Source organism: Gorilla gorilla, chromosome 23, assembly GCF_029281585.2.
Source record: "Gorilla gorilla gorilla isolate KB3781 chromosome 23, NHGRI_mGorGor1-v2.1_pri, whole genome shotgun sequence".
In the NCBI taxonomy this organism is placed as follows: domain Eukaryota; kingdom Metazoa; phylum Chordata; class Mammalia; order Primates; family Hominidae; genus Gorilla; species Gorilla gorilla.
Genome location: NC_086018.1, coordinates 24,649,382 through 24,721,012, shown reverse-complemented (window position 1 = coordinate 24,721,012; position 71,631 = coordinate 24,649,382). Strand labels below are relative to the sequence as shown.

Genomic DNA, 71,631 nt, shown 5'->3' with positions numbered 1-71,631 from the left:
GCCCAGTTGTTCAAGACAAGCCTGGCCAACATAACAAGGCCTCATCTCTACAAAAAAATAGAAAAAAATAGCCTGTAGCCCTAGCTACTCAGGAGGTGGGAGGATCACATGTGCCCAGGAGTTTGAGGCTGTAGTGAGCCGTGATCACACTACTGCACTCCAGCGTGGGTGACAGAGCAAGATCCTGGCTCAAAAAAAAAAAAAAAAAAAAAACAACTAAATGCTAAATGTATATTTATTTACACTGACCTGATAAGAAACAATGTATTATTGTGAAACAACATATTATTATGAAACTATGTATTATTAAATAATACAATGTATTATTAAGTAAAATTTCAGAACCAAAAATATGATATAACCCAATTTTTGCAGTAAAGCTTCTATGTACTTGTGTGTACACATGCATATATATTGTATTACATAAACGACATGTAGAAGATTCAAATCCTGACTCTCTTACTTATTAGCTGTGTGATCTTAGACTAGCTACTAAAAATTTGGGGGCCTCAGTTTTCTCATTTGTAAAATGGGTGCAACTATTCTACCAGCCTTGAATTAACTCATTTGATTCTTCTAACAACTTAGAGCAGCAGTTCCTAACCTTTTTGGCACCTGAGACCAAGTTTGTGGAAGAATTTTCCACGGACAGTGAGGGTGGGGATGGTTTCAGGATGATTCAAATGTACTTCATTTATCGTGTACTTTATTTCCACTATATTACATTGTGATATAAAATGAAATAATTATCCAACTCATTATAATGTAGAATCAGTGGAAGCCCTGACCTTGTTTTCCTGCAACTAGAGAGTCCCATCTGGAGGTGATGGGAGATAGTGGCAGATCATCAGGCATTAGATTTTCATGAGGAGCATGCAACCCAGAATTCTCACATGCACAGTTCACATAGGGTTTTCTCTCCTATAAGAATCTAATGCCACCATTGATCTGACAGGAGGCAGAGCTCAGGCAGTAATGAAAGTAATTGGGGGGTGGCGGCAAATAAAGATGAATCTCCACTGGCTTGCCCACAGCTTACTTCCTGCTGTGTGGCCCAGTTCTTAACAGGCCATGGTCCATGGCCTGCAGGTTAAGGACCCCTGACTTAAAGCATAATGTCTGTCCCATAGTACACAATTTGTAACTAATAGTTATTGCCATCTATCTCTCTACTGTCAGTGTATTAGCCCACTTTCACACTGCTATAAAGGAATACATGAGACTGGGTAATTTATAAAGAAGTTTAATTGACTCACAGTTCCACATGGCTGAGGAGGCCTCAGGAAAGTTACTATCATTGCAGAAGGGGAAGCAGTCACCTTCAAAGTGAAGGGGGAAGACCCCCTTATAAAATCATTAGATCTTGTGAGAACTCACTCACTATCATGAGAATAGCATAGGGGAAACCGCCCCTATGATCCAATCATCTCCCTCCCTTCACACATGGGGATTTTCAATTCAAGATGAGATTTGGGTAGAGACGCAGAGCCAAACCGTATCAATCAGGAAATTGCTAACATATTTGATGTGGATTATAGAGACAGGGAGCTGGTGGTGTTCACTGGCACACTCTACACTGGTTACCCTAGAATATGGGATTTGAGTGGGCCAGGAAATATCAACACCTTCTATTCTATACACTGCTATGTTGTTTGACTGTTTGGTTTTGGTTTGCTTTTACAACAAACTTGCATTATTTTACAATTAAGCTAGAAGAAACAATACGAGAAAACAAATTAGTTGCAAGGAGGCAGACGCTCTCCAACCCACAGTTGGGGAGAGCAGGGGCTGCATGTAGTATGACCATGCCTCACCTTTTGCACCCATAAAGCAGGGAGACAGGACCCAAGCAGTGCACTGTGCGTCCTGCAGCTAAATCTGTCCACCTTCCTCCCTTCTGCAAGACATAGGTGCCCAGAGTCAGAAATTACATCTGGGCTGTTCAGATTTGTGGCCACTCTCCCCATTTATTCAGAGCATGGGGAAATTCAGCCTCATGCCACCATTTTTCAAGCACCACTGGTAGAGGAGGAGACATCAGCTCTGCACCCACCTTGGTCTGAGCACCAATCTCCGTGGAAGATGTTGGGAGAAACAGCATTTCTTCAAGGGCATTTGCAAAGGGCTTCAGTTAACAGAGGGCCTACAAAACCATTAGCCGTGAAATCCCTTCAGCACCTCCTAATGAAGATCCCCTGTGAACAGACCAAGAAAAGGGCTCCAAGAAGGAAAAGATGCACCCAAGGTAACAGCTGGAAGATAAAGGAGCCCGCATTCCAACACAGATCTGTCTGTCCCAGTGCACATGCAGTTGAGGCCACACAGAAGCAGAGGTTGGATCCACCGCATTTCAGAGAAACCATTCATGTATTCAACAAAAATGGAACCAGGTGTTTTGTGCCTGCTACATGCCAGGCCCTGACCTAGACTCCGATAGCACAGAGATTTGTTTGCCATTCAACACAGGTTTATTTAACACCTACTCTCCTCCAGGAACTGGGCGAGGCATGGGGGCTACAATGGAGGACAAACAGGCATGATCCCTGCTCTCAGAGTCCCTGCTTTCAGAGTCCCTGCTCTCAGATTCTTTTGTAAATAAGGTGAAACAGTGATTTATCCTAAAATGAAGGTAACATAGTATCTTCTGAGGGGAGGTCCACAGAGCTGATAACGTGAATTTGAATTAATCTAGGGAATCCAGGAAGGCTTCCCTAAAGAAGTGAAGCTTGCACTAAAATCTAAAGAAGAAGTAAAGAAGATGAGGAGGGAAAGAAAAGGCATCCAAGTAATGAGAACAGCATGTGCAAAGGCCCTGTGGTAGGACACACCAAGGACCCAAAGGCAACCCTTTTGGCTGGACTAGAGAGATCAACGGGTAGTGCCATGCAAAGTGACAGTGAAAAAGGAGACAATGGCCAGGTGCGGTGGCTCATGCCTGTAATCCCAGCACTTTGGGAGGTTGAGGCGGGTGGATCAACTGAGGTCAGGAATTCGAGACCAGCCTGGCCAACGTGGTGAAACCCCAACTCTACTAAAAATACAAAAAAAATAGTCGGGCGTGGTGGGCACCTGTAATCCTAGCTACTCAGGAGGCCAAGGCAGGAGAACTGTTTGAACCCAGAAGACAGAGGTTGCAGTGAGCCGAGTTCATGCCATTGCACTCCAGCCTGGGCAACAAGAACAAAACTCCATCTAAGAAAAAAGAAAAAGGAGAGAGACAATGAAAACCCATCCAGGTAAGGATCTGGTCTTCACCCTAAGGCAATGGGAAATCCTCAAAGAATTCTTAGAAAAACTGAAATGATCAGCTTCACCCTCTGGCAATCAAATAAGAGTAAGAGATGTATAAAGAAGTAATCACAGCCAAAAAGATACACCTGAGACAGAATAAGTTCAGGTAGCTGCGCAGTCACCTAATGCAATTAGAGGGATATGAGCTTCTTAGAGGAGGAGATATTCTAAATAAAATATTTTTTAAGCCCATCACAAAATCCTGAATCTGAAAGGTTCAAACGGGCTCCTTCCAACACAGGTGCAAGCCCATTTCAGAGATGAGGTCCGGGGACCCCCGTCTCATGGTGGCGGACCACAGACCAGAAGCCACAGGGCTCTCTCTGACTCCTTGCACAGTGCTTACAAGTTTGCCTGGCTGGATTAAGTTCCTAATTTGTCCCTAAGCCTCAGCAACAAGCCAGAGGCTAAACAGGCCTGATGCAGGCAGAACCCTGGGCTCATCCTAGAGTCCCCAGAGTCTCTAACCCACCAGGGGTGGAAGGCGAGACAGGTCTAGGGAGCTGGAAGCCTGTGCTCTTCCCCAGAGAATCTCCTTCTCCCAGCTGGAGAGCCCCCCACAAAGCCATCTAAGCAGCCCCAGGGGAGGCATTTAGGTAAGAGGAATCCAGGGAGCCTTCAGAGTAATTTTCAAGGAGGGCTGAGGCCAGTGAGAAAGGGGATTATTAGCTCTGCTCTCTGGAGGGAAGTTGATGCAGACAAGTCAGTGAGTGGGTTACTCAAGGGAAGGGGCATTTATAGTCCCTTTCCTTCTAAGCAGAGGACATTCATGATGCCTGGGGATTCAGACAGAGCCCTACTGAGGAAACAACCACAGCAGTGATAATAGCTCAATAAAAATAAATCGATATGAAGAACTCTTACAACTCAACAACTAAAAGACAAACAACCCCATTTTTTAATGGGTGGAGGACCCGAAGAGACATTTCTCCAAAGAAGATATGCAAACAGCCAACAAACACATGAAAAGATGCTCAATGTCATTCATCAGAAAAATGCAAATCAAAACCACAGTAAAATCTCACTTTGCACCCTTATGAATAGCTATAATTTAAAAAAAAACAGATAATAGAAAGTATTGGCAAGGACGTGGAAAAATTGGAAGCTTTATACACTGCTGGTAGAAATATAAAATGGTGCAGCCACTTTAAAAGATGGTTGACAGTTTCTCAATGACTTAAACCTACCAGCAATTCAACACGTGTGTGTGTAGGTATATACCCAAAAGAACTAAAAACAAGTGTTCAAACAGATACTAGTATACCAATGTTCATGGCAGCATTATTCACAGTGGCCAAAAGTTGGAAACAACTCCAATGTCCATCAACAGATGAGTGGATAAGTAAAATGTGATATATACATTCAATGAAATATTATTTAGCCATAAAAATGAATGAAATAGGCCGGGCGCGGTGGCTCACACCTGTAATCCCAGCACTTTGGGAGGCCGAGGCAGGCGGATCACGAGCTCAGGAGATCGAGACCAACCTGGCTAACATGGTGAAACCCCGACTCTACTAAAAATATAAAAAATTAGCTGGGCATGGTGGCAGGCGCCTGTAGTCCCAGTTACACAGGAGGCTAAGGCAGGAGAATGGCGTGAATCCGGGAGGCAGAGGTTGCAGTGAGCCAAGATCGCACCACTGCACTCCAGCCTGGGCGACAGAGTGAGACTCCGTCTCAAAAAAAAAAAAAAAGAATGAAATACTGATACATGCGACAACATGGATGAACCTTGAAAACATGCTAAGTGAAAGAAGCCAAGCATGTATTGTACAATTCCATTTATATGAAATACCCAGAATAGTCAAACTGATAGAGACAGAAAGCTGATTAGTGGTTGCCTAGGTTTTGCGGGAAGGAGGCAAGGGGGAGTGACTGCTAATAGTTGTGGGATTTCCTTTCAGGGTAATGAAAATGTTCTGGAACCAGATAGTGATGATGCTTATACAACCTTGTGAATGGACTAAAGGCCACTGAATTGTCCACTTTAGAAAGGTTAAAATGGCAAATTTTAGGTTATGTGTCTTTCACCACAACTCTTAAAATCTAGGAACATAAATAAATAGATGGACTGTGAAACCACCCAGTAGCTCCTCAGCACACCCAAGAATAAAATCCAAAATACAAGCTCTTACCTACAAGGCCCTACATGAGTTATCCTCCCCTCTGTCATTCAGCTCCTTGCTGATCTTTGAACACATCAAGCAGGATCCCACCCCAGGGCCTTTGCTCCTGCTGTCTCCCTCTACCTGGCAGGCCAGGTCTCCACTCGGCTCACTCCATCTACCTCACATAGGCCATGGCAGATAGACTCAAAGGGGCTCCCAATGCCCCCCACCTCTCAGTATTTACCCATTTGTATAACCTCCACCCTTACATATGGGCAGGACCAAGAGCATGCTTCTAATCAATAGAATACAGTAAAGAGGACCCAGCAATGGTGACTCATGCCTGCAATCCCAGCATTTTGGGAGGCTGAGGCAGGCAGATCACTTGAGATCAGGAGTTGGAGACCAGCCTAGCCAGCATGGTGAAACCCTGTGTCTACTAAAAATACAAAAAAATTAGCCCAGTGTGGTCGTGCATGCCTGCAATCCCAGTTACTCAGGAGGCTGAGGCAGGAGAATCACTTGAACCCGGGAGGTGGAGGTTGCAGTGAGCCATGATTGCACCACTGCAGTCCAGCCTGAGTGGCACAGCGAGATTATTCCATCTCAAAAAAAAAAAAAAAAACCCCAAAGAGGAAAGAATACAATAAAGGTGACAGGAGGCTGCTCTCATGACTACATCATATAAGACTGTAATTAATGCCCATCTTGCTAGGAGACTCTCCTTGCTGGCTTTGATGAAGCAAGCAGCCACACTGGGGTGGGCCATGTGGCAGTAGCCTCTGGCCAACAAACAGCCAGGCAGTGAGGGCTGCTTCCATCTTATAGCCAGCAAGAAACTGAGGCCCTCAGTCTTACAGCCCACAAGGAACTGAATTCTGCCAACAACCCCATGACTTTGGAAGTGGATCCTTCCCCGGTTGAGTTTCAAGCGAGGCTACAGCCCCAACCAATACTTTGACTATAGGTTTCAGAGGAGATTCTGAAGCAGAGGACACAGCCTAGGTTCTTGGCCCTCAGACACAGTAAGATAATAAATATATGCTGCTTTAAGTTTGTGGCCATTTGTTATGTAGCGTTGGTGCATGGGTCCCTGTTCAAATGTCACCTCCTTAGAGAAGCCTTTTCTGAATTCGCTTTCTAAAACAGAATTTGTCTGACACAGAAAGATAAATACTGTATGATCTCACCTATATTTGGAATCTGAAAGAGTCAAAGCATAGAGACATAGACTAAAATACTGGTTGCCAGAGGTCGGAGGGACAGGGAAATGAGATGTTGGTCAAAGGGTACAAAGTTTCAATCAAGCAAGATGGATGAGTTCTGGAGATCTAATGTATGGCATAATGATTACAGTTTATAATATTATATATTTGAAATTTGCTAAGAGGGTAGGTTTCACCACAAAAAAAGACAATTATGTGAGGCGATGAACGTGTCAAATAGCTTGACTATAAGGATCATTTCACAACATATATGTATATTACAGCATCAAGTTGTACCCCTTAAACATTACCCAATTATATTTGGGTATTGGTCAATCTATTTGTCAATTATGTCCAAATAAAATAAAATCTGATCCACCGTCACTTTCCACAGTTACCCTGACTTTTTTCTCCATATCCCTTGCTGCAATCTGACTCATTATATGTTTATTTACAAACACATAATCTTGAGAGCAAGGATCTAGTCTGTCCTGGTCATCTCTGCATCTCCAGTGCCTCTCATGGAACTTGGCACATAGCAGACATTCAATAAATAAGGAATGACCGAACAATCAGCTATCTTTATATAGGCTTCACTATGGGCACTTGCCTTAGTTGTCCTCACCATGACCCAGGAAGCTGGTATAATTATTCCCATTTTATGAATGTAAAAAGTGAGGCTCAGTGGTAAAGAATGACACACCCAAGCTCATATAGCTGGTAAATGGCAGAACCAACAATTAAATCCAGATAGCCTCACCCAAAGGTCCATGTTCTTAACTGCCATGCAGGCAACCTCAGATGATCAGCAGCACCTTTGTTCCCATTTTCTTCCTTCTATGAAAGGGGTACTTTTATCCATCCTGGGTCAGTGGCAGGAGGGACTCTCCCCATCCCTTTCTCCTGGCCCTGCTATCTGTGGACAGGAACAGGCAAAGATCTTCAGAAGCCTTAAGCTTAGAAAAGATGAGGGAGCCCCCTCTGCAATCCCCTATGTAAACTGAAATTAAAACAATGCAAAACCATAAAACCCAAAATATGTATGCATGTTGATGTTAAAGGAACTGTTTTCTAGATTTCCTGATTCTGGTTGTTGAAGTGCAACCTTTTTCATCCCTTTCATGACCTGACTTTCCTGAGGCTCCAAGCCCATCCTTAGCTGACCTCCTGGAGGAGCTAGGTCTGTATATGGGATTTTGAGTAAAGAAGGGAACGAGGGAAAGACAGAATACCCCCGGCAAAGAGAACAGCATGGATGTGCACAGGCCCTGGGGTAGAAATAAGTACAGCAGAGACAAGGAACTGGAAGAAGAGTCTTAGACATCTGCGAAGTGTATACACACTGTAGGCTAGAAACTGCACTTTTACTTAGCAATTCCACCTAATCTTCACCAGACCTCCATAAGGTAACTACAACTATCAATGCACTTCTACAGTTGAGCAAACTAACACACAGAAAGGCAACACACCTTGCTGTTTTGGTCATCTTAGACTACACTATGTGATGTTAACAGATGCCTTCAAAGGTCTCGGTGGCTTAGATAGCAACCATTCATTCCTCTGGAATCTGACAAACCCTTGTAGCTCTGTTTTTGCTCTGCCCCTCCTCACTTCATTCCAGGATGAAGGCAAAGGAAGCAACCCCCTTATGGAAACCTGGCGGTCTCAAGGCCAAGGTAAAAAGGGAAGGTGAAGCACAACACTTAGGAAATAGTAAAAATTACCATAGCATCACAAAGAGGGAAGGGAAAAGGTGACCACACAAGGGTTCTTACAGTGTCTGCCAAAAAGTGGCACATACCACCTCCACTCACTTTCATCCCATTGGCTGAAAGTCACCTGGCCAACCTGACACCAGTTGGGTAGGGATATGAAATCTCCTGTAGAGATGACCACATAGGGAAGGGTCCCCATAAGGTCATATATTTCAGAAATGGCCAGACAAGAATTCAAACCAAGGTGGATTTTTTCCACACATACATACATCCCCTGCTCCATTCCATCCCCTGGGCTATGCACTTTAGAGAACTCTGTGTCCTCAACAACAGTAAAACTCTGTCCTTCCAAATCATGCCCTGGAAGGAGGACGCTACAGCAAAGGAGAGGCAGCTGGGTTAAAAAGATATGAGCATACCTTCCCAAGATGCACCATCCCCTTGGGATCTTATGTATCCTTCAAAACCCAGCTTAAAAAGATGCTGCCTTTCCAGGCTCCCCCAGTTGAGCAGACCTCTCCCTCCCACATGCCCACCGATGAGCACTGTACGTTCCTCTCTCAAAGCTCCTGTTCCCCTCCACTGCACGATAATCTGTATACAGGTCCGTTTCTTTCATCAGACTGTAAATAACATGAGGACATAAGAATGGCATCTTGGCCAGGCATAGTGGCTCACACCTATAATCTCAGCACTTTGGGAGGCCGAGGCAAGCAAACTACCTGAGGTCAGGAGTTCAAGACCAGCCTGGCCAACAGGATGAAACCCCGTCTCTATTAAAAATACAAAAATTAGCCAGGTATGGTGGTGGGCCCCTGTAATCCCAGCTACTCGGGAGGCTGAGGCAGAAGAATTGCTTGAACTTGGGAGGCAGAGATTGCAGTGAGCCGAGATCATGCCACTCCACTCCAGCCAGCCTGGGCAACAAAGGCAGAATCTGGAATATGTCAACAAAAAAAAAGAAGGAAAGATGAAAGAAAGAAAGAAAGAAAGAAAGAAAGAAAGAAAGAAAGAAAGAAAGAAAGAAAGAAAGAAAAGAAAAGAATGGAATCTCATTCAGCTCTGAACACAGTGCATAGCTTAAGACATGCAGTAAAAGTCTGATGAATGAGTAGATTGGTCAGTGGATATATATGGGTGGATGGAGGTGGAGAGGTTGGAAGTCAAGTTTTGGAATTGAATTAGAATCCCAGCTTTGCCACTTGCTAGCTGTGTGACTCTGGTTTATTTACTTAACCTCTCTGGACCTTTACGAAGTAGAAATATAAGTGTGTCTCTCACTGGATTGTTAGATTGTCAGGAAATTGAAGGGTGCACGGTATGATCTGACTTTAAAGAGATTTGAATTTGAATCTGAACTCTAACACCAGAAGGTGTGTGACTCTAAGAAGTTACTTGTGCAGCGTATCATCTATTTACCCCTCCTGATCCACTCTCCATCCTCCTCCAACCTACCCAGTCCCTAAGAAGTTGGTCTCTACTGGCTGCATAAATAGGCTGTGCCCCTTCCTCCAGCCTCTTGTTAAGATCAGCCAATGGAGAGCAACAGCAGAAGATGAAAGAGAGGAAGGAAACTGAGGTCAACCTATTTATTCCTCTAGCTCCCTCCTTGCCAAGTCACCAGGGACTAGCTGTGTCCTTCAACCAAAGGTCCCAGATTCTACTACGCAGCCCTCTCCTTCTGTGTCTCCCAGCTCCTCATTTGTTCATTACCAGGGGTGGTAATCAAGTCCCACCACTGCTATCCCCAGGGAAGTGCACTATTCCTGGTGGCTTCCCACACCCTGTCTGTGGAGGGCAGAAAACTCAACTGGCCACCAAGATTCTAGCTCCCTGGTGAACACACCCTGAATAATCCCCTCCCCTTGACTGTGGCCTGAACTTGCAAATATGATGGGATTTCATACTGTCTTAGGTTGACTTTGAGTTAATCAAAAGGAAGATTATCCTGGGTGGGCCTGGTCTAATCAGGTGACCCTTAGAAGTCAGAAACATTTCAAGCGAGAGACAGCCATTTGCTGGCCTTGAAGGAGCAGACATCCAGGCTGTGAACTGCCTGTGGACTGAGGGTGGTCTCTAGGAGGTAAAAGCAATCCCTGGACAACAATCAGCAAGGAAATGGGGACTTCAGTCCTGCAACCGCAAGAAACTGAGTTCTGCCAACAACCTGAGAGAGTTTGAAAGAGAACTTTGAGCCTCAGATGGCATCACAGCCCCAGCAACACCTTAATTTCAATCTTGTGAGACTCTGAGCAGAAAACCATGCTGTGCCTGAACTACTGACCTACAGGACTATGACCTAACAGAAGGGTGTTGTTTAAAGCCACTAAGTTTCTGGTTATTTGTTATGGAGCAATAGAAAACTAATACACTGTCAGCACCTCTTTGAATGGTACCTTTATTAAATTCTTCTTGAACCAGACTGATTTAACTGTGCCATCTATTTGCTGCTGGGCTCTGATGAGTGCATCATTTAACCTCTGTGCACCTCGGTTTCCTCAGCTGTAATAGGAGATGATGGTAACAAAGCTAATGTGAGGATGCAATGACACGGTGCATGTAAAGTGCCTTGCACTTGCTAAGAGTCCACCACGTGGAGAAAGAGACAGATGGACTGAAGCAACTTCTCTGACCAGACCCGCTTTCCGAATCCCCCGGGTCTTTTGGCCTTGTCATTGCAGCTGGAAAGTCAAAGCCCAGAATGTGGGTGGTCCTACCCCTTCCTAACTCCCAGTTGCCCAGTGCCTTTGGGATGAATACACCACCCTTCATGCTCTAATTGTTTTGACTGAAGATTAGTGGGATCTTACTGCTCCTGGGGTGTAAAGAGCCATTGTGAGTGGTTATGCATGCTGAATTTAACCCAATTTCCAACACAAGGGCTTGTTCGTTCTGCAGAGAAGCCCATTTAAATGGCCTCAGCACTGCTCCCTTCAATCCACTGGTGGCCAAAAGGAGGAGAAGGAGAGAAATGGGAAACTCCTCTTCTTAACCAAATGTCTCAGGAGGGCTCATACCTGGGGACCAAGTTTGTTAAGAGGCAGATCTCAGAGCAGTGGAGAAACAGCTCAGAAGAGAAGCAGCTGGACTGCTGGCACTCAACATCCACAACTGTCAACCAAATGTCGCTCTGCAGGCTTTCCTACTATGACCAGCTGCTTTAAGTCTTTCTCCTACCCTGTTATCAATGTTCCTATTGGGGGGCAGAGGACCACGTCCCCTGTTCAAAGACGATTTTAAGAGACTCACTCATTTACTCAGACTCTATGTGGAGGATGTTACAAATAACACAGATACTATTCCTGTCTTCAGGGAGAGAATAACCCAATGCTATAAAATAGGAAGGGCATGAAAAAATCACTGGATTCATGATATTAGTGTATAATTATTAAGCGGGAAAGTTGGTAAGCTCTCTGAGCAGCAGACCTTGTAAAAACAGGTATTATACCAAAACATAGAGAAAGAGGGACCTGTGTTTGTTTAACTTTGATAAACTGGTTCAATGAATTGTCATGGGTGTCTTTGTTGCAGGACTTTTTAGTGCCTTTAATGTGATAATGTGCCTTGTGTATCTCTAATCTGGCTGGTTGTCAGGATTCTCTCTGAAGCTTCTCAAAAGGACGAATATGCCACAGGAATCAGAATCCCCAGAAGTCAGGCTCAGGAAACTGCAGTGTTAAAACACCTCCCAGGCTGATTTTTGATGGTCAGCTAACTCGACCTAGAGATTCGAATTTGGGACTATAGGAATTTCCCAAGGTTTCCTGACTCCTGAATATATCTGTTGGTACCTGCTGAAACTCTTCAGCATGCATATAAATAATTATATTTATTTCCCTGTTGCAATCCACTCCTCATTGGAAAATCTGCTGTGGGAATCTCAGTTCAATCCAGATGTGTACACTAAGGGGAGCCTGGTGCACCTTTCGCCACCGCTAGCCCAATAGGAGAAGACAAATATCCCTGAACGCTTCAAAGCAGATCATGCACCTTGGTCCACTGGGATTTCTCCATTGCAGAGCCTCTTTTGGAAGATATGGTTTTGCCCTGGGTTTTCCTAAGGATGGAATGGCTACAGAGAACCCACTAATGAGATGTCTCCAGAAGCTGGAGCTGGGGCTGTCTGGGTGGGTCCTGGGAGTCCTGAAGCAATCAGAAAGCAGTGAGTGGGTTCTAGAAGGAGATGATTTTTAAAGGTGGGGGAGACTTGGTCAAGACTCAACTCTTGGTTCTGTCTGTTCTCTACAGGACTTCAAGAGGCTGATCACCAATCTGAAGATTGACTTCTTCCCAGGGTCCCCACTGGCTACCTCATTATCTTTCAACAGCCTCATGCTGATATCCACAGCAAAGCAGCACACCTCTTTTTTTTTTTTCCTGAGACGGAGTCTCGCTCTGTCGCCCAGGCTGGAGTGCAATGGCGCGATCTCGGCTCACTGCAAGCTCCGCCTCCCGGGTTCACGCCATTTTCCTGCCTTCGCGCCATTCTCCTGCCTCAGCCTCCTGTGTAGCTGGGATTACAGGCGCCCACCACCACACCCGGCTAATTTTTTGTAGAGACGGGTATTCACCGTGTTAGCCAGGATGGTCTGGATCTCCTGACCTTGTGATCCGCTCGCCTCGGCCTCCCAAAGTGCTGGGATTACAGGCGTGAGCCACCGCGCCTGGCCACACCTCTTTTTAAGAGACAACACGGGGTGCTCAGCAATCATGGAATTTGCCAAAATAATTAAATACAACCCCCAATTCTTCTCTGGACAAGTTATCCAACATATCTGAGCCTCAGTTTCCTCATCTGTAAACTAATAAAATAAAATCTACCTCCCAGCCTGGTAAACATTAAATACATGACATTGCAAAGCACCTAACACACAATAGGCCTTCAATAAATGTGAGTTATTTTTTCTTCCTTGTTTCTTTCTTCCCCCAAAAGGCTTTGCATCTGAGAGTCAGCAGAAAGAGGACAGTTTTTCATTGGCCTGCAGTGTGACATTGGACATCTCTTGGGCTCTAAATTCATTGGGATACTTTTGGTTGAAAGTAACAGACTCATTCAAATTAGCCCAAGCAAGGGAGATGGGGGGAAGAATAATTATTACAAAAATGCAGAGATAACTCAGAGAACCAAGGAGCTGGAATGCAGTCAGGTTTCAGGAGTGGCCTGGAAACAGGAACTGAGATGTACCAGGAAATCTGAGATGTACTACTTTCTGTGTCCCTCATCCTTTCTCCTCTCTCAGCACCACTTTCATTCATAACTAGTTCCCTGTTTACAGTACAAACAATGGCCATCAACTCCCCTAAATACTCAAGTTGGCCAGTAGGACCCCTTCCCTTAAACCTAATTCCATACTAAGGAAGATCTACATTGGCCCAGCTCGGATTGGGCTCTACTCCTAGTCCAATCAACAACATCTGGGGTAGAGCCAAGAGGCTTTCATTGGCTTGGCTTAAGATGGGCTCTACCCCTTGTCCAATCAACAGTGTCCACAGGTGGGGTCTTGAGGCTTTCATTGGCCCAGTTTGGGTTGGGCCGTTCTCCTAATCCAATCAACCACATCCAGAGGTGGTGCCATAAGGTTTTCATTGGTTTGGCTTAAGATTGGCTCTACCCCTTGTCCAATCAACAGTGTCCACAAGTGGTGCCTTGATGCTTTCATTGCCCCAGCTTGGGTCGGGCCGTACCCCTGGTCCAATCAAGAGCAGCCAAGAATGGAGCCATTGGCTTGTCTTAAGATGGGCTCTACCCCTAGTTCAATAAACAGCAGCCAGGAATGGGGCCATGTTACACAAATATGGTGGCTTCTACTGTAGCTGTGCGGATGGAGAAAGTAAAGGACAGTCTTCAGAAAAGGGCAGCTGGGTGTGCCAAACAATAAGTGACTTGCTGAAAGCAATGAGAAATAATACCTGCCCTCAAGGAACTCATAGTTCCAAGGGAGTTTCAGACCCAGAGATAGATAAACACCATTCCTACTCAGAAAAGGCCGTTACATTGGTATGACCCAGAGACATCCACATAACCAGGGTTTGACGGGAGAAGTTCCCAGAAGCTGCACCAACTGCCACCCCAAAGCCATCCTAGCACCTGATGAGCTAATTAATCACAATTATTATTGATGGCAGTGCCAATCCACCTGCTCATGTCACAAGACATTAGTTATTGCCAGGAATGATGAATCCCAGGATGTAGAACATGCTAAAAATATTAATCTACCAGTGAAAATGATTTTAATTGGATTTCGCCCTTGGGGTCGTGTCAGAGGCCCGCTTTCAATCAGACTTCTCCAGTCAGCAAAGCAGACCCCAGCCTTTCAAATTGAAACTGTGATTGGCTGGCAGAGGTTAATAGAAATGTTGGGAAATAAATAGGTTATTGATTGATCATAACAATCAGCCGGCTCCCAGCCTACCTTGTTGACCTCGCCCACCCAATTTTACGGCAAACTCGGTTAGCATCTAATTATAGATCACTTTTACAATACTGTGTATTAATGAGAAGATTATACAGTGGGGCATAGGGGAATTCTTACTGGAGAAGTTTCCCAGTGGCAGAAAAATGTGGTGAGACCTCATGTCGAACATGGGGACCATCAGCGAGTGTGGGGGATTCTAGGAAGAATAAAATGACTCTCCCCACATCCCTGCCTAAAACCTCATTCATTCAAGCAACACGCATTTATGGAGTGTAAGATTTGCACAGGGGACCGTGGTACGTGGTGCTGTATCCAATGCAGTCCCTCTGCTTAGGAACTCACTCTGTAATGCAGTGGTTCTAAAACATCTGTGAGCCCAAGAATCACTTGCCAGATGAAAGACAGATTCAGCCAGACATCATGGGTCACGCCTGTAATCCCAGCACTTCGGGAGGCCAAGGCAGGAGGATGGCTTGAGAACAGGAGCTTAAAACCAGCCTGGGCAACCTAGCAAGATCCCATCTCTACAAAAAATAAAAATAGCCAGAAATGCTGGCCCGTGCTTATAGTCCCTGCTATTCAGAGGCTGAGGCAGGAAGATCCCTTGTGCCCAGGAGTTCAAGGTTACAATGAGCTATGATTGTGCCACTGCACTCCAGTCTGGATGACAGAGTGAGATCCTGTCTCAAAAAAAAAAACAAAAAAAAAAAAACAAAAAAAAAAACAGAGACGCAGATTCCTGGGCCCACACACTGAGATTCTGATTCAGAGGGGTCTGTATTTTTAACCCATTCCACCTTGAAAACTATGATATGGTTGGAGGGCCTCATTTCGAGACACATTGGCCTGATCAGGAAGAAAGATCCACACAAAGAAAATTACAAATCAGTGTCTTGGGTGTTTGGATTGAAGTTTATCCAGAGTCCAGCCAGACATAAGGAACGTGAGGTCAGCTGAACCTGGAAGCCTTCATAAAGCAGGTGAGGTTCACACCGAGCAGGAATATCCAAGGTGAACTTGAAGAACGGTTTGCCCTCATAAAAGGATACTTTTAATGGGCACTAATGGTGTGCACAGCAGTGTTATCTGCCCCACCAGGGAGAGAAGGGGTGTCTGTCTCTCTCTTTCAAAGTACTAACAACCTGGTTGCTTTCTCAATTCCAAGTGGCCCTTCACCATGCACAAACCCTTTACTGGTTTTTTTTTTTTTTTTTTTTTTTAAGAGACAGGGTCTCACTCACTCACCCAGGCTGGAATCAGTGGCATGATCATAGCTCACTGCAGCCTCGAACTCCTGGGCTCAAGCGATCTTCCTGCCTCAGCCTCCCGAGTAGCTGGGACCACAGGTGTGCCTCACTATGCCTAGCTAATTTTTTTACTTTTTTTTTTTGTTTCATAGAGACAGGGTATCACTGTTTTGCCCAGGCTGGTCTTGAACTCCTGTCCTCAAGCGATCCTCCCACCTCAACCTCCCAAAGTGCTGAGATTACAGGTGTGAGACATCATTTGTTGAACCAATATGGAGGGGCGGTGAAGGTGGCAGAGATGGGAAAACAGGGTAAAATGACTTGCCATAGGTCATACAGCCCTGGTACATCTAGATAAGAACACAAGTCCAATGTCAACACACTACGGTGTTGCTGCCGCCTTATTTGTGGGGACAGCCCTTCTGAAGAGGATGAAGTTGCTGGGGAGGTAGAGCACAGCTAGGATTGGAGGGCCTGAACAAATGGTTCAATCCCAGCTTTTAACACAGCGCTGGGAAGGCCTCACTCGGGCAGTCAGGCTGGGCTTCTGGAAGACTTTCAGGATGCTGAAGTGAGTCTGTGAAGGCAGATCCTCACCTCAGAATTAAGGAGGGAACTGCCTTTTAAAGAATAACAGACAGAAGTGTCTGGAAGTCACAGGCACAGGGTAGCTGGTCCACAGTGGAGACAGAGGAGTCTCAGCCCCACAACACCTGTGTGGATGGTGTCTTTGATAAATGCAGTTTCTCACCTGGACTCCTCCACAGCCTCCGCCCCAGGCTTCCTGCTTTCCCGTCCCCCTCCAATCCATTCTGCACCCAGCAGCTGGAAGCCAGTGTTTACAGCATAAATCAGAGGTGTCACTCTGCAGTACAAAACCCTCCAATGGCTTCCAAATATACTTAGAGTCAAATCAGATTCCTTATTGTGGCTCAGCAGGCCCTGAGTTATCCAACCCTGGCTTGCCCCTTCAGCATTACATCCCACCAGCCTCTTGTGCTCTGGCCTTACCTCTGTCCCTTCAGCATGGCAAGCTTTATCCCCACCTCAGTACCTTTGCCCCTGCTGTTCCCCCTGCTGACACTTTCTCCTAATGTCGCATGGCTGACTCCATCTTAACAGCTCAAATGCCACCTCCTCTGAGAGGCCCTCTCTGACCACCGCCTGATCTTGCCCATCCTCCACTCCACCCGGGCCATCCTGTCCCACTGTCCTGCCGTACTTCTTTTCATAGCAATAAACAGTGGTAGAAAGGATTTAACTTTCTTGTTTCTATACTGAATGCCTGTCTCCCCCACTGGACTGAGAATTCCATGAGGACAGACATTTAGTTTCTTCTCACCACTCTATTCTAGGTGCCTAGCACAGAGCCTGGCACATGGACAGTGGTCAATGCATATCTGATCTACTACTGAATCCAAATCTAAAGTCTAGATGGGGAAAAAAAAATAAACAGGACCTGCTTGCCCAGAGACCAAAGCAGTGAGTGAACTCGCTCAGGCTTAGTCAAGGAGGGTGTTATGCATAGACAAGATGTAGTGACCGGAGGGGTCTTATCCTGGGCTCACGTGGGGAAAAAAGGGAACAGTCCAGGCAAAAACAAATGAAGGGCTCAGAGACACAGCACTGGAGGTGAAGGAAACTGAACACTGATGATTTATCTTATTCCATACATCATTCATATATCAAGATTCCCGTTTTCCTTATGAAACTGTGAGGCTGGTGAGAAAGCTGCCACAGCTGTCCAAAACAGAAGGCTGGTGGTTTGGACTGGGGCAATGTCAGGGGGATAGAATAAAGTGAGAAGAGATATTTAGGGCAGAACGTGGTGGCTCATGCCTATAATCCCAGCACTTTGGGAGGCAGAGGCGGGCATATCACTTGAGGTCAGGAGTTCGAGACAAGCCCAGCCAACACGGTGAAACTCTGCCTCTACTAAAAACACAAAAATTAGCCAGGCGTAGTGGCGGGAGGCAGGAGAATCGGTTGAACCCAGGGGGCGGAGATTGCAGTGAGCCGAGATGGTGCCACCGCACTCCAGCCTGGGCGACAGAGTGAAACTCTGTCTCAAAAGAAAAAAAGAAGAAGGCCGGGCGCGGTGGCCGACGCCTGTAATCCCAGCACTTTGGGAGGCTGAGGTGGGCGGATCATGAGGTCAGGAGATCAAGACCATCCTGGCTAACACGGTGAAACCCTGTCTCTTCTAAAAATACAAAAAATTAGCCAGGCGTGGTGGCGGGCACCTGTAGTCCCAGCTACTCTGGAGACTGAGGCAGGAGAATGGCGTGAACCCGGGAGGCAGAGCTTGCAGTGAGCCGAGATAGAGATAGCGCCACTGCAGTCAGGCCTGGGCGAAAGAGCAAGACTCCTTCTTAAAAAAAAAAGAAAATAAAAAAGAGAGAGAGATTTAGGAGGTAAGATGACAGGACTTGGACAATGGCTGTGACAGAGATTGAGGAAGGAAAGAAAAATGACTGTCAGGTTTCTTTTTCAAGCAACCAGAGAGACTGGGGCTCTTTCCTGAGATGGAAAATGCTGGAAGGGACTAGGATTTGGGGAAAAAAGATCCTGAGATCAGCTGAGACAGAAGCAAAGTTGTTTCTTAAAAGGAACTGTATCCTTGTTTATTGCTGCATAATAAACCTCTCCAAGACCTAGAGGCTTAAAACTACCATCATTTTGCTCAGTAACCTGCAATTGGAGCATGCCTTGGTGTGGACAGTTTGTCTCTGCTCCATGTAGTATCCACTGCAGTGACTCAACTAGAGCTGGATGACCCACCTTCAAAATGGTTCATCCATAGGATTGCCAGGAGCTCAGCCAAGGCCGTGGGTGAGAGCCTTGGTTCCTCTCCACGTGAGCCTCTTCAAGCTGCTTGGGCTTCCTCACACCATGGTGGCTGGGTTCCAAGAGTGAGTATTCCCCTCCCGCATTTTATGAACTAGCTTTGGAAGTCACATGGCATCACTTCCACCAAAGTCACAAACCACCCAGAGTCAAGGGGAGAAGGGTCAAAGTCACATTATAAGAGGCGCACGTGGGATGGGAGATATTGTTACAGCCATTTTTGTAACAATAATAACTTCTGTTTATGGCACCAGGAACATGGGGGTCTTTCACCCTTGTGACCATCCCAGAAAGAAGATCCTAGTGTTACCCCCATTTTATAAATGGGGATACAGAGGCTCAGACAGCTGACGTGACTTGTCCAAGGTGACACAGTATGGGAATCCAGACTTGACACTGGATCTGTCCCCCCTCCAGCTGGCTCAGACAAGAGCCAACTTCATTTTTCTCTGTACTTCAGTGCCCGGTACAGGGTCTGGCCCCAGATCCAGGGGTGCAGGTGCTGGGTGAGAGGCTGAAATCAAAGACCGTGAGAGTCCACGGGGCCTCCGTCATTGCAGCCTGAGAACCTGGGAAAGCGTAAAGGCGGTTGAGGCCTGACCCCAGTGCCAGAAGGTGATGTCTGGTATGAGCTCCCCGGTGGCCTGGCGTCCCTGAGATGGCTGGGAAAATGCCCCCTCAGCCCTGTGCCTCCAAGATGTTCTCTTTCCTGGGGCCTGGGCTGGAGGCTCTGGCACATTCCTTACATTCCAGAGCTTTCCTCTGGGAGGAAGCCTCCTTCACACAGGAGAGGCCTCTTGCGTGAAGATTAGGAAGTCGCTAGTGTTTCAGGCTGAACAGCACCAGTTCCCCACAGGGGTCTCTGTCCCCCTGGCTACATGGCTATGCCGCTGTTGTGGGTTCTTTGCAGGGGAGGATCTGTTTATAGGCCATGGGCCAGGCAAGAGATGACTGTAGGGACTGGGCCACCATGACTGTGGCTTCTTGAGTGCTCACCACAGGCAGGCTCAGAGGATAAAGAGGCCAGAGCTGCCGGCCAGCTTGCTCCATGACTTGGTCCTGTTGCTCCCCCGTCTAATCCTCAGGCCACTCTGCCTTCCCCCGACCCTGTTGGCCCACCATACCTGCCCAAGGCCAAGAGAAACCATCAACACATGAAATAGGAATTGAGAGCCCATCACATGCGGACACTTTGCATGTGCTCTCTTGCCAAATGCGGGTAGCTTCACTGAAAGAGACACAGTTGGGCCGGGCGCGATGGCTCATGCCTGTAATCCCAGCACTTTGGGTGGCCAAGGTGAGTGGATCACCTGAGATTGGTATTTCAAAACCAGCCTGACCAACATGGAGAAACCCCATCTCTACTAAAACTACAAAATTAGCCGGGCATGGTGGTGCACACCTGTAATCCCAACTACTCGGGAGGCTGAGGCAGGAGAATCACTTGAACCCGGGAGGTGCAGGTTGCGATGAACCGAGATCGCACCATTGCACTCCAGCCTGGACAACAGAGTGAAACTCCGTCTCAAAAAAAAAAAAGAAAGAAAAGAAAAGAAAAAGAAAAAGAAAGGAACACAGTTATTCCCATTTTACAGATGGAGAAACTGAGGCTCAAACAGGGGAAGTCATCAGCCCTAAGTCACATAACCAGTAAGGGGTGGATCTGGCTACTCCCTAATTTACCTGGACATCACCCACTAGAAAAGCCCAACTGGCTCTTGTTTCATTCATTCAATAAAATGTTGTTGACTCCCAACTCTGTGCCAAGTGCAGTACTGGGTACCCAGGGTACAGCTGTGAAGCAGGCAGGCATTGCCCCTGCCCTTGTGGTGCTCACAGTCAGGGGAGCAGTCAATGAGCCAATAAATATGAAATCACAAACTGTGCTCAGATCCCCGAGGGCAATGAACACCCTGCAGGGAGAAGGAGTGACAGGAGAGAAACCAGCGTAGAAAGAGTAACTGGGTTCGATCCCACAAGATGGAGTCAGCATTTTGGGGTGATGCAGCCCCATGGGTGTGGTGACCACCTTGAATCCAGGTTTCTCCGTCCTCCAACCATGTGTCTTTGGGTGAGTTTCTTCACCTCTCTAAGCTTCAGTGCCTCCTCCTATAAAATGGGGGTGGTAATGAAACTCGCAAACTATTTCTGAGCACTTCATATATCAATGTGTCCAAACCATTCAGCACAGAGCCTGCATGGAGCAAACACTCGGAAAACAGTACCGGCCACTTTAAGTCAATCCAGGTGAATGAAGGTGTGTTTGGAGGTGGAGAGAGAAGGAATGGTTTTGCCTGCAGGAAGAGCTCACAGCATCAGCGAGTTCTTGGAATACTCTAGGCCTCAGAGGTCGATGGTTGGGGGATCCTGCATTGCTGAAAACGCCAGTGTTATCAAAATAGTGACCCCTGCTGAGAGTGGCAGGATGGAATGGAAGCCAAAGGCATACTTTGCCCATTTGGTGGAGGAGTAAGCTGAGGCTTAGAGAGGGGAAGTCACTTGGCTTGGCCTCTGTTAGGAAAGGGAGCCCTCGGCTGGGCACGGTGGCTCACTCCCAGCACTTTGGGAGGCCGAGGCGGGTGGATCACAAGGTCAGGAGTTCAAGACCAGCCTGACCAAGATGGTGAAACCCCGACTCTAATAAAAATACAGAAATTAGCCTGGTGCAGTGGCAGGCGCCTGTAACCCCTGCTACTGGGGAGGCTGAGGCAAGAGAATCGCTTGAACCTGGGAGGCAGAGGTTGCAGTAAGCCGAGATCGCGTCACTGCACTCCAGCCTGGCGATAGAGTGAGACTCCATAAAAAACAAAAAAAAAAGGAAAAAAAAAGAAAAGAAGGAAGGAAGGGAGGAAGGGAGGGAAGGAGGGAGGAAGGGAAGGAGGGAGGAAGGGAAGGAGGGAGGGAGGGAGAGAGAGAAAAGAAAAGGAGCCCTCGGCAAAAATGAAGAGTGGTTTTCCAGAGTTTCTGTCCTCAGCTGCATTCTCTCCAGTCCCTATCCTTGTCCCACCCATGCCAAGTCCTACTCAATGCCCTAAAACTCTGTGATTTCCAGAGTATCCCGTAGAGCATCCAGCCCCAAATGCCCCTGAGAGGAACTGAGTTTCCAATAATAAGCAGTGAGGGTTTGGTGCAACACCACCATCTCCTGGTCGCTCCTGTGAACTACAGCTCTGGCTGGGCCACAGAGCACCTACAAAGTGGACTGGACTCCCAGGAGCTACACGACACTGATACGCAACAGACTAAATGCAGAGGCAGATATCAGAATGCAACACAATCTGTCTTCTATTAGGCCAGGCATTAAAGAGATTTACCCTAAGAAAGTAAAATAATGCTGTCTTCTCACTAAATTTATTTTGTTTTGGAAAATACGGTTATTCGTAATAAAGCATGTGTTATTTTTGTTAATATGCGATGGGTTTATTATTGTTATTGTGATTTTTCCATGAATAAACAAGTCTTTTTAAAACGTCTCTGTTTTAATTTGCAACATGGCAGAGTCTCTCTACAATGGTTTCCTTCTGTCCCTGTCCCCCGTCCAAATCTAGTTTTCATTCACTGCCTCTCCTGGGCTTTGCACTCTGCAGGGGTGATGCCTGTCTGCTGTGCCCTGGGCACCCAGCATTGTATTTGGCACACAGTAGGACTCAACAACGTTTTGCTGAATGAATGAAACAGGGGCCAGTTGAGCCTTGCGAGTGGCCAGCATCCACAATGCCTTTGAAAAAACAACTGCAACTGGCCCTGGCTGCCCAGAACATTTTTCTGAGAAAAAGGCTGAAAATGCACCCAAGTTCCCAAAGATAGGCAGGCAATCAGCTAGCACTGTGTGTCATATGGCAAGAGTGTAAAGAGCCTGAAGCCAAAATGTTTGAGAACTGCAGTGATAGAGTACTGTGGACAGGGTGGTCAGGGGAGGCTTCTCTGAACAAGTGATGTTCAGCTGAGAGCCAACAAGAAGTCAGCCATGTGAAAACCAGAGGGACATACATTCTAAGTGATGGGAAAAGCCAGTGCAAAAGTAGGTACCCAGGCGAGAGCAAATAGGTGCACTGGTAACAGAAAGGCCAGCAACCTGGCATCCCAGAGGCTAGGGCAGTGCCCACTATAAAAGAAGGACTCAGTAAACAGCTGCTGGGTGAATAGAGGGAGGGAGAGGAGGAAGAGAAAGGAGGACTGGGAGGAAGCTCTCTTCTCATTAGGGGTCTTGTAGTCCTTTGAGGGCAGGGGGGCTCACAAGTTCTGCCAACCGTGGGAGATTCCCAACCCTTCTTACCACGCCTTGAACACTGCTGCACAGACCAGCCTCCACTTTTTAGCTCAATCTGTAACCTCCTCTGAAGTGTCCACCCTGCCCCCACCCCAATATCCTATCAATATCCTCATCTCCTACCGAACCAGTCCAGTGAATCTTGGAGACCATCCTAAAATGCCCTGCACCATGGCTATTTTCTCCTAATTTATTGACATTCCCCATCCTTCAAGGTTCCCCTCAAGTTTTGATTCTTCCAGAAAGCCATCCCTTACTGCCCCCACCCTCACCCCACCTCCTCCTGACCTTCTTTCCAACAGAGCACCTCTGGCCCCCAATCTCATCATCTGGTGCTAACACAGAATGAGGTTTCAGGGAACACTTGCAGGGCATCAAGCGCTGTCTCAGCTCTGCAAGAACGCTTGGGAACCTTCACAATGGCCCTATGAGGTGGGAGTGGTCTCCCCATTCTACAGAGCCGATGGAGGCTCAGGGAAGGGCAATCATCCCCAAGATCTAACAGCAGGTGTGTGGCAAAGCTGGGATTCAAACTGAGGATTATCAGTAGTCTCAATCCTAAGACTGACTCCAGAGTTCTTTTAAAACTTGGCTGCCCAGAACACTGTTCTGAGAAAGAGCCTGAAAATGCACCCAAGTTCCCAAAGAGAGATAGGCAATCAACTTGCAATGTCTGTCAAGGATGCTGAAGGGAAGAGTGGCCGTGTGTGGCTTATATTTGCCAGTCCTTCATGATCACACACTAAACTCTTTTTCTCTGTCACCAAGGAACTCTTTGCCTCCCCAGTGAAGTATAAGATCCCTGGCAGGCCATGAGCAGTGGCTCAAGCCTGTAATCCCAGCACTTTGGGAGGCCGAGGCGGGCAGATCACGAGGTCAGGAGATCGAGACCATCCTGGCTAACACGGTGAAACCCCGTCTCTACTAAAAATACAAAAAATTAGCCAGGCGTGGTGGTGGGCACCTGTAGTCCCAGCTACTCAGGAGGCTGAGGCAGGAGAATGGCGTGAACCCAGGAGGCGGAGCTTGCAGTGAGCCGAGACTGCACCACTGCACCCCAGTCTGGGCAATAGAGCGAGACTCCGTCTCAAAAGAAAAAAAAAAAAATTCCCTGGCAATAAGAACCTGGATTTCTCGAAGCACTGCCCTAGGCATAAAGAAGTGTTATTTTTTAAAAATACCACCGGGCACAGTGGTGCACGCCTGCAGTCCCAGCTACTCCAGAGGCTGAAGCAAGAGGATCGCTTGAGACCAGGAGATCAAAGCCAGCCTGGGCTACATAGCAAGACCTCATCTCTAAAAAAAAGAAAAGAAAAATAAATACCAATGGTGATAATGGTTGCACAACAATGTGAATGATACCACCAAGATGTTCACTTAGAAATTATTAGGGTGGTGAAGTTTTATGTTATGATTATTTTACCAAAATTAAAAAATAAAATACCCTATTATATTGACTTCTAGGGTCACTCTTGAGGAAAGGCTGACTCACCGAGAGAGCCCACCCCTGCTCCTTGAAAATGCCACTGGCTGCCCCCTCTCCCCTAAACAGCACGTCCCTTCTGCTTCATAGGCCACAGTCATGTTTCCAGTGTGAATTGATTTTTAATAGCAAAATGGCATTTTACACAGAAGCAGCTACATTCATGGATGAAAACAAAAATCCAAGTGACGCTCCTTTGTTGAATCCATGTAAAAATCTGATTTTTAATCTACAGAGAAATTTCTACCCACACATTCGGTATCCCCTGGGGGTAACAACACGGAAAACAAACATCTTTTCTGGTCTGTTAAAGCAAAACAATGGGTCCCTGGATAGACTCTGAAGAGGGCCTTTGATGGAATGGAACCAGTCCCCCCACCCCGAAAGCATCCCCCCAGCTCAATATGTCACCATTTACACCAGCACAGCCCTCACACTGGGTCCACAGCACAACCTATTAAGAAAGGACTATAACACCTGTTCGGATTGGGAGGCCAATTCCTCAGCTCTAAGATCCTGCTCATAGCAAGCTTGATGTTCAGTAGACTCCAAAGCAGACTGAATGAGGGAGGGGTTGAAGAGAATGTGCCTGCTTGGGCTCAGCCTCCTCTAATATTGTCAAGATGCACACACACTCTTAGAATCTCACAACCATCGCCAATCTCTATGTTGGCCTGGTCCCAATCCTTCTGCCTCTGGGAACAGAAGGTTCATTACCCACCAAGGCATATTTTTCCCTCTCTGGGACCAGGATCAGCTCTTGCAAGCTTACTCCACACTTGTATCTGCCCCTTGCAGCCATGCATGACAAATGGGCTCCCTCCCCAATGGAATTATCTTGTAGACTTGCAGCCTATGACTGTGTTTCCCCTAATCTTCTCCAGGAACTTCCCACCACCATGGGATGACATGTTTTCAAGATTGCTCCCCTTCCGAGCCTTTATTTTCACCTTGGTCCTCTTTACTTTCCAGTCATTGCAGAGATACTTCCAACTGGGGTAGACATGTATGGATTCTGTTTATCAAAAGGTGGACCAAAGGGTCTTCCTAGTTTCAAAAAGTTCTGCTCAGTTGTCTAAAATGTGGCCAGAGCCCATTGCAAACTCCTCTGAGTTCCATCTGGGCTGGAAAAGCCAAATGGCCAGCCTAAAACTCAAATCCACTAACTCCCTTTCTCAGATCATATCCATCGCTCCCCAAGGCCTAAGGATAAAATCTAAACTTCTTGGCAACCAGACCCGGCACCATGTCCATGTCTCCTATCTCTTGCTACATTCCACATGAACCTTCCAGAACCTCTTTGGATCCTCTCTGATCTCCAGAAACTGGTGTCCACCACTCTCGCTGCCCGGAACTCATCCCCACCCACACTCCACCCAGCCACAGCTCAGCTTAGATGCCTCCCTCTCCAGAAAGCCACCACAGGGCGGATTAGGTGTCTCTCTGTCCCCATTCCACCCCCCTGCACCCAACACACTAGAATTAAAGCTCCTGAAGACCAAATGGTGTTTAACTACCACTACATCCCCAATGCCTGGCACACGCCTGGCCCAGAATAGGTGCACATCAATCTTGTCTGTCTCCTTGGTGCTCCCACAGACCCCTGACCAATCATAACACCCATCTCACTGAATCACTATCTACTTCACCAACTCTCCCACTAGGCTATAAAAGCACCATGACGAAAAAGCCCAGGTGCAGGTCCCAGCGCCCAGAGCAGTGCCTGGCACATAGTAGATCCTTAGCAGCATCAAGCCTTTGCAGTTAAACAAAGAGGACTTTCAGGAATAGGAGGTGTTTCTGAGCTTCCTGCTTTGAGTGAAATGGAGTAAGGCAGCCACTAGAGGATGGCAGGCAGGCACTTCCGGGTGTAGACTACCCCATCCAAGGTCCCTGCCAGCAGCCAAGGCATGTTCTCAAAGCTCTTCCTAAGACATCTTTTCTCTCTTGTGCCCTCTGCAGCTCAGGCCTCTGGATCACCCTTCACCCCCACTGCCAACTACAATTGGTTAGCTCTGAGTCCACAGTTGCCAGAGAAAAGGGCTCTCAGCACCAGACTAGCATTCAACGACCCAAGCAACCTGCCTCTAAGGTCTCTAAGCCAGCCTTTGACCTGTCCCTAAACTGACCCAATCCTCCAGGCCCTGCCTTGAGCTGTCTTCTCCTGCAGACTCTACCAGACTGAGTCAGCAAAACCTTGAACTAGTGCCACCTTTTACCTGCACCTGGAATCCCTGGCGTATGCTCCCTGCCCCTCTACTCCCAAAGGACGTTCCTTCAGTCTAAAGAGATCAAAAGTCCCTTCCAGAAAAACTCCTGTTTCCTCGGTGCAGCTAAATTGCACAGAAGAGTTTACGCTAGAAGAGCTAAAAGTTAGAACAGGAAGCTCAGAAAATTTATACTACTAACATGTAAATGACTGATGGAGTTATAACCCTTCTGAATACTCTGATCTAAAGCTTTATGTCCTAGAACTTCCAAAACACAAAGTCCCCAAAATGAAGACTCTAGGCCCTGGCCTCGGAAGGGGTGACTCTATACAAAATGGCATATGCTCTGTAGACACCAGACAGGTATTTTAAGGTTTATAAGAGCTGCATCTACTTGTGCAAACTACTGTAGCTATAAGGCTATATTTTTTAAAGAACTGAAACCAAATGCAGACTATGAGGAGTGAAGATATGCCCAATGGCCAAAACCTTGCAAGACTGGCTATACTTCTGACCCCACCTTGGTGGGTACCACTGCTCCATCAGGCCTGGTCCACACCAGAGCCCTGGCACCTCCTTTAGAAAACTACCATCTTTACCGACTTCTGATTGCTCTGACTCAGAGCAGCCACCACGCCCAAAATTGTTAGCTATGCTTTTGCCTGTGTTAGTCAAGTTCAAACCTGTGTTAGCCAAGTTCAAAGCTGTGTTAGCCCCTTCCCAGCCATGCCGACATCCAAGCTGTTAACAGTAACAAGGAATGTTAGACCTGTTGTTAGTCAGAAAAAAATCCACAAGCCATTAGTTTCTGCTGAAAGGAACAGACCAGGAAGGCAGGAGTTAGTCAAGGTGAAGGAAAGGTTAATTAAGAACCGGTCAGGGCCAGGCCAGGAGCCTGGAACCCCCAGACAGGCCAGGTTGGTTGTTAGTGGTCAGCCCCTGGGGCAGTCAGGGTGAGGCAGGGATTAGCTGGGTGAGAGCAAGAGTTAGTGCAAGGGAGCCAGAGATTAGCCCAAAGAAACCAAGGTGCCTACTGGAGGTGAGGCATGAAATCACCCCCAGGTGTGGCCCCGGCTTAGCGGCTGGCGGGCTCTGGGGGAGGCTGGCTGAGGCAGTGACGTGGGTGGGAACAGAGAGCCAGAGATGCATTCCTGGCCGGCCTGAGCATCTGCGGGAACCCTGTGAGCCCCTGAAGTTCATTTCTTGCTCCCCACTTCTCTCTCCTGCAAACTCCGAGCCTGGGGTAAAGCTGCTTCCCCTCCCCACACCCCTTTTCAACCCGACAACTAACGCCCTCTAGCTTCCGGGAATGGGACGGATCTTTCCCAAGGACTTCCGGTCACGGCCCCACGTCTACTTCCGGTGGGGGAAATCGGCCTCTCTCGGCTCCAGAGAGGGGAGACGGCTCTCTAGCTGACTTCCTGTGTGGGACAGAGTCCTCTCACTGACTTCCGGTGTCAGAAATGTCCCTCTTTCCGGCCTTCAAATATGAGAAATGTTTCTCTGGCCGACTTCCTGTGTACTAAATACTCCACTCAGTGGTTTTTAGCGTAGGAAAGACCCGCTTCATTGACTTCCGGTGTAAGAAAGGCTCCGCTTTCTGACTTCCGGTGTGGGACACGCCCCTCTTAATTTCCGGTGAGGGGCACGCCCCCTCCTACCTTCCTCGTGGGATACGCCCCCCTCGTGACTGCCTGTGCAGGACAGCTTCTATCCCTGTCACTTAACAATGGAGAGGATTCTTCCCCAGCTTCCTTCCAGAGGACACAAAAGCTCAGAGCTCCACAGTCTAGAGTCTAGACCAACAGGCCTCCACACTCACGTCCCAGAGATTTCCCTGGTCCCACCTACTCCCAGTGGCAACCAGACTTCTGCACATAGGAGAGATGTCATACTCAGAGTCCAGCCTCCCACATCCACAGGACCACCTCTTCCTCCTCTGAGTCTTGTTAATAGGGCCATCCCCTGCCTTAGACCTGGCCCAGTGGACTCTGATCTTACAAACAGCCAATATGGGGCAGCAAAGTGGGACATCTGTCTACAGGGCCAGTAGCCCCAAGTCATCTGCTTGCCAAAAGGAGGGGGACCAGCCCCCGGGGGGAGCCCAGAGCTCGGCAGGGCTGGGGTTAGTAAGAAGAGAAAACAGGGTTAGTAGGGGCTGGGTTAGTAAGTCAGAGCACAGCACCAGCGAACAGGGCACCTCAGCAGACACACACAGGAGTCGCTAAGAGAAAAGGAAGAACGCACGCAGGTCCGTTAGTTTGTTAAGGGATGATGGGGTGCAGTTGAGACACCCCAGGGGTTAGACGGGTTAGTAATCGAACAAAAGAGCTGCCTACAGAAAAGAAAGCTGAGACGGAGGAAGAATGTGGGGAAGTGACAGGGATTCAAAGCAAGTGTCTTGCCCCAGGCAGAAGGATCTGTGTGCAGAACACCCAGAGAGGCCAGGGCCTAGGCAGCAGACGTGTTCAACCAGGTTTGAGGGGCCTTCCTCCACCCTCATACTTTTTTTTTTTAAGTATCTGCCATGTGCTGAGACCCTTATATTGACGGGAATCCTCACTGCAACCTGTAAGGTATCAGAACTCGCATTCTACCACTGAGGAAACTGAGGTTGAGAGAAGTGAGGTGACTTACTCAAACTCACTCAACAGGAAGTGGCAGAGTTGGTGAGTCTTATTTGCATTCTCTGTCCTGGAACGTGGGTCTGCACAAAGATCCCAGCCCATAGGCAGAGCCTTCTGGAGCCTTGGCTGCCCCCATATCTCAGCCCCTTGAAAGGCCCATGAGCTGCACGGTTAGTAGGATCTGGCTGCGGGGGGGTGGTTAGTAGGGCATGCTCGGGCCTGGTTAGTGGGTTAGTTGGTTGGCAGAAGGCCAGGCACCTCGTCACACGCCGCAGCGTCCCGGCTGAGCCCTGGGTTAGTAGGTTAATCACACCATGCAACACTGCCCCGGCCCCTCCAGCTGCAGCTTCAGAGGCCTCCCGCCCCCACCAGCCAGGGAGTGGGGCCTGACCAGGGCAGGGGGTCTAACTCTAAGCCCCCCAGCCTCATCAAAATCAACCCTAACCACATGGACCCTGCCCAAAAGCATGTTGCTTCCCTATTTATTGGCTGTGGGTCTCAGAGCACCCCCTGCAAATATTTCAGCTCCCCTGAAAATGGACCCTACTTGTCCTAGACAGAAACCCCCTGCCTGGTTCTGGTCAGCCCCTTCCCAGAGGGCTGGATCCTGTTACACTCTGACATAGACACACGCACACCAGCATCTCTCCGCAAAAGATCTGACAACCGTGCTTAGTAGACATCTCTTCCATCACCGACTGTCAGGCCTCTAGTTTCTCCAACTATTGGCCTGCCCTCCCACCATTAGAAAAAAAAAAAAAAAACCTCCATCAAGCTGGCCTGGCTCCTGGAACCAAGTTGAGACTCCCCCACGCCCTCCCGGTCTGCTTCCTTTTCAGCCAATGCTACAAAGCACCTAAGTGTACCCTAATTATGCCATCTTCTATCACTGCTGTACTTTTCCCATAGAAATCCCAGCCTAGCATCTCCCACAGTTCTAAACGATGTTCCATGAGAAAAGGATTCTACGGCCATAAAAGTCAAGGAACACTTCATCCTATGCCCTGTCCCTGAGTATTTGAAATTTCCATTAGCATTTTAAAGGTTCTGATAAGTCCTGCACTACTTCAGTAGTGCAGCGGAATTTGAATTTGAACCTGCTTTTTTTTTTTTAAGGAGCAACGACATTTCCTAGAAGTTACTTTAAGAATTTCCCTAGAGGGTCGGGTATCATCTCAGCCAGATCTTTCTCATCCTTCAAGGCCCTGTTTGGTACAGCTTGCTAGGAAGCTGTTCCAGACTGCAGCAGCCCTCTCTGGGGTCTCTCTACCACTTCCCAGGCACTCAGAACTTGTGCCTCAGTAGACTGTTTTGTGGAACTGTCCCATTCTCTGATTCTCCATGTGAGCTGGTTTTATCCCATCCAGCATGGCTGTGAAATCCTAAAGGTTCAAACCCCAGCCACTCTTCACCTATATTTCCCCCAAATGGCTAGCACGGGAAAGGGCCCAAAGTAGGTGCTCAGTGCTGATGAGAAAGTAGAATTTAAATACCCCAGGAAGCACTGTGAGTTACTACGGAGGCCATGAAATGCTGCCACCTCCCCAAGCTGATTGAAGAGTGATACTAGGAAAATAGGTAGGGAAGGGCTAATCAGAAATGCCTCTGGTTCAGAAGATGCTAAGTTTTAAAGTCCAGAGAGCCAAAAAAAAAAAAAATAGATAAACCCTAAGTCTATACTCCCAGATGGATGGGAGCATTTGCTGAGCACCTGCTGGGAGTCAGGCACTGTGCTAGGCACACAATCTCACTGAATTCTCCCTGCACCTGACAGGCGAGCACATTCCTTCCATTTCACAGAGCATCGGAGGCTCAGAGGTGAAGTAACTTGCCCAGGGTTGTAGCCCAGGCCCTTCTCAGGACACGGCTCTCCCAGGGCCTCCGCCTCCCTGCACTGAGCCCTGCCAGTTCCATATGTCCTCCAAAGCACTCCCGAGCCACCCCAGCATGGTACCTGCCACTCTCCGTGTCTGCTTCCCATACCTCTGCTCCTCTTCCCCATCCCTGGGTGGGGGCGGGAATTCTGAAGGGGAGATGGCTCTGACTTTCCATGTTTGCGGTGACCACCCTGTTAAGGACTGAATGGTGTCCCCTCCCCCAAATGCATATGTTGAAGCAGTAGCCTGCTATGTGACTGTTTTTGGAGATGGGACCTTTAAGGGGTTAAGGTTAAATGAGGTCATAGGGTTAAGCCCTAATATGGTGATATTAGTGTCTTTATAAGAAGAGGAGGAGACACCAGAGCCTGCTCATGCTCTCTGTCCCTCTCCACAGAGAAAAGGCCATGTGAGGACATAGTGAGAAGGTGCCACCTGCAAGCCAAGGAGAGAGGCCTCACCAGAAACCAAGTCTAATACCTTGATCTGGACTTTCCAGCCTCCAGAACTGGCAGAAAATAAATTCCTGATGTTTAAGCCATCCAGTCTGTGGCATGGTGCTGTGGCAGCCCAAGCTGATGAATAGTACACACCACTTCCCATTCTGGGAAAAAGGACATCTGGCTTTTAAACTTGCCTAAGGGAGGCCACAAGCTGCTCTCTTGCAAACGCTGGGACTGTCCCCTCTGGAGGGAGCTGGAATTGCAGATTGTGGGGCCTGTCCTCCCACCTTCTGTTCCCCAAGAACAGAATCCAGGAGCAGTGCAACTAGAAGCAGTGATCTGATTGGAGAAGAGTGTCCTGAGACTGGGCTAAGGTGACCCCTCAAGCCTTTGGTTAAGACTGGTTCCCATTGGATGGCAGGAAAAAAAACCCAGGGCCACCTGTCTCTTTCTAGTGAATTTCCCTAGCCTAGATCTTATCTCTTAAAGACCCTCTCTTTTCAGGATGGTGCACTCTCAGCCCCTCTGGCTGCCGCTCCCAGAGTTCAACAGCACAGGGGGAAGGCTCCAGCTCCTCCCAGATCCTGACTGTCTCCTCTTTGTAACCATCAGGGAGAGGAAAAGCATGGAAAAGCCCCATCAAGGAAGTCCCCCACAAATGACAATTACACACTGAGCAAATGGAGACAAAGGACTCCAGCCAGTGGCACCCGAGGAGCTGCATCTGCCCTCTGCCTGACAGCCCCTCCCCGACTCCCATCCTTGTTCCTGTCCCCATCCTGTAGGGTCCTTTGAGACCCAGCCTTGGGGAAAGTGTGGTCAGTGGGGACTTGGCCCAGGCCAGGCTCTGTCTGGTCACTGGCAGAAACGCGAGGAGGAATCAAGTTCACATGGGGCAGGAAAGGGCCCCCAGACCCAGACAATAGGGCCCAGCAGGCAGGGCCCGAGCAGGTGAGGAGGGAGTAGTGGGCTGCCAGGCCTCCCTCATACCCCTGGAGCTGTCCTCCAGAGCCAGATCAGTCATCTGCTGAGCATCAACCAGGAAGAGTTCCTATCCATGGGAGGCTCCATCCCAACAGGTGTGACGAGGATGAGATCTTCAGGGAGTCACCCAGCGGGCTAGAAAACCACCGGAGTCTGCCCGCTAAGTCACTGTGGCCAGAATCCAGGGTCACCCGAGGTCCAAAGAGAAGTCCAGGCCAGGAGTCCTGGAGATGCGGCCCAGATGGAGCCACCTGGGGGAGAACACAGCGAGTGAGGATGAGGCCACAGCCTCCATCCCCAACTTCCCACATCCCCCCAGCCTAATTCTGCATCTGAGGGGACACATGTTCAGAGACCCCCCCAGTCTCTCTCTCATGCCCCCAGCACACACACAGGGTGGAAGTGAGGGCTTTGGACATGAAAAATTTTTAGAAGAAACTTAGGCCAGGCACAGTGACTCCCACCTGTAATCCCAGCACTTTGGGAGGCTGAGGAAGGAGGATCACTTGAGCCCAGGAGTTCGAGACCAGCCTGGGCAACATAATGAGACTCTGTCTCTACAAAAAATAAGCCAGGCATGGTAGCATGCACTTGTAGTCCCAGCTACCCAGGAGGCTGAGGTGGGAGGATGTATTGAGCCCTGGAGTTCAAGGCTGCAGTGAGCCGTGATCATAACACTGTACTCTAGCCTGGGCAACAGAGTGAGACCCTGTCTCTGAGAAAAAGGAAAAAAAAAGTTGTCTAAAAAGAGGAAGCAATGAAAACTGAGAATACCCCACCAGGCAGGGTTAGCTCAGGGGACCAGAGGAAAAGCAGTAAAGGGAGCCCATAGCAAGCTCCAGGAGCATCATGGGCGGAAACAGGGCAAGGGTTTGAGTGGGTGGGAAGGACTTTCAGAGGCCTTTGATGGCTTCAATTCATTTTACAACATTCCCACTGGAAGGATCTCTGCACACCACCACCCCCAACATACACACACACACACGCGCATACACACACATACACGTGCACACACATGGACGCATGCACACACACAGGAATGCACACACGCGCGCACGCACACACACATGCGTGCACACACACACACACACACACACACTGCTCCCAGGACGAGGAGCTCACCCCCTTGCCGAGACTGTAATAAAGTGTGTTCTGACATGAAGATCTGAGCAGATGGGATCATGTCTCTGGGTTCACCTCTGCGTCCCCAGCATCTGGCTCAGAGAAGTTGCTTGGTCCATGCCGGTGCTGAATGAAGGGACTTGCTAAATTCTCTGCTCGAGCTCACCCACAATGGTCTTGATTCCATCCCACCCACCTCCACCAAGACCACACAGAGCAAGCATTCCAGCCACCTGGCTCCCTGGCCATCTTCTCATGAGCAGGAGCGTTCTGGGCCTGAGGAGGGGGCACAGGTGGGAGGACAACCTACCCCCATGAAACCAAGCTCCATGTGACCTCCCTCCCTCCCTCCCCACATCCCTCTCAGGCTTACCTGGCAGCATCCAGCCGATACACAGGCAGCCCAGGCTCCCAGCTCCTTCCTTCCCCACACAGACCCCACAGGCCCATCCTGGAAGACAAAAGAGCCAACCACACCACAGGAGAAAACTGCACCCAGGCCCCCTCCCCAGGCCCAGGCCTTGCCAGAACTCCCTGCTGAAGAAAGAAGGACCAGGAGCCAGGGAGGCTGGGCCCAGGCACCCCACCCTCCACCTCTCTTTATTCCACCCCAGAACATCCTTAAAAGGTGAGGGGAGAAGGGTTCCCGGGTTCCCTTCACTCACTCCCTGTTTCCCAACAACAGCAGAATGCGACCCAGGAGAAAGTAGGACAAACTCAGCAGCTTGGTGATAGCTGAATAGCAGCTGAACGGAGAGTCAGGAATCCAGAATTCTGATCCCAGCTCTGCTCCTGCCACACTGGGTGGCCCTGGAACCCTTCCTGCCTTGACATTCACTCAAGGTGCACGGTAATCACCCATTGTTTGAAGCAATGGATGGGAAATGGAAGGGACCCTTCTGCCCAGCCTCAGTTATTTTTCTGCTCCCCCTCCTTCTCCCCTGCCCTTTCCTGATGCCCCATGCACCAGAGGAAATTCGGGGAGCCAGAGGCTGGAGTAGGACTCTTTTAAGAACACCCTGTGTCACCAGTCTGGAGAAGACCAGAGAGTGACCACTAATCCTGACCTAGGACCATCTGCCAGGTTTTGTTTTTGGTAACAACTGTGCTGTCTTCATCAACTGGCAGACCTGAGTCAGGAGAGTCAGGGAGCTCTCTCAGCATATCTTCAGAGCTTGCTGTCAGCACCTGGGAGTGGGGGCACGAGTCCAGAACTGGAGATGAACTCAGACACTTGCACTGAGAAAAATGCATCTAAAGTCACAGTGTTAACTCTTCACTTAACTGTAAGGCCAAGGAGCCCTGTCCAAGGTTTATAAATATGATCACAAAGTGCTAAAACTGAGAAGAGAAGGGCTGGTTCACATCATCAGGGAGTCCCCAGCCTCCTTCTAATAGCAGTTCTACAAGTACACAAGATGAAGTCATTTAACTCAGCCTTCAAAAGTTCCAGACGGTAACGTTTATAAAATACTAGCCCTAATGCCAAATGTGGAGTGTGAAAATCACCCTTTCTGGGACCCCACAAAATGGGGACAGGCTCTTTCTTTCTTCCATAGAGGTAGAAAAGAGAATGAGCTACATCACCCATTTCCCCTCCCACTTTGGTATTCTAGGATACTACACTTTCCTGCACAGACCAGAAGAGGGCAGGCTGGTAGGCTATGGGCTGGTAAGTTTAAATACTTATCTGCAAAGATGCTTCTCAGTGTGGTTGTGAACGTCCTGAAGAACCTGGAAATTCCCTTCTGTCTCCTCTGTCCCAGGAACTTGCTGCTCTCTGTAAATAGACCCTGGACTGCTCAGAGGAGCCTGGCTTGATCCACAGTGACCCTTTCCCCTCGCTCTGTGGACCTAGAGTCATGATATTAATAAGGTGATGGAGGTTTCAAGGGACCTTTAGCTGACACCGTCTTAGAGGGTACAAAGGAAGGTATGGGCTTTGGGGCTAGAGAAACCTGGAGGAAACTGTGGCTCTCTCACTCCTACGTACTCAATGTGTGACTCAAAGTTAATTATTTTTCTTTCTTTCTTTCTTTTTTCTGGAGACAGGATCTCACTCTGTCACCCAGGCTGGAGTGCAGTGGCATGATCTCGGCTCGCTGCAACCTCTGCCTCCTGGGTTCAAGTGATTCCCCTGCCTAAGCCTCCTAAGTAACTGAGATTACAGATGTGTGCCACCATGCCCGGCTAACTTATTTTTTTTTTAGTAGTAGAGACGGGGTTTCACCATGTTGGCCAGACTGGTCTTGAACTCCTAACCTCAGGCAGTCCGCTGGCCTCAGCCTTCCAAAGTGCTGGGATTACAGGCATGAGCCACCACACCTGTCCAAAGTTAATGATTTTCAAAGCTTAGCCAGTGCCTGGCACACAGTACATGTTCCAAAAATTATTTTCACCACTCAATGATTTAAACTTTAAGTAAATCTGTGTGTGATATTTATGTTCCAGAAATATAAGCCATATTTATCCTGTAGCATTATATGTATATACTACAGTTAGGCAGCACTGATCAAATTAAAATCCCCTATCTTGATGAATGGAAAAGCAAAGTCTGGCTTATCCACACAACGGAATCTACTCATCCATAAAAAGGAACAAACTATTAATACATACTACAACATGGATGAATCTTACAAACATCATGCTGAGGGAAAGAAGCTAGGCTCAACAGAACACATATTGTATGATCTCATTTACACAAAATATCCAGCAAAGGAAAATCTACAGAGATGAGAAATAGATTTGTGGTTCCTGGGGTTAGGGATGGGATGTGGATGAACAGTAAATGGGTATGAGAGATCTTACTGGGGGAACGGAACTGTTCCAAAACTGGTTTATGGTGAAGGTTGCACAACTTGGTACATTTATTAAAAATCATTGAATGGGTGAGTTATATGACTTTTAAACTATGCCTCAATAAAATTGGATAGAACAGGAATTGAACTACTGAGACATGCAACAGGAAGCATGAGCCTCAGCTGGGCGCAGTGGCTCACACCTATAGTCCCAGCACTTTGGGAGGCCGAGGCGACCACTCGAGGTCAGGAGTTCGAGACCAGCCTGGCCAACATGGCAAAGCCCCATCTCTACTAAAAATACAAAAATCAGCCGGGTGTGGTGGTGCACACCTGTAATCCCAGCTACTCGGGAGACTGAGGCAGGAGAATCACTTGAACCCAGCAGGCGGAGGTTGCAGTGAGCCGAGATGGCTCCACTGCACTGCAGCCCAAACAGCGGAGTGAGATCTTGTCTCAAAAAAAAAAAGCTGAACACAGAAGCTTCCATATAAATGGAACATTAAAAAAAAAAAAGAAGAATCCAATCTACTTCTGAGAAAGCAGGTCAGTGGTTTCCTGGGACTGGGGCTGGGGCTGGGGCTGAGAGGGGATTGGCTGGGAAGGAATACAGGGGAACATTTTAGAACGATGAAAATGTTCTACATCCTGATTGTGGCAATGGTTACACAGGTGTATACCTTTGTCAAAACACATTGAAATGTGTGCTTTAAATGGGTGCATTTCCTTGTATGTAAATTATACCTCAATAAAGTTATTTTTGTAAAACTCATTTGTATGTGATGAAAGAGGACTGGAACTAGAAAGTGCCAGATCAAAGGCCGCACAAAGAACCAGTTGTGAGCACCAGGGCCTCATCATCTCAGCTTTCACTAGGCCACACAGACCACCCACTTCAAGCCAAGGTCAGTCGGAAAAGCCACGATTGGGGAACTGGAACCCAGAGGGTCATCAGAAGTCTCTCCCACCTTAAGATTCAGGAGGTCTCAGGACATACGGATTTCGTGATGGATCTGATCTCAAAGCATTAAGCTGGTCTCTACCATCCCCAGTGGACACAGGAAGAGAGGGAGGATCACCTTGGTTACTCCTGTGATGCCGACGGGGTCATGGTGGCCACATGAACGTGTCTGGAACCACATGGGTGGACAGATGCCTCCAACTGTCATCAAGAGAAAAAGAGACAGCAGTGAGAGAATAAATACATACCCATGGGTACAGTGGAGAATAGATGCTAAGGTCCTGTTTCAAATCACAGCGTTTCCCAAAACTGATCTCCTTGGATGCAGATCAAAACCAAAACAGGAAACAAGGAGGTATTTTGATCAGGCCAGTGTCAACCAACACATCCTAACGTGGGTTTTATGGCATGGATTCCTGTGCTGCTCTGCCACCGGCAAACTGTGTGACCTTGACCAAGTCCTTTACCACAGTGAGCCTCAGTCTTCTCATCCACAAACTAAGGATAATAACAGTGCCCACCTCACAGGGTTGTCATGAGGATCAAATGAGAAGATGAATGAGACTTAGCTTGAATTCTACCATTTTCTTACATCATCATTATTATTATCACTGACCACACAGTTCATTAACACTACCCATGAGATATTCATTTTTCCCCCTAAACAGCATGTACTGTTCTTAGTAATGGATGGGCAGCTGCCAGGGAAACATACATTTGTTGCATTTTAGAATCTCTCTGGGTTTTTGGTCTTTTTCCCTGACTCTGGAATAAAATGACTACTCGGAGATCTGAGACGTACAAGAGATGTTGGCCCAAATTGCCATGGATGAGCCAGCACCCAGAGATAACGGAAGCTCCAGAGAATAATGAAAATGTGCCACGCGCCTCGCAGGAGACATGCTGGGGAAGCAGATGCTTCTGCAGAGGAGAATTAAAGTGCTGTTTCTTTACGAATTCAAACACAATGTCCACAAAAGAGGAGATTCAGAATTCAAATCTCCTTCAAACAAGGGAACCCCTGCGGTGGAGAGAGAGGAAAGAAAACCAAGAAGAAGGAAAAGGAAGCTAAACTAACACTTATTAAGAACAGATGCTAATTGGGAGTGTCTTTATCTACATGGCAAAACAAGCTGGGTTTTATTATCTCCACTTTACAGATGAGGAAACTGAGGTTCAGTTAGAAAATAAGGCAACCAGGATTCTAAACAGGCCTGTTGGACCCCAAAGGGGCAGAAGGTGTGTTCAAATAAGGGCAGGGACTGGGCGCAGTGGCTCACACCATAATCCCAGCACTTTGAGAAGCAGAGGCAGGAGAATTGCTTGAGGCCAGGAGTTCACGATCAGCCTGGGTAACAGATCAAGGCTCTGCCTCTACAAAAAATTCAAAAATTAGCTGGGCGTGGTTATGTGTACCTGTGCCTGTGGCTATTTGGGAGGCTTCAACAGGAGGACCGCTTTAACCCAGGAGGTAGAGGCTGCAGTGAACTGCGATTGCTCCACTGCATTCCAGCCTGGGTGACAGAGCGGATCCATGTATATGTGTGTGTGTATATATATATATGGATCTATATAGATCCATATATATATGGATTAAATGATAAAAGATCCAAGGAAGGTATATGTAAACTGCAAACTCGATGGCCATCTGCATTACTATTACTGTGAGAAAACTGGCCCGTGATTGATAAATCATCTCTGTTCAGTTTATGCCGGTTGCTTTCACAGTCTGTAGGCAAATGATTGAGTTCACTTTTAGGAGAGTGGCATAGTGTAGTAGTTACAAACACATGTTTCAGAGTCAAACAAGATACGGGTTGACATCCTGACTGCACAGCTAATTCGCTGTGTGGCCCTGGGCTCATCACTTCACCTCTCTGAGCCTGTTTCCCACCTGCAGTGCCTAATTCCCTGCCTTATCATGGAGTCTCCATGAGGCAGCACTCAGCAAGAACCTTGGTAAACGGTAACAAAGTGGTAGTTAGGGTTAGTTACTACTCATCATCTCCTCCACACCTTTGAGTATACAATAGCTCAGCACCCGCCTCCCTTCCATGACTCATCTGGTAGCTTCCAGAGGGGCCCACCTGGCACCACAAGGGATAAGGGGACACCTGCCTCATCTGATCTGATCAGAGTGGGATGGGATAGGGAGACAGATGTCACTCTTAGCCAGACTTCGCCTCTGCTCTTGAGAATCTCTGGCTATTGTTCCTCGGAGCTCAAGCTGACAGATGAGTCAGGCCTCAGAGACAAGGGAAGGGATCCTCTTGAAACAAAGACTGGCCTACAAGTTATTCACCAGCCCATTGAATCTGCACAATGGACCCAATGCCCCAGAAACACGCTGCTCAAACAGGCTAATAATCACCCAGGAGACAAACCAGCAGCCTCAACAGAAATAAAAGCAAATCACTAAGTATCCATACAAGACTCAGGTGCTACATAAGTGAACTCAGCTGACACCCAGTGGGTGCACGATAACATTCACTAGCTTTAGTAAGCACCTACAGGGCACTGAACACGCACTGGTTCATAGCCTCACGGCCGCTTTTTAAAACTGGGATTGTGATTGCCACTTTATAGATGAGGAAACTGAGGCTCAGAAAAGGGAGATTACTCCCTGACTGAAGTGGACCCACGTGGAGAGAAGGATTTGCACACGGACCTGCGTAACTCTCAGCTGCTTCTCTTTCCACCACTCTGCACTGTCTTGATGAATAAGTAAATTCAAAGAGTGTAATCCTGCCCTGGGAAGAAGCATGGATCACAGCCAGAGAAAGGACGTTAAAATGAAGACGCAGAAGAAAAGAAAAATTGGAAACAACTAGCAGGACCAACAATAGGGAACTGACGAAGTAGACCATGTTTATCTCCTCCATGAAACACTGAAATCTCTCATAATGATTTTTGCAAAGGTCATAATACCATGGAGAAACACATCTGATGTAACTTTTCAAAAGCAGTATACATATAATGCAATTTCTTTTCTTCATTTTTTTTTTTTTTTTGAGACAGTCTCCGTCACCCAGGCTAGAGTATGGTGGCGTAATCTCTGCTCATTGCAACCTCTGCCTCCTGGGTTCAAGTGATCCTCCTGCCTCAGCCTCCAGAGTAGCTGGGCTATAGGCACATGCCACCATGCACAGTTAATTTTTGTATTTTTAGTAAGACAGGGTTTTGCCATGTTGACCAGGCTGGTCTCGAACTCCTGACCTCAGGTGATCCACCCATTTCAGCTTCCCAAAGTGCTAGGATTACAGGCGTGAGCCACCATGCCCAGCCAATTTCAATAATAGAAAATATACCAGAGAGAAATACATGAAAATGAAGTTTTCAGGCCAGGTGTGGGGGCTCACGCCTGTAATCCCAGCATTTTGGGAGGCCGAGGCGGGCAGATCACTTGAGGTGAGGAGTTCGAGACCAGCCTGGCCAACATGCCAAAACCCCGGCTCTACAAAAAATCCAAAAATTAGCTGGGCATGGTGGCACATTCCTGTGGTACCAGCTACTTGGGAGGCTGAGGCACAAGGATCACTTGAACCCAGGAGGTGGAGGTTACAGTGAGCCAAGACCACACCACTGAACTCCAGCCTGAGCAAAAAGTAAGGCTCTGTTTCAAAAAAAAAAAAAAAGAAAGAAAGAAAGAAAAAGAAGAAAAGAAAATGGAGATTTCTTCTTTTTTTTTGTCTTTTCTAAATCCTCTACAATTATCATGCATTTTATTAAACTTATTGAATTTGTCTTTTAAAACAGGAAAAAAATTATAAAAATTCTCATTTATTTTTACTTATTTATTTTAGAGACAGGGGTCTCACCATGTTGCCCAGGCTTGGCTTGAACTCCTGGGTTCAAGCCATCCTCCCGCCCCAGCCTCCCAAAGTGCTGGAATTGCAGGTGTTAGCCACCGTGCCCAGCCCAAAATTCTCATTTTTAATGCAAGCATAGAGAATTATTCTCCTAAAGCTGGCGGTAAGGGGTTATGGTTGTTTTGGGGGACTGTGAAGACTTCACCACTCTTCCCTGTTAAGGAGTAGGGTTAAGGCTTAAAATGAGTAGATTTCAGAACAGTTCTCAATGGCAAGGATCACTAAATAGTAAAATAGGCGGGCATGGGGGACATGGAAGGTGTTTACATAAAATGCTTTCAACATGAAATTAACCAAACTTAGAGTGGGATCAATTCAATGCCACACAAAGCCAGGAGCTGGCAAAGTGTCCGGAAATGGTTTGCCCAGGCTGTTGGATGATTCTGCCTAGAAGGGTGAGGGGCGAGGTGGGGGCACTCTTCCCTCAACCAAGCATCTGCCCACCTGCAGGATGAGGATGAGGTCTGAGTAAACATCAGATACCCAGCCCCACCCCAAACCTGCTGACTCATCCTCCTTGCCACGTGGCTCAGACATCTGCTTACTGGCAGCAACGCCCCTAAAGTCTGAGAACCACTGTCCTCAGGTTTCCCTGTCTGTCAAGTGGAATTACTCATCCCTGCCCTGCGTCTACCCCCGCCTCCCTCCCTGGGCCATCGCGGGGCTCCCAGATGCTCCCAAATGGGAATGCGCTTTGCAAAGCACTGAGTCCAGAGCAAGTGTTTTGCTTTGAGCCATGCTCAGTCCCAGCCTGGCCCCGAGAAAAAACAAAGCCGTTCCCTCAAGTTCTCTCGCAGTCCTCCCTCTCATACTTCCTCCCCTCCCGCCGCAGCAGGTGGGGGCGTTTTCGCCGCGGCGGCACTGCAGTGGGGTGTGCGCGCCAGCAATCCCAGGCGCCGGGCAGCCTCGGATCCGGAGCCTGGGATGAGGGTGGGGAATCCAGGGCGCGCCCCCCAGGCCTCCTCCTGCATAATCCCAGAAACAATTTCTCTACCCCAGGGCCCTCCGCTGGAAGAGGGGAAAGGTCTGGCCCCTTTCTTCCCAAATCCCCAGCCTCTTCAGGGAGTGTCCTGGAGCCGAGGAGAGGTAGAGAATCGAGCTGGTGGGTTCCGGGATCTCCTCAGACCCTTTAGGAGATGCAACATGGGCTTTAGAGTCCTACATATCTGGATTCACAATCACTGGCTGTGTGACCTTGGAGGTGTCGATAATCCTCTCTGAATCTCCATTTCTTCATCTTTAAAATGGGGTTGTTTCTCAGCACCTCGTGGGACTGTTGTGATAACGCTTGCAAAGCACCAAGCACGTCCCTGCGTAGAGTAACCTCTCCATAAACTGATGTCACTGTTGTTTTCAACGAGGGTGAGTTACCTACCAGCCCTCTCCATCCTTTTGGAGCCAGATTTGACGCCGGACATCTGGGAAGTGAAGGAATGGCAGGCTCGGGGGGGTTGGGGCGGGGGCGGGCTGAGTATGAGGGAAGGGGAGCTCAAGGACCCTGCCCCTCCACCCCACCCCCACCTCCAGTTCCGAGACCCTCTGGGCTCTGCCCGTGGCTTGGCCAGTTAATTGCTAACCTGGTGGGCCGAGAAGGTCCGCGGGTCCACCTCCCAAATTGTGTCTTGTGTCGTCGGAAGGAAAGGGTCTTTGTTCCCCCTCATAATCATGATTGCAAGATCCCCATTCGCACTGGACTCCCAAAGCATCCTCCCCTTGCCTGACCTCACCCCCCATCCCAGCCAGAGTCTTGGCTGTGTTTGAGAATTACAGGCTGTAAAGCCTCTTCATCCATCCAATGCGGGACACTTCAGGCGGCGTTTGCATCCCTGAACCCAGCCCTGGGACTCTGGGACCTACCCTCGACCCCAGCCTTGGGGAATTAGGCTGTTCCCCGTTAGGGGACAAGGACACTTGGGAAGGAAGGCTGCTAGGATGGGGCGACGTCTTACCTCGGGTCCGCGGTCCTGCGGCGCTAGTGCAGAGGGCTCTTTGTGTCCCGGCTCACAGCGCAGAACTGGGGGAGCCCCTGCAAGCGCCTCCCATCTCAAACTCCTCCCCGCACTCGTCCGCAGCCTCCCTCCCTCTGGTCCCGCGAGCGCAGCCGGCGTCCTCTTTGTAGCTGCTGCAGCGCCCATGAAATTTTAATGCGGGAGCGGCTGGCGGGCGGAGGCGCCCCACCCCCGGCCCTCGCCTCCACCCTCCTCCCGCCTCCTTGCGCCCCTACAACCTCACACCCAACCCCTCCTTACCCGCGCCGAGTCCTGGCCAGGAAAGCGGGGTGCAACCGGTCTTGGAGGGAGCACTCCGCAGCCCCCGCCGCACAAAGGGGCTAGCTGGCCGGTGCGCTCAGCCTCCCGCATCCCCACCCGCGGCGCTGTCATGGCAACGCTTGCCCGGCCACATTAGGCCGCAGAGAGCTCAGGGCTGGAGAGGCGCGGGGGCGGCGCGCGACCGCGGACCAGGGGCGCAGAAGCCTGAACCCCGGAGTAAGAGGACAGAAGACGCTTGTCCTGGAATAGCGCCAAGGGCTTAACCAGGAAGACCTCGGGTGTATGCCTCTTTATGCACATGGTTATGGTGGAGCGCAGATTTGAACCCATAACTGTTAACTTCATGCGTGTACAGCATTTGGCCTAACATTTATAGGTTTAATCTTTAATTTTTTATTATTATTTATTCTTATTATTTTAGAGATGGGACCTCACTCTGTCACCCCGGCTGAAGTGCAGCGGCACAATCACAGCTCACCGCACCCCCCGAACTCCTGGGTTCAAGCAGTCCTCCTGCCCCCGCCTCAGCCTTCGGAGTAGCCGGGACTACAGGCGCGAGCCACCGCGCCCGGCTTAGTCTTTTACTTAACTGCCCTCTTCTTAGTACCTACTATTTTCTGGAGTAGGGATGCTAGGAAGTGGTCCTGAAGTAGTGGTTCTAGAGTTGCAGCATCCACATTGCTTGAGAACGTGTTAGAAATCCAACTCAGGGCCGGGCGCGGCGGCTCACCCCTGTAATCCCAGCACTTTGGGAGGCCGAGGCGGGCGGATCACCTGAGGTCGGGAGTTCGAGACCAGCCTGGCCAACATGGTGAAACCCCATCTCTACTAAAAAATTAGCCGGGTGTGGTGGCGGGTGCCTGTAATCCCAGCTACTCGTGAGGCTGAGGCACTAGAATCACTCGAACCCGGGAGGCGGAGGTTGCAGTGAGCCGAGGTCGCGCCACTGTACTCTAGCCCGGGTGACAAGAGCCAGACCCCATCTCAAAAAAAAAAAAAAAAGAAAAAGAAAAGAGGCCGGGCACGGTGGCTGGCTCACATCTGTAATCCCAGCACTTTGGGAGGCCGAGGCAGACAGATCACCTGAAGTCAGGAGTTCGAGACCAGCCTGACCAACATGGAGAAACCCCGTCTCTACTAAAATTACAAAATTAGCCAGGCGTGGTGGCACATGCCTGTAATCCCAGCTACTCTGGAGGGTGATGCAGGAGAATCGCTTGAACCGGGGAGGCAGAGGTTGCGGTGAGTCGAGATCATACCATTGCACTCCAGCCTGGGCAACAAGAGCGAAACTCCATCTGAAAAAAAAAAGAAAAGAAAAGAAAAAAGAAAGAAAAGAAAAGAAAAATACAATTCAGGCTGGGTGTGGTGGCTCACGCCTGCCTGTAACCCCAGAACTTTGGGAAGCCTGGGGGACAGGCTTGCTTGAGCCCAGGAGTTCCAGACCAGCCTGGGCAACAAAGCGAAACCTTATTTCCACAAAAAATACAAAAAAATTAGCCAGGCCTGGCGGTGTGTGCCTGTAGTCCCAGCTGCAGTGAGCCCTGGGGAAAGAAAGGAAGGCCCAGACATCTATGTTTCAGTAAGCCCACCAAGGAATTCTGATGCACACTCAAGCTGGAGAACCACTGTGCTAGAACATTCCAGCGACCTTCAGAACCAGACTATTCTGGGTTTACATTTCAGTTCTGCCCATGCCTCTGACCAAATGTGACCTTAGGCAAACTCCACACCCTTCCTCAGTTACTTGTCCATAAAGTAGAGATAATAATGGAATCCACATCATCAGGCTAAATGAAGGAAGTGTGCTTAGCACAGTTGCTGGCGCCTAGTAAGGGCTCACGACATATTTATATTATTAAACTACTACATCTCTTTTGTCACATTTCTGTGAATATTGTTTATCATCTTTATCGCTCACATAAAGAGGCTCAGAGAGGCAATGAGAGCTGCCCACAGACACCGTAAGGGACTCAGGTAGATTTAAGCCTGTCCTTTTAGATTCCAACTTCCCCAGCTTTCTCTGGACTACACATCTGTTGCTGGGACCAGCCCTGGTCTTCAGAAAATACAAACCCAATTCAACAAACCTATAAAACATTTCCAATGTGCCCAGCCCAAGACCATTGCAGGAAGCTTGAGAGTCCCAAGGAGGCTTTAGACACAGCCTCCTACCCTGACAGAGTTAACAGTCCTGCCAGGGTGGTAAGACCCATGTGAAAGAGTTAGAGAAAATGCAAGGCAGTGTGTGGTCACAGCATTGCCCAGAGTACGCAGCCCACTATCAGGGTGGGACCAATGTAATCACAAAAGTCCTTTTTTAAAAATGTTTTGGCCGGGCGCAGCGGCTCACGCCTGTAATCCCAGCACTTTGGGAGGCCGAGGCGGGCGGATCACGAGGTCAGGAGATTGAGACCATCCTGGCTAACACGGTGAAACCCCATCTCTACTAAAAAATACAAAAAATTAGCCGGGTGTGGTGGTGGGCACCTGTAGTCCCAGCTACTCGGGAGGCTGAGGCAGGAGAATGGCGTGAACCCAGGAGGCGGAGCTTGCAGTGAGCCGAGATCGCGCCACTCACTCCAGCCTGGGCGACAAAGTGAGACTCTGTCTCAAAAAAAGTTTAAAAATAAATAAATAAATAAATAAATAAATAAATAAATAAATAAATGTTTTGAGACAAGGTCTTGCCCTGTTGCCCAGGCTGGAGTGCAGTGACAAGGATCATAGCTCACTGCAGCCTTGAACTCTTAGGCTCAAGGGATCCTCCTGCCTGAGCTTTTGTCATCACACAGGTCTACGACTTCCCCCTAATTCACCAGTCTAGTCTCCCTAGACACAAACAAAAAGGGAAATATAATTTGGCATGACACATTCTAACTGAATACAGGGGATCCATAGAGGTCACCACTTCCTTTCTTAAGTATTCCCAAGCCACCTGTTTTATAATCCATTCCCAAATTCTCCTGAGTGTCAGTCTATCATTTCCAATATCTACTTGGAAAAAAATGAAGCCACCTGTTCACCCCCAACTTTCACACTTCATCCTATTCCCTGGGGCTTCTTAAGGATGAGCAATAGTGAATCTATGATCCTATCTCCAAGCATCTTTGGTTCTAGAGATATTATAATCAAACTTAGGTTTGGCTGCTCACTGCTTGAAAGCCAGACACCAGAGATAAGGGTTGATGGGAGGAAAATCAGGTTTACTTAAAGAGCTAGCAAAACCAAGAAGTTAATGGACTATTTATTGTTCTAAAGTACCATATTAAGTCATATTAAGTCAGTACAAATTTTATGCTGTTTTTATGCTAAAGTCAAGTGGAAGAGGCTGACCATGGTGGCTCACGCCTGTAATCCCAGCACTTTGGGAGGCCGAGGTGGGCGGATCACCTGAGGTCAAGAGTTTGAGACCAGTCTGGCCAACATGGTGAAACTCTGTCTCTACTAAAAATACAAAGATTAGCCAGGCATGGTAGTGTGCACCTGTAATCCCAGCTACTCAGGAGGCTGAGGCAGGAGAATCACTTGAACCTGGGAGGCGGAAGTTGCAGTGACCTGAGATCGCACCACTACACTCCAACCTGGGCGACAGAGCAAAGGGGAAGAGAAGGGAGGTTGAATTGGGATCAACAGATGACCAATTACCACTGACACCTGGGCACCAGTGAGGGTCCAAGAAGGTTGTGAACTTCTTTGTCCTTGGTCGGGTCACAATGCTTTTATAAATCTTTCACAAAACATAGATGATTTACATACTTCTCCTTTAATCCCAGAGTTAGTTTTTAAAAACTACGTGATTGCTTTTTTCTGCATATTATCTCAGTGCTCTAAAATTATCCTAGCCTACGTACAGGAATGGGAAAAGGCCCCTTAAACAAAAATTGAGTTAGTTATGTTAGTTCTTTTGCTGTTTCGCTGTTATAAAATCTTTTCAAGGCAAGCAGTGGGGAGGTGGCGGAGGGGAGCAAAAGGGGTGACCATTAGAGGATATTGTGGCTAACTGCAAATAGACTGTCACTCAGATAGACTCAGGACAAGCCGTGAACTGAGTAACGCAAGGAAGGAGTGGACCCTCATGTTCAGCAGATGCCAATACCTGTGTGGCCTCCTCTGCTCCCAGTTCTCTAACATGGTACATTTCTGCATCATGGGGCAGACCAGACTAGCCCTTCTGGGGGATTCAGCTGGTCCTTTGCCCTCCTTTTGCCCATCTGTTGAGTGCCTTTGTGGTGAGCAAAGTCTTCCCTAGCATCTTCCATTTCCCTACGGAGGGTTGGACATCCTTTGCAGTTCATGCCTGGTTTGAGAAGTAGAGCTGGCATCCTTCTCTCCTCCCCATCAATGTAACTGTGACCCTCACCTTATCCTGTGGGTAGACTTAGGACATATGCTAGGAAGAGCAAGCCCCGAGATGGTAAACACCATCCTCAGCACAACTCGCCAAGAGTTCTCACCTTCCAGGAAACATGTGTAGGGCTAACTTGGACCCCAGGAGCCCATGAGCAGATAAGAGTACCCCAAAGAGACACATCAGTATTCCTGCTCTGCATGATACCACTGTGAAACCCCAGATTTCCAGGAGAATTCTGACACTGGCAACATATCAAGGAAAGGGGAGCCTGAGTCTCTCTTCTCTTTAGTCCTAGAACAGCCCTTGGAGAAACAAGAGTGGCTCCGGAGGCCAGGGTTCCCATTGCAATTCTGTTATCAGCCCACTGGGTGCCTCTTTAAAAAAAGAGAGAGAGGGCCAGGCGCAGTGGCTCATGCCTGTAATCCCAGCACTTTGGGAGGCCGAGGCGGGCAGATCACAAGATCGGGAGTTTGAGACCAGCCTGACCAGCATGGTGAAATCCCCGTCTCTACTAAAAATACAAAAATTAGCCGGTCGTGGTGGCGGCGCCTGTAATCCCAGCTACTCAGGAGGCTGAGGCAGGAGAATTGCTTGAACCCGGGAGTTGGAGGTTGCAGTGAGGTGAGATCATGCCACTGCACTCCAGCCTGGGTGACAGAGTGAGACTCCGTCTCAAAAAAAAATAAATGCATGAATAAATAAAGAGAGAGAGAGATAGGAAATTCACATAATCTAAGGTCGGGCACAATGCCTCACACCTGTAATTCCAACGCTTTGGCAGGTTGAGGTGAGAAGATCGCTTGAGTCCAGGAACTCAAGACCAGCCTGGGCAACATAATGAGATCGACCCCCGGCTCCGCCGCATCTCTACAGAGACCTTTTAAATATTAGCCAGGCATGGTAGTGTGTGCCTGTGGCCCCAGCTACATGGACGGCTGAGCAAAGAGGATCACTTGAGCCTAGGCGTTAGAGGCTGCAGTGAGCTCTGATTGCACCACTGCACTCCAGCATGGGCAACAGAGCAAAACTCTGTCTCAAAAAGAGAAAGAAACAAACAGAAAAGAAAGGGAAGTCGCATCCTCTAAAACTAACCATTTAAAGCGTATGATTCAGTGGCCCTGAGTACATTCACAATGTTATGTTGCCACCAGGTCTAGCTAGTTCCAAGACATTTTCATCACCCCCAAAATAACACCCCACACCCTTAAGCGGTTACTTCCCAGTTTCCCCTCCAGCCCATTGTCATATGTGACCTTTTGTGCTGGCTTCTTTCACTCGGCATAATGTTTTTGAGGTTCATCCACATTGTAGCATGGCTCAGCACTTTATTCCTTTTATGACTGAATAATATTCCATTGTATGAACAGAACACAATTTATTCATCCATTCATCCACTGATGGACATATGGGTTGTTTCCACCCTTTGGCTAATGTGAATAGCGCTGCTATGAACATGCATGTGCAAGTATTTGTTTGAATCCTTCTTTTCCGTTCTTTTGGGTACGTACCTCTCTGTTCCACATTTCCTTTTCTATTCCCCCACCTTGCCTTAGTCAGAGGGATTATGGAGTCAGTAGCAAGGTGGGCTTCCTTACATACACCCTCCCATGTTCCCAGCTCCACTTCTCTGCCGGGCCACACCTGTAGCCCTTGGAGGAAGGGCTCTGGGCAAGGCCAAATTTTGTCTTCCCTCCAGCCATGTTACTGATGGAGACTGGTCCATCAGGGGATCAGGGAATCTCTTTTCTGACAGCTGTTCCCTGAGCAAACAGCTCCTGGTTTTACCCAGATAGAAAATCTCATTTGAGTCATCAAAGCGGCCATCTTTACCTGTGGTGAGCATGGGGCTCCCTGAGTTCAGCAGTGAGTGATTGTAGAGCAGAGGAGAGGAGAGCTGCATTTGGTATGGCCCAGAAAGAATGTGCCTTTCAACAATTCCCTGAAACTACAAAATTATTTCCCTGCCACCCCCTCCCCGGCCCTGTAATCACCGTCAGATGCAATGAACTTGACCCCTTGCCCACTTACTTGCCAGAAGACTTCCCAAGTGCTTTACCCACACTCTGTCTTAGCACCCTCTAAGGAAGTATCGGTGTCATCTCCAACTGGTAAGGAAAGCGAGGCTTAGAGAGGGAAAGTGACTTATCCAAGGTCAGCCAGCTAGAATGTGTGTAGTAAACCTGAGATTGAAACCCAGTGTTGTCTGATTCCAGAAGCTGCCCTCAGCCTCTCTGAAAACCCATCTGCATCATCCTGAATCCTTTTTTCCCCTAGGAAGGGATGTACCACCCCTCAGCCAGCTGAACAATGACCCCACTGCCATGCTTGGGTCACTCCAGGGTCTGTTCATCTGGGCATGGGCTCAGGATCAATGCCATGGTCAACTAGAGCTCAGTGGTCTCCAAAATCTTATCTCTGTCCTGCCCCCAGTGGCGCCTAAATGTGTGAAGGTCAGCAGTCTCTCTAGATAAAGGATAAATGGGGAATATAAGCCTGGATCACCCCAGATACAGATCCTGAGACACGGATTCAAATGCAAGTTGTTTATTTAGGAGGTATTGGTACCAGGAAGCCTTGGTAAGGGAGCAGGTTAGGGAGACAGGGAAGAGGAGAAATCTGGAATAGGTACATTAAAGAGGATACTTGTCAGCAAGGACAGTCATAACAAAATACCATAGACTGGGGTGTCTTAACAAACAACTTAAGGAGGCTGGAAGTCCAAGACCAAGGTAGAAGCATGGTCAACTTCTCCTGCGGCCTCTCTCCTCGATTCACAGATGGCAGCTTCTCACTGTGTCCTCATGTGGTCTTTTCTCTGTGCACACACAACCCGGGTGTCTCTCCCTCTTCTCATAAGGACATCGGTCCTGTCAGATTAGGGTCTCACCCTTTCTACCTCATTCTACCTTAATTACCTCTTTAGAGGCCCTATCTTCCAATGTAGTCACATTGGGGGTTAAGGATTCAACATAAGAATTTGAGTGGAGAGAGCACAATTTACTCCATAACTATGAGCAAGTTGTTAGCGACTAGAACTCAGTCCTGCTGAGGTCTTCTGGGAGACTGTCGGACACACCCGACATGTCCTACCCCAGGTCGAGGATGTCGTGGAACTCCTCCACCCACTTTTTTATTTTTTTTTTTTGAGATGGAGTCTCGCTCTGTTGCCAGGCTGGAATGCAGTGGCACGATCTCGGCTCACTGCAAGCTCTGCCTCCCAGGTTCAAGCAATTCTGCTGCCTCAGCCTCCCGAGTAGCTGGGACTACAGGCGCATGCCACCACATCCAGCTAATTTTTGTGTTTTTAGTAGAGACGGGGTTTCACCATGTTGGCCAGGATAGTCTCAATCTCTTGACCTCGTGATCCACCTGCCTCAGCGTCCCGAAGTGCTGAGATTACAGGCGTGAGCCACTGTGCCCTGCCCTCCACCTGCTTTTATCTCTTATGGTTGAAGGATGATCCCTGGACATCAACTTCTTGCCACCTCCAGGCTGCCCCTTGCACAGACCAAGCATGTGCCCTCATCCAATTGACACAACAGCTCCCATGAGCTGGGCACTGTTGTCTAACTTGGGCACACAAGGAAACAGGGTTTGAGAGGTGATGGGCAGCACCCGGGGCCTGGTCTCCTTCAGTCTGCAGGAATAGTGGGGAGGAACCCACCAGGGACTGCCAGGCTCTTTGCCACCTGGCACTCTGTCTTGTTTCCTTTCTCTGCCTTCCTCCCAGCCAGGGCGGGCAGTGAATACATGGACTCAGGAGTCAGACAGAACTAAATTTGAATCCCACCCTTGCCCCTTACCCACCATGTGACTTTGGGTAGGGAACTTCAACCCTCTGGGCTTCAGTTTCCTCTTCTGTAAAATGGAGATTACATAACCTCACTTGCAGGGCTTTTGAAAGAACTAAGTGGTCTGAGTGCAGAAAACACATGGCCCTGTCACATTGCTCAGTAAATGCTCTCTCTTTCTCATATTAGTATGAAATATGACTTTGAACTATTATTTTTCTGAATTTTTTCCTCCTTCCTGTGAATATTCTGTGGTTCCTGCTCCCAGTTTTTGGGCCTCATGCAAGTGATTTGACTTCAGCCTGGTAGTCTCTCTCTCTCTCTCTCTGTCTTGCTCTCTCGCTCTCTCCCTCTCTGTCTTGCTCTCTCGCTCTCTCCCTCTCACTCTCTCTCTCTCTTTCTCTCTCAAGGCCATTAGAGACTCCCCACAAGACCTAGAGTTCTTATACCTGGTTAGTTATTATAAACGATCTTAGAAGCTAAACAGACACCAACACTGTCTGCAGTGCACACACATATCAAGTCCAGTCCACAGACACAGTTGCTGTTCTTTCTGTGTGAGCAGATGCTGTTGCTTTGACTATCATTCAGGGCAGTGTAGATACTCTACTACATTAGCAGCACTTAAAAAAAATCATCAGGTCTTTTCTCCATTGGCAGGACCTGAAAATGTATCCTCTACTTTATGGAGTCTATGACCCATTTTCCATTAAGACAAAAAAAAAAAAAAAACCCCATCAAACTATGAAAGTCCAGGGACCACTGGTTTCCCCCAGCATCTTTATTTTATGGTGCACACAGCAAGGCTCAGGAGGCCAGGACACCTTGCCTGTGGTCGCAGGGAGCCTCCCCCTGCCCCCAGGCTCCCTGCTCCATGCACCTCGCCTCTGCCTCTCTTTTGTCTCCAGCGTGTGCGCTTGCCTACGTGCGTGCAGGGCCGTGTCTCCATCCCTGCTGCTTCTTTGTCTGGCCTTTTGTGTCCAGACAACAGAGAAGGGTGGCAGAGTGTGTGTTGCTCTCATCCATCTGCAAACAGACCCCCTCCAGACGCCCTGCACCTGCTCCCAGGCCCTCCCAATCGCCCCAGCAGGTGCTGCAGCCTGGCCATCCTCTCCCTGCCGCAGTGGCTTCTGCTGCTGCTTCTGCTGAGGCTGAGAGAAAGGTGCAGACCGCAGCCGCCAGCACAGCGGCTGCCTTCCCTCCTCCCCGCCCGCCTGCCGCCACCCCTCTCAGCCACAGGAGATGAGTCTCATCTTTTTTCCTGTGTGGACAGCTGCTGACAGAGCCAGAGATGGGGCTAGAAGGAATTGGGATGGGGAAGACAAGCTCTGCAGGAGACTTTACAAAAACACCCTTCCTCCAGTTTTGCAGTCACCCTTCTTTCTCCCACGCCCCCACACCCAATGCACTCCAAGCCTCATCGATGCTCTGGAACATTTCGCCAAGTCATTCCCCCTCCCACCAAGTCACCACCACCATGGTCCTGGCCTCCAACATCCCCTACTGGGCTTCCCACCAATCTGTTCTCCTTGCTGCAGCAGCCTGAAGATTCTGGAAATGCAAAGCTGACCTCATCACTCCCCTGCTCGCAGCCCCTCTGGTCTCAAGATGGAGAGCAACCTTTACCTTCCCTTGCAACCTTACCCTGCCATGGCTGGCCCCCAGCCCAAGGTTCCACCCTCATCATTCAGCACGCTCCCACCCCAGGCACACACTTCCAGGAGCAGCCCAGCCTCATGGTCTTCAGGGAACCTTCCCTGACTTTTAGGTCCCTGGATTGACTGGGGCCCCTCTCCTTCTGGGGCTGATTTCAGTTTAGAATTACATATCCATTTGCTTTTCTGTTGTACACAATCTCTCTCTCTCTCTCTCTTTCTCTCTCTCTCTCTCTCCACCCCCCACGTCCCCGCCACCCCCACAACTAACCCGTGAGGTTCATCATGGGAGAAGCCTACTTTTTTGTCGCACCCCAGCATCTCCAGGGCATGGTGAAGGGTCTGCTACACAGGAGGCCTTCCACATATGTTTGCCAGAAGAATGACTAAATCTTGAAGCTTCCAATGCTGCGATTCTGGAGGGCTTCTCAGAAACCACTTTATAGATGGAACAGAGACCCAGAGAAGAAAGGTGGCTTGCCTGAGGTCTCTGTTTCAATACAGCCATGCTGACGGTGTCATCCCAGGGTCTCCAGGGACCCCAGCTGCTTATGCCTTCTAAAGGTCAGTCTTTCCTTTAAAAGCCAATCAAATGTCTCAAGTGCCCACCTTGAAATGGCTGCAGAAATGCAGTCCCCTTTCAGGGACTTACCTGGCTTGTCTGGGTTGATGATGGTGTCTTCATCTCTCGCTCTGAACATCTGTTCCTGTCACCTTGATCCTATCTACCTGTCTGTATTCCTGTGGCCTATGGTCCTCTCTGCAGACACAGAGGCCGACTCCCACACCACCCTCATTATTCCTCATAGTACAAACAACACAAAGCTCTTGGGGATAGCACTAAGACAGTTTGGGGCAAATAATAACATTTACTGAGCATTTACTGTGTTTCAGGTTCTGGGATAAATGCTATAAATGCAATAGCTATTAACAGTCCAGTGATGCCGGGGACACACAATCTCTCCCCATTTTATAGACAAGGAAACTGAAGATAAACAGACACAACTAGAAGGGATCTGAGCCAAATTTCAGTCTCAACAATCTGCATCCAGATCCTGGCCGCATAGAGCCCTCTCCCTGACCGTGTCCCACGACACCTTCTGAGGCTCCCATCATCTTCCACCTGGTCAGCAACCCCTGTACAGTCCTCCCTGCCTCTCGTGGTTCCTGTCTACTCCAGCCTGCCCACCCCCACACAGCCACGCCACAGCCGTCCTGCAGAACAGTACATTCCTTATTTATGAGATGCATCTAGGCTTTCTGCAAATCAGCTGTGAATGCCACAATGCCTGCAGGAGGGAGGCAGAGAATTCTGGAGCCAACATCTTCCAGAAGGCAGGTAGGGACCGGGCTCAGGGTACAAGGCTCTAGTAGGGGCACCCACTGGGCCTGCAGAGCACAAATGGCGCTGGGGAAAAAGTGATCTGTGCTGTTGATCTCCTTTGCATCCTAGCCTGCATCACATAAGTGGCAGAGAGCCTGGAGGATGGGGAGGTGGGAAATAGGGTGGACACTAATATTAATCCAGCATCTCCTGAAACACACACAAAACCCTCCAAGGCGGGGATTCTTGTGCCCACTTTATAGGGGAGGAAACTGAGACTTGCAGAAGGTAGGCAAGCTCTTTCTGAATGTATAACCTTGCTTTGTCCCTCCTGTCCCTTAAAAAGAGGAGAGTTAAGGTGGCTGGAAGGATGTCCTGAACATCATCAGAAAACTAAATATAAAATAAGGTAGGAAAATGAGGCCCAGGGGAAGGAATGTGGACTCAGAGATTAAGCTCCTCTTCTAAATTCCTGCCATGCGATTCTATCCAGTTGCTAACAGTGAACTGTACGCTTGTTCCAGGTGTCCTGGAAGACAATGCAAACAGGGAATACAATTAGTTTCACAAGTGGCCAATGTCTGCAAAGAGGAAAGAAACTAGAAGCACAGTGACAGAGCTATGGCTGGTACTGAAAACAGAGAAGGAGGTGTAGCCCCACTCCAATCTCGATCCCAGATACCTACACTTCTGGGAACTAGCTCTTGGTTCCCTTTCCACCATCCCTCTACCCCACCACCGGGGAGAGGGCTGGGTGGGGGCGGAGCAGGCGCGCAATCTGATCCCACCGTGGAGGGTGTGTTTTTATATCTTACCACCAGGTGGCAGTGCGGGGCAGGTCTCAGTAAGAGGTTTCCTAGGACAGACTGAGGTTTCTTAGGAACTTCAGTGAGTGAGTGCTACAGCCTTAGGTGGAACCTCAACAAAGAAATTGATCTCCTGGGTGGAGGAAGATGGTTGCCGCCCAGGGGTTGTCCTTAAGGGCCGCGACGCAGACAGCGGTCACTCCCTGGCCGAGGGGCAGGCTCCTCGCGGCCTCCCTGGGACTCCGGGCGTGTCCTCCAGCCCCGAGGCCGGCGACGGGCAGATCCGCCTCACGGACAGCTGCGTCCAGAGGCTTCTGGAAATCACCAAAGGATCAGAATTCCTCAGGCTGCAGGTGGAGGGAGGTAGATGCTCCGGATTCCAGTACAGACGTTCACTGGGTACAGTTATCAACCCCGACGACAGTGTATTCGAACAGGGTGGGGCAAGAGTGGTGGTTGACTCTGATAGCTTAGCCTTCGCGAAAGGGGCCTAGGTGGACTTCAGCCAAGAACTGATCCGAAGCTCATTTCAAGTGTCAAACAATCCTCAAGCACAGCAAGGCTGCTCCTGTGGGTCATCCTTCTCTGTCAAACTTTAATGCGATGACAGGTGACTCTGAGATTGTCACCAGTTGTACCAATTTGAGGAAAGTGGAATTAGTAGAATTCTAGAAGTTTCCTTCTAATCATGTCCCTCTCCATTTTATTTCCCACAGTCCAGGAGTACTGTGTTATGCCACTATTATTTTCAGAACGGGAAGATTTTACTCTTGGCTTAATTTTTCCCTCCAACTCCCCTCAGTGCTAAGGCTGAGCCTCCAGATGCTGTTACCTCAGATTTAATCACTAGCTGAAACTCCATATAATCTATAGAGCCTCCACAGCTCTAAAATTTGGAATTAACTTCTCTGGCCTTAAGAGCTGCTTGTACATATGTGGACAGCTATGTATAAAAGCTTCATTTAAAAAAAAAGAAAGAAAAGAAATTGATCTCCTGCTCTGCCAGAATGAAGAGTCCTGGACAGAGAATCAGGAGCCCAGAATTCAAATCCCAGCTCTGCTTCCAGGGCTCTGCGCAAACCGGAGCACATCAACTTGCCTTTTCAGTGTTCGTCTTTTCATCTGAGAAAGGGGGAGATTTATGGAGGGAGGAGGACACTGAGACCCAGCAATGGAGGACGATCGTGGCCAATGAAGCCTGGGACAGGCAGAAGTGGAGAGAAAGAATTTCCAAACTAGAGGAAAAAAAAAAAAAGAGGGGGTAAAGGGCCCATTTCCAGGAAGGTGAGCTCCGCTTTGTGTCTTCTGGTTGGTTCGGGGGAGTAAACTAGTCAGGACTTTTTCAAATGGAAATGACAGAAACTCATCTTAAAATGTCTTAGTAGGACCAAAAAAAAAAAAAAACACAAACGTGGGAGAGAGTGTTCTTTGGCTCCTGTGATAAAAAGCAAATGGGAGTGGGGCATGGTGGCTCACGCCTATAATCCCAACAGTTTGGGAGGCTGAGGCGGGCAGATCACCTGAGGTCACGAGTTCGAGACCAGCCTGGGCAACACAGTGAAACCCCATTGCTACTAAAAGTACAAAAATTAGCCAGATGTGATGGTGCACGCTTGTAATCCTGGCTACTCAGGAGGCTGAGGCAGGAGAATCACTTGAACCTAGCAGGCAGACGTTGCAGTGAGCCGAGATCATACCATTGCACTCCAGTCTGGGTGATAGAGTGAGACTCTGTCAAAAAAAAAAAAAGCAAATGGGGTGCCTGCAATAACAAGATGCTTGAGCTCATTCTCACTATCTCCAGCCTCGGCTTTCTCCTGCACCAGTTTTGTTTGCAGGGTGGCTTTGATGGCAAGGTCCAAAATTACATCCTATGAGCTTCTTAAGCTCTGCTCAAAGAGAGCTGTTCTTTCTGAATTGATCCAACCAGAGTTTTAGAGCCGATTCTCACTGGCTCAAATTGGATCACGTGCTCGTCCATCCTGAACCCAATCACAATGACTATTATTGGCCAAACCTGGGTTATGTCCTCCCTTTTGGAATCAAGATGGGTCAACCCCATTCAGTGACTTGAGTCAGAGAAGAGGAAGGGTGATTGTTTAATCTAAAACTGAGGGTCCACCCAGAAGCTGCTAAAGGTCCGGGGAGGATAAAATAGCAGAAGGCCACCTCCCTCCAGTGGGGAAGAACCTGTCATGACCCACAGGCCTGCCTCCCTGATGTTTTGTGTCAAGAAAAGATTCCAGGAACTCACAGCAGAAAAAGGAAGGGCCTCTCCACCCCCTCCCCTATTTCCCCTCTATTAATCTTCTAATTACAGTAACTGGTAAACAGAGGCCCCAGGAAGTAGGAGCGGTGGGTGGGGATTCACCACCCGCAGCCCGGGTGGGGGCCTCACTTGCTCAGTTTCCTCCCGGCTGAGGTGAGGGGCCAGCCCCCTGGTGGCTGCTGACTCAGAGATTGTGGATGTGTGAGGGCCTCACCAGGTGCCCAGCACAGAGCAGAGCGCTCAGTAGATGCTGTCTCTCCTTTCCACAAATGGCTGTGGTGAGGGTGGTTGTTACTGGAATCATCACTGCTTTTGTCCTTGTTAATAATGAATAGGCATTCCATACAGGCCTCTCTCAGGGGAGCGCAAACAAAAGCTTGCCAGTGCTCCTTTTCTCTCTCTCCCTCTCTCTCTTTCCCCTTGGTCTCTCCACTCTCCTCTCTCTCTTTCTCCTGTTTCTCTTCCCTCTCTCCCCACCTCCTCTCCTTCTTTCTCTGTCCCTCTATCTCTCCCCTGTCTCCCCTCTGTCTCCCTCTCTCTCTTTGTCTGTGTCTCTCCCCGTCTTTCTCTCCCCTCTCTCCCCTGACCCCTTCTCTCTCCTCTCTCTCCCTCTCTCTCTTTCTTCCCTCTCTCCTCTGTCTCTCCCTTCTCTCTCCCTCCACTTTTCTCTTCTCTCCTCAGTCTCTCCCCCCACCTCCTCTCTCTCCCTCTTTCTCTCTTTCTCTGGCCTCTCTCTCTCCCCTCTGACTCCTTTCCTCTTGTTCTCTCCCCTCTCTCCCTGTCTCCCTCCCTTCCTTCCTCTCATAAACACACCGTAGATGTGTAGGATCTTCAGCTTCTCACCCCCTTTCATGCTAGGTGGTTGTGTTCCTTTTTCTCTGATGACTCCCACTGAAGTCTTTGTCACAGCTTTGCTCTCGGGGATCTCAGTGGAGCAGTAGTGAGAGGCCAGATGGAGGGGCAGGAGGAGGAACCAGGTCCTTATGTCACTTAGCATAACAGCATAATGTCCTGCAGGTTCATCCATGTTGTCACCAATGGCAGGATTAACCTTCTTTTTTTTTTTTGAGACAGAATCTCTGTAGCCCAGGCTGGAGTGCAGTGGCATGATCTCAGCTTACTGCAACCTCCTCCTCCTTCACTGGGGTAGAGGGGGCAGGAGAGGGAGAAAGGGAAGAATAAGAAAGACGTGTGTGTGTGTGTGTGTGTGTGTGTGTGTGTGTGTGTGTGTGTGTGTGTGTGTGTGTGTGTGTGTCTTATCTGATTGATCTGGCTAGAACTTCAAGCGCAATGTTGAGTAGAGGTGGTGAGAGTGGTCTTCCTGATCTTAAAGGAAAAGCTTTCAGCTTTGCACCATTGAGTATGATGTTAGCTATGGGCTTGTCATATATGGCGTTTATTGTGTTGTGGTACTTTCCTTCTGTGCCTAATTTGTTGAGGTTTTTATCAGGAAAATATGTTGAATTTTATCAAGTGCTTTTTCTCTATCTATTGAGATGATCTTATGGTTTTTCTCCTTAATTCATTAATGTAGTGATCACATCTTTGTTTTGTTTCATTTTGGTTTTTGATTTTGGGTTTTTTTGAGACAGAGTCTCACTCTGTCACCTGGGCTGGGAGTGCAGTGGTACAATCTTGGCTCACTGCAGCCTCCGCCTCTGGGGTTCAAGTGATTCTCCCACCTCAGCCTCCTGAGTAGCTGCGACTACAGGCATGTGCCACCATGCCCAATTAAGTTTTGTATTTTTAGTAGAAACATTTTCTCCATGTTGGCCAGGCTGACCTCAAATAATGGCACCTGATCTCAGGTGATCTGCCCGCTTCAGCCTCCCAAAGTGCTAGGATTACAGGCATGAGCCACCGCGCCCAGCTCACATTTATTGATTTGTCTATGTTGACCCACCCTCGTGTCCCAGGGATAAATCCCACTCAATCATGATGAATGATCCTTTTAATGTGCTGTTGAATTTGGTTTGCTAGTATTTGGTACCTATTCTCATCAGAGATATTGGCCTGTAATTATCTTTCCTTGTGTCCTGGTCTGGCTTTGCATTCAGGATAATGCTGTAAAATAAGCTTGGAAGTATTCCTTCTTCTTTATTTTGGAAGAGTTTGGGAAGGATAAGTATTGGTTTTTCTTTAAATGTTTGATGGAATTTCACCGTGAAGCCACGTGGTCCTGGTCTTTTCTTTAGTGGGAGATTTTTTTTTTTTCGGGCAAAGGACTTAAATAGACACTTCTCAAAAGAAGCCATACAAATGGTCAACATATATATGAAAACATGCTCAGCATTGTGAATCATCAGGAAAATGCAAAGTAAAGCCACCATGGGATATCTCCTCCCACCTGTTAGAATGGCCAGTATCAAAAAGATAAAAGAGAAGTGAGGGCCAGGATGTAGGAAAACGGAACCCTTATGTGCTGTTGGTGGGAATGTAAATTAGTGCAGCCGTTATGGAGAACAGGATGGAGGTTCCTCAGAAAACTAAAAATAGAATTGCCGTATGATCCAGCAATCCCACTGCTGGATATCTATCCAAAGGAATTGAAGTCAGTATGCTGACGAGATGCCTGCACCCCCATGTTCATTGCAGCACTATTCACAGTAGACAAGATGGGATCAATCTACAGTCCATTCATCTGTCCATCAACAGATGAATGGATTTTTTAAATGTGGTGTATATATGCACAATGGCTAAAAAAGGAGGTTATTGGGAAGCCAAGGTGGGCAGGTCACCTGAGGTCAGGAGTTCAAGACCAGCCTGCCCAATGTAACAAAGCCCTGTCTCTACTAAAATTACAAAAATGAGCCAGGTGTGGTGGCAAGCGTCTGTAATCCCAGCTGCACGGGAGGCTGAGGCAGGAGAATCGCTTGAACCCAGGTGGTGGCGGTTGCAGTGAGCCGGGATCAAGCCACTGCACTCCAGCCTGGGCAACAGAGAGAGAGTCCATCTCAAAAAAGAAAAAAGGAAGAAAGAAAAAGGAGGTTAATCCTGCCATTGGTGACAGCATGGATAAACCTGGATGACATTATGCTAAGTGAAATAAGGCAGGCACAGAAGACAAATACCGCATGATCTCACTCATATGTGGAATCTAAAGAAGTTGAACTCATCAAAGTAGACAGTAGAACGGTGGTTACCAGAAGCTGGAGGAGGGGGTGGAGGGGGAAAGGGGAGAAAGGGGAGATGTTGATCAAAGGGTGCAAAGTTTCGGTTAAACAGGAGAAATAAACTCTAGTGATCTGTTGCACAGCATGGTGACTATAATAAATACTAGTGCATTGTATATTTCAAAATTGCTAAGCATAGATTTTAAATGTTTTCATCACAAAAAAATAAGTGTGTGAGGTGATGAATTTGTTAATTAGCCCAGTTTAATCATTCCACATTGTAAACATATATCAAAACATCACATTGTACCCTATGTATGTATATAATTATTATATGTCAATTAAAAATACAATTTTTGGCCAGGTGCGGTGGCTCACGCCTGTAATCCCAGCACTTTGGGGGGCCGAGGCCGGCGGATCACCTGAGGTCTGAAGTTCAAGACCAGCCTGACCAACATGGTGAAACCTCATCTCTACTAAAAATACAAAATTAGTTGGGTGTGGTGGCACATGCCTGTAATGCTAGCTACTCGGGAGGCTGAGGCAGGAGAATCGTTTGAACCCAGGAGGCAGAGGTTGCAGTGACCTGTGATTGATCACGCCATTGCACTCCAACCCGGGCAACAAGAGCAAAACTAAGTTTCAAAAAAAAAAAAAAAAATACAATTTTTAAAAATAAATCTTTTTTTTTGGCCGGGCGCGGTGGCTCACGCCTGTAATCCCAGCACTTTGGGAGGCCGAGGCGGGCGGATCACGAGGTCAGGAGATCGAGACCATCCTGGCTAACACGGTGAAACCCCGTCTCTACTAAAAATACAAAAAAATTAGCCGGGCGTGGTAGTGGGCGCCTGTAGTCCCAGCTACTCGGGAGGCTGAGGCAGGAGAATGGCGTGAACCCGGGAGGTGGAGCTTGCAGTGAGCCGAGATCGCGCCACTGCACTCCAGCCTGGGCGACAAAGCAAGACTCCGTCTCAAAAAAAAAATAAAAAAATAAAAAAATAAAATAAAATAAATCTTTTTTTCTTTTTTTTAAGAAAGAAAGGCGGGCATGGTGGCTCAAGCCTGTAATCCCAGCACTTTTGGAAGCCAAAATGGGCAGATCACTTGAGCCCGAGAGTTTGAGACCAGCCTGGGAAATATAGTGAGACCTATCTCTACAAAAAGAATTTAAAAATTACCCAGGCATGGCCCAGCTACTCAGGGGGCTGAGGTGGGAGGATCACTTGAGCCCAGGAGGTAGAGGCTGCAGTGAGCTGTGATTGCTCCTGCACTCCAGTCTTTGTGACAGAGCAAGACCCAGTCTCAAAAAAGAAAAAAAGAGAAGGCTCACATTGTGGATTATTTTCAAAGCATTTTTCCAGGTATCAACTCCTCGAACCCTCATAACAGCCTTCCTCTTTAAGAGGCGAGGAAACTGAGGCCCAGTGGGGCAAAGCAGCTCACTGAAGATCACCTTACCTGGTAAACACAGGATCCAGGATTCACACCCAGGTGTGTGCAACACCCGGTGTCTTTTCTTCTGTGCTGTATCACCTACTCACAGGTGTGAGCACCTAGGGAACAGGCTGCAAGGAGCAACATGGATAGTGCCTACTGTGTGGTCTTGGACAAGTCCCCTTCCCTCTCTGGGCAAAGAGGTTGCTGGTTTGGGATCCACAGCCCTGGACCCTGTGTTCAGTCCTGTCAGCTGTGTGCATTGTTCCAGGTGATGGGTGTTCCATGCCTACCACTCACTTCTGACCAAATAGCATCAATAATTTAAGCTCTCTTTCTTTCATAACCTAAGAAAATTGGTCCCCTGGCAAGACATGAAAAATAATTTCATGCTCTGTTATCTCCCCTCTCAAGATCGCCCCTGACAAATTGTCTCTTTATTGTCTGTTGCTCTAGCATCAGCTCACATTTGGGCTCCCATTTTTTATGGTTGCCAGCCTTACTCCTGGCTCTATCTAACTGGGGTGGCTCCTAAAATGATCACCACCAAATTTCAATTCCCTTCCTTCCTTCCTTCTTTCCCTCCTTCCTCCCTCTCTCCCTCCCTTCCTTTCCTCCCTCATTCCTTCCTCCCTCTCTCCCTCCCTTCCTTTCCTCCCTCCTTTCCTCCCTCTTTCCCTCCCTCCTTCCTCCACTCCTTCCTTCCTTCCTTTCTTCCTTCCTGCAGCAAGTATGGCCCGCTTTGCCGAAGGACCTGAGGCTTTCCTATAAGAAACTCCATAGTTGTTAATACTAAAGTGTGAAGGGCTTTTTTTTTTTTTTCTCCTGAGATGGAGCCTTGCTCTGTCACCCAGGCTGGAGTGTAGTGGCACCATCTCGGCTCACTGTAACCTCTGCCTCCCAGGTTCAAGCGATTCTCCTGCCTTAGCCTCCCGAGGAGCTGGGATTACAGGTACACACCATCATGCCCGGCTAATTTTTGTATTTTTAGTAGAGACGGGGTTTCACCATGTTGGCCAGGCTGATCTCAAACTCCTGACCTCGTGTTCCGCCTGCCTCAGCCTCCCAAAGTGCTGGGATTACAGGCACGAGCCACCACACCCGGCCCCTTATTTAACTCTTCAAAGGGAGGACATGAATCCAGCAACTTATTGTTTATACATTTTATTTGTGCCCATTATCTCTTTCATCTACCCCCCAAAACCTTGCACAACCTACGGTGGGCTCAATGGTCCTGCAGGCTGGGTCGTCTCAGGCAAGTTGCTTGAACTCTCAGAGCCTCTGAGCCTCACATCTCTGCTTTAAAGAGACAATAATTGCATCAAGAAGTTACTGTGAGGTTTTTTTGTTTTTTGGTTTTTTGGTTTTTTTTGAGATGGAGTCTCTCTCTATCCCCCAGGCTGGAGTGCAGTGGTGCGATCTCGGCTCATTGCAAGCTCCACCTCCAGGCTTCATGCCATTCTCCTGCCTCAGCCTCCCGAGTAGCTGGGACTACAGGTGCCTGCCACCACACCCGGCTAATTTTTTTGTATTTTTAGTAGAGACGGGGTTTCACCGTGTTAGCCAGGATGGTCTCGATCTCCTGACCTCGTGATCCACCCGCCTCGGCCTCCCAAAGTGCTGGGATTACAGGCGTGAGCCACCGCGCCCGGCCCTGTGAGGTTTAAATTATATCACATGTGAAAGGGATAAACACAATATGTATCATCGATATTATTATCATCATTATTCTGAGAAAGGTGTGCTCGGGTAAAGGGTTTTGGGTGGAGATGAGGGAGGAGGTCAAAGCAAAGGGACCGAGAAATGTATAATAATACTAATAACAATATTAAGAATGATACTAACAATTTCCATCAACCTTTACTGAGAGCTTACCAAGTTCTTTGTGTGTACCCTGGGCACAGGCATATATATAATATATCATTTAACTTTTTGCAAGCAAAGACATGAGAATTTCTCCACTAAAAGATGAGGAAACTGAGGTTACATGCTGGTAAACCCAGGATGCAAACCCAAACCCCTGATGGCCTCTTCTGGAGGCTGGTGCCAACTCAGCCTTCCTGTCAAAGTCAAACAGTGGCCTCTCTGTGGTAGGTGCAGCAGAGCCCTCTACATCCAGTGCCTTCTAGGGCCTCAGGGGCTCTGAGTGAGGAAACTTCTAGCTGGAAGATGGTAGCCAGGCCCAGCCCTCATTCTGGGCCTCAGAGTCCACAGAGATTGACTTCATGGGCCTCTCTAAATTGTCCTCACCCCTATGTCTTCCTAATCCCATTTCCCTAGGACTGACCATGGAACCCCTTCCTGGACAGTACCCCTGCCCCTACAGCAACACTTACAACTTCCAAAGTCCATTTCATAAAGCTCGTTTGGAAACTAATTCATACTAGGCTGTGAGTGGCTATCCCAGCTAACTCTAGCATTTCCTACCTTATGTTCCACAGGCCACTCATAATGCAAGGTGCTCCACAGAAGGGAAAGAACAAGTTCATAATTGTTCTGTGGTCAAATAAATTTGGAAAACTCTGAATATTCCATTCTCCCTTCCAGAGATTCACAATACATGTTAAACTATTGTAGGCACTGAGAAGTCCCGCAGTGTGGACACCAACAGTACCCAAAACTAAAGTACATGATTTTTTTTTTCAAAGAACAATGTTACAACATCTGTGTAACAGTCTGAAAAATCCTGACTGAGCAGCCATGGAGGTATAGGGGAAATATCTGTACCCCCGGACAATTATATAAATTCCCCAAGGCAAGGGATTTTATCTTTGTTCCCTGTTAGATCCTGGAACCTGTAACAGTGTTTGGTACACAGCAGACATTTGATACATGTTTAATGAATGAATGAATGAATGAATGAATGAATGAACAAGTCTGTGTCTGAATCCTGGCTTTGCCTTTAACTTGCTGTATGGCCTTGATCAACTCCCCACACTTCCCTGGGTTTCCATTTCCCTACGTGTTAAAAAGGGATGAAGGCCAGGTGTGGTGGCTCACGCCTGGAATCCTAACAATTTGGGAGGGTGAAGCAGGTGGATGGCTTGAGCCAAGGTGTGCGAGACCAGCCTGGGCAACATGGCAAAACCCAGTCTCTGCAAAAAACAAAACACCCGGGCGTGGTGTCATGGGCCTATAGTTTAGTCCCAGCTGCTTGGGAGGCTGAGGTGGGAGGACTGCTGGAGCCCGGGAGGCAGAGGTTGCAGTGAGCCAAGATTGTGCCACTGCACTCCAGCCTGGGTGACAGAGTGAGACGCTGTCTCTCTCACACACACACACACACACACACACACACACACACACACACGATGAGATAAAATCATGCATTCTCAATATTGTTAAGAATGTTGTTGAAGCCCCAACCCCCAGTACTTCAGTAGGACCCCCAAGAGGTGAAAATTGATCTTGGGAAGCCAAAAAACCATCTTACTCTTTATGTATAAAACACAGATATATATACAGAGTTTGTACAGACATATATTACATACTTTATATTTGTGATATTAAAACTTCATGGGGTGGGGTCAGGTGTGGTGGCTCACACCTGTAATCCCAGCACTTTGGGAAGCCAGGGTGGGAAGATCACTTGAGCCCAGGAGTTCAAGACCAGCCTGGGCAAAATGATGAGACCCCATCTCTAAAAACAAAACTTCATGGGGGGAGGTGTAGGAACATAACATCTAAAAAGACTCTCTAGGGGGATGACAAGGAAAGACAAAAGGTTGGGAAATGCTAGACTTGATGATCTAGAAGCGTCCTTGTTCTAGATCCAGATCTAGAAGGTCTGACAGTCTATGAATCTGGCTCTACGGGAGAGTGTTGATGGGAAATAGCAGAGGGAAGAGTGTTCTAGGAACAGGGAACAGCACGAGCTGAAAACCTCAGATGGGAATGAGCCTGGGTTATGGGCTGGACTGTGTGCCCCTCTAGCAGCTGAAATAGCTCAGATGGGAGAGTGTTTGACCGAACTATGTCCCCCTAAAATTCATATGTTGAAGTCCCAAACCCCCAGTACCTCGGAATGTGACAGTATTTGAAGGTAGGGTGTTGAAAGAGGTGATGAATTTAAATGAGACCATTAGGGTTGGGCCCTAATCCAGCAGGACTGGTGTCCTTCTAAAAAGAGGAAGAGGCAGCCGGGATGCATGTGCATAGCGACAAGACCATGTGAAGATTCAGGAAGAGGCTGGGCAAGGTGGCTCACAACTGTAATCCCAGCACTTTGGGAGGCGAAGGCAGGCAGATCACCTGAAGTCAGGAGTTCAAGATCAGCCTGGCCAACATGTCAAAACCCTGTCTCTACTAAAAATACAAAAATTAGCCAGGCATGATGGCACACGCCTGTAATTCTAGCCACTCGAGAGGCTGAAGCAGGAGAAACTCTTGAACCTGGGAGGCGGAGACCGCAGCGAGCCAAGATCTCACCACCGCACTCCAGCCTGGGCAACAGAGTGAGACTCTGTCTTAATAATAATAATAATAATAGTAATAACAATAATAATAATAAAAGAAGATGCAGGGAGAAAGGGGCCATCTACTAGCCAAGGAGAGAGGCCTCAGGAGAAACCAGCCTTGCCGACACCTCGATCTTGGGATCCAGTCTCAAGAACTACGAGAAACATTTCTGTGGTTTAAGTCACCCAGGCTGTGGTATTGTGTTATAGCAACTGGAGCAGACTCATACACTTGCCCTCTTCTTCTCCTTCTTTGTTTTTTTAAATACAGAGACAGGGTCTTGCTATGTTGCCCAGGCTGGTCTCAAACTCCTGGGCTCAAGTGATTCTCCCACCTCAGCCTCCCAAAGTGCTGGGATTACAAGCACGAGCCACAGCACCTGGCTTTTTGTTGTTGTTGTTCTTTTGGGGTGCTTTTTTTTTTTTTTTTTTTTTTTTGATACAGTGTCTCTCATTGCCCAGGCTGGAATGCAGTGGCACGATCATGGCTCACTTCAGCCTCAACCTCCCAGGCTTAAGTGATCCTCCCACCCCAGCCTCCCAAGTAGCTAGGGCCACAGGTGCAAGCCACCAGACCTGGCTAACTTTTTAAAATTTTTTATGTAGAGATGGGATCTCAGTATGTTGCCCAGGCTGGTCTTGAACTCCTGGGCTCAAAGGATCCTACCACCTTGGCCTCCCAAAATGTTGGGATTACAGATGTTAGCCACCTGGCATCTTTAAAGAACAACCAATACAGGGACATGAGATCAAAATAGGTTGTGGGGAGAGTGGGGAGATGCAGATGATGACAAGCTTCACAGGACTGGGAATAATACTGGGTTTTTTTATTGTTGTTTTCTTGGCATGGTGGGGAGCATGGGAGGACCTTAAGCAGAAGTGTGACAAGATCTGCCTTACGTTTCTAGCAGGACCACTCTGGATGCTGGGCAGAGAGCAGATCACTCATGGGCAAAGACAAAAGCAGACGGACTGTGAGAAGGAGAGAGAAGAGGGTGGCTGGGACCAGAATGGCAGCAGTGGGCATGATGAGTGGGTTGGATTCTAATACATATTAAGAGTACAGCTAGTGGCTGGGTGCCGTGGCTCACGCCTATAATCCCAGCACTTTGGGAGGCCGAGGCAGGCAAATCACTTGAGGTCAGGAGTTCGAGACCAGCCTGGTCAACGTGGTGAAACCCTGTCTCTACAAAAAACACAGAAATTAGCTGGGTGTGATGTACATGCCTATAATCCTAGCTACTTGGGAGGCTGAGGCAGGAGAATCACTTGAACCCGGGAGGCAGAGGTTGCAGTGAGCTGAGATCGCGCCACTGCACTCCAGCCTGGGGACAAAGCAAGATGCCATCTAAAAAAAAAAAAAAGAGTAGAGCTAGTAGGAATTGCCAATGGATTAGAATGTGAGGTGTGAGAGAAAGAGAAGGGTTATGGATCATTCCAGACATTTAGCCTGAACAACTTGAAAAGTGTAGCTTCAGTTATGTTTGGTCCGGTTTTGTTTGAGATGTGTATTAGACGTTCACATCGAGGTGTCAAGCAAGTGGTCAGATGTTCTGGGACGGTCTGAGTAGAGGTAGGCACAAGAAGGGTCCGCCCCCCAACCCCATGCTTCCCGCCCCCACAGCCCATATCATAGAATATTTGCAAACAGCTCTGTACTTTTCTGCATTCATTCCCCACTAAACTGAGTGAGAGAAAAAACTTTAGGTGTCATGTTTACCATTGTATGTCCCAGGCAAATGATCTGTTGAATAAATGGTACGATACAATGAGGAGTTAAAATTTACTGAAGCGCAAATGTTCCTAAACATTCCCCTCCCCTTCCTGAGCCAGATAATGTTATCTTTTCCAGCAGAATGTTCTGGTCCCCACCCCTTCCTGTCCCTATCAGACTGATCAGGGACATTTGTGGGCAGAGGAAGATGAGCCAAGAGAGCCTGAAACAAGAGCTAGAGGGCTCATGTGAGAGGTTTAGACAACCTATAAAATGCAGAGCCAGGAGAAAGTAAGGAGCGGAGGAGAAAAAGACAGAGAGAAGAGACCAATCCTGCCACTTAGTCTTCAAGTGAAACAGGGGTTTCTTTGTTTTATAGGCTTTCTTTGGAGCATGGAGGGTGTTAAATGAGAAACTCCAGGGTAGTGTGTGTGAGAGAGAGAATTGGGAAGAGAGAAAAAAGGTATGAGAAGTGTCAGGCCTCTGAGCCCAGGCCAGGCCATCGCATCCCCTGTGACTTGCACGTATACATCCAGATGGCCTGAAGTAACTGAAGATGCACAAAAGAAGTAAAAACAGCCTTAACTGATGACATTCCACCATTGTGATTTGTTCCTGCCCCACCCTAACTGATCAATGTACTTTGTAATCTCCCCCACCCTTAAGAAGGTACTTTGTAGTCTCCCCCACCCTTAAGAAGGTTCTTTGTAATTCTCCCCACCCTTGAGAAAGTACTTTGTGAGATCCACCTCTGCCCACCAGAGAACAACCCCCTCAGACTGTAATTTTCCATTACCTTCCCAAATCCTATAAAATGGCTCCACCCCTATCTCCCTTCGCTGACTCTCTTTTTGGACTCAGCCCGCCTGCACCCAGGTGAAATAAACAGCCATATTGCTCACACAAAGCCTGTTTGGTGGTCTCTTCACACGGACGCGCGTGAAAAGAAGTTTTGCTAGGGGAGAGAACTGACTCTCTCCATGCGTAGCTTTGAAAACCGCAAGCTAGGAACAATTTATCAAGAAGACATAGCAATCATAAATATATGTACACCTAACAACAGAGCATGACAATTCCTGAAGGAAAAAAAAAAATCAGGAAGCAAAAATAGACAAAACTAAGGGAAGAAACAGATAAATCCAAATAATCAATGATTCTATGTAATTCACTAAAATTGATTTTTTAAAAATCAGCTGCGGTGAACTATGATTGTGCCATTATACTCCTGCCTGGGTGACAGAATGAGATCCTGTCTCAAAAAAAAAAAAAAAAAATCAGCAAGGGTATAGAAAAATCGCATCAACACTGTTAACAAATTTGATCTGACATTTACAGAACACTGTACCCAACAACTGCAGAATATAAATAGTTTTCAAGTGTACTACCAAGCCTTTCAAAGATAGACCATGTGGCCAGGAGCAGTGGCTCAGGCCTGTAATCCTGGCACTTTGGTAGGCTGAGGCAGGCAGATGTCCTGAGCTCAGGAGTTCAAGACAAGCTTGGGCAACATGGCCAACCCTGTCTCTACCAAATACAAAAATTACCGGGTGTGGTGGCACACACCTGTAATCTCAGCTGCTTGTGGGGCTAAGGCAGGAGAATTGCTTGAACCTGGGAGGTCGAGGCTGCAGTGAGACGAGATTGCACCACTGCACTCCAGCCTGGGTGACAGAGTGAAACCTTGACTCATTAAAAACAAAACAAACAAACAAAAAAAATAAAATTAAATTAAAATAAAAAAACCATGTGCTGGGCCATAAAATAAGTCTTAATTCATTGCAGAAGACTTAAATCTTACGGAATATGTTCTCCGACCACATTGGTCTTTAAAAACACACCAATAACAATAAACACCTAGAAAATCCTAAAGTATTTGGAATTTAAATAACATCCCTTTAAATAACCCATAGGTCAAAAGAAAAAAAAAAAACCACAAGTGAAACTAGAAAATATCAAACTGAATGATAATGAAAACACATCAAATTAATATTTGTGGGAAGCAGCTAAAGCCATACTTGGAGCGAAATTTGTAGCTAAATGACCGTACTGGGTGGGGGAAAGAGAGGCCTAAAATTAATGACCCAAAAGTCTGCCTTAAAAAAAAGCTAGAAAAACTAAGAACAAAGTAGGCCTGAAGTAAATAGAAGAAAGGAAATACTGAAGTTAAGAGTAAAAATCAGTGGAATAATGATAGAGAAAACAAGGCTAAAAACCGGTTCTTTGAAAAGATTAATAAAATTGAAAAGCACAACTAATACTGGACTTTCTCTTTTTTATTCGTTTGAGTTTTTTGTGCTGACTGTGCATGGACCAGTTCACATGGGTGCTGGGTTCACACGGGTTACAGGGGGAGGCAGAAGGAGAGAACACGCCACAGCCTCCAGAGCGCCTCCATTGCAGACAAGCACGCATGCGCTCCTCCGTGCCGCGCCCCTGTTCACTGCTGGATCCTGCGGATGCTCTGCACCTGGAAGGTCGGGGCATGAGAGCCCCACTCCCGGAAATGCTTGTAGTCACCGGAATGGTGATCGCATTCCAGCACATACTGAAATCCTCGGTAGCCCGGAAACTGGGAGCAAACCCAACTGGAAAAGAGAAAAGGCAGACAGTTACTCTACAGAGACACTAGCATGGTGATCAACACAGGGGCAAAGGGATCTATGCACACGCACACAATTCCAACCATCCTGGCCTTTCTTCAGTGCTCACAATGTGCCACGCTCTCTCCCCTACCACAGGGCCTTTGATCATGCCATTCCCTTTGCCATAAGCACCATCCCAGCCTTTCTTTTCCTAGACAAGTTGTATTTGTCCTTCATGGCTCATCTTAATTATGAGGGCAATATGACTCGTTCCCCAAATCAGGCCACAGTCCCTTATTATACCTTTGTAGCACTCATGTAATTCAATAGTTTTCAAATTATTTGTAAAATATCAGCCTCCCCTGCCAGCAGGTAAGCTCCTGAGTGTA

The 71,631-nt window shown here is 48.1% G+C and overlaps 1 protein-coding gene, 1 long non-coding RNA gene and 1 pseudogene across 4 annotated transcripts in view; 1 reads left to right on the top strand and 2 right to left on the bottom strand.

Annotated features, from left to right (window-relative positions):
• Positions 1–24,687: 24,687 nt before the first annotated feature.
• LOC101143982 (uncharacterized) lies at positions 24,688–43,616 on the bottom strand. 3 transcript variants are annotated; one of them, XR_002004115.4, is made up of 5 exons: positions 43,426–43,616; positions 37,726–37,808; positions 34,222–35,628; positions 33,849–33,974; positions 24,688–32,977 (listed from the first exon to the last, which is right to left on the bottom strand). It is a non-coding gene; the product is annotated as an uncharacterized lncRNA (long non-coding RNA). The 3 variants fall into 3 exon arrangements; XR_010133158.1 differs by lacking the exon at positions 33,849–33,974 and having other exon boundaries at positions 34,222–35,702; XR_177105.5 differs by lacking the exon at positions 33,849–33,974 and having other exon boundaries at positions 43,426–43,614.
• Positions 43,617–55,777: 12,161 nt separating this feature from the next.
• LOC101143616 (iron-sulfur cluster assembly 2 homolog, mitochondrial-like) lies at positions 55,778–56,275 on the top strand (annotated as a pseudogene).
• Positions 56,276–70,915: 14,640 nt separating this feature from the next.
• CRYBA4 (crystallin beta A4) overlaps positions 70,916–71,631 on the bottom strand; it is an 8,351-nt gene continuing 7,635 nt past the window's right edge. Inside the window, exon 6 of the mRNA XM_063705023.1 lies at positions 70,916–71,245. Within this exon, the coding sequence (XP_063561093.1) occupies positions 71,098–71,245 (148 nt within the window). The 3' untranslated portion in view covers positions 70,916–71,097. The remainder of the gene's footprint in view (positions 71,246–71,631) is intronic.